The 72089-nt window shown below is 41.7% G+C and overlaps 1 protein-coding gene across 1 annotated transcript; it reads right to left on the reverse strand.

Moving 5' to 3' along the window:
• Positions 1–20732: 20732 nt before the first annotated feature.
• Positions 20733–58996, reverse strand: LRIG3 (leucine rich repeats and immunoglobulin like domains 3). Its single transcript, XM_089674029.1, has 19 exons — positions 58591–58996; positions 40791–40862; positions 40611–40685; positions 38156–38290; positions 36583–36726; positions 36254–36397; positions 35461–35604; positions 35034–35177; positions 31761–31841; positions 31545–31616; positions 30420–30491; positions 28909–29072; positions 27960–28280; positions 27591–27872; positions 25537–25989; positions 23755–23910; positions 22901–23044; positions 22559–22816; positions 20733–21290 (listed from the first exon to the last, which is right to left on the reverse strand). Exons 1-19 carry the CDS (start codon positions 58764–58766, stop codon positions 21058–21060), a joined length of 3270 nt encoding a protein of 1089 aa, XP_089530155.1. The 5' UTR covers positions 58767–58996; the 3' UTR covers positions 20733–21057.
• Positions 58997–72089: the final 13093 nt, after the last annotated feature.

Consider the following 72089-nt stretch of genomic DNA (forward strand, 5'->3'; position numbering starts at 1 on the left):
CACACCTAGGCAGAAAGGTACCAAGAGCAGGGGAAACCATGGCAAGACTGGGAAAGGGTCGGGGAATGTCGGAGGGGGGAGAAGCAGGGGTGGACTAACCATTTGGAAACTTGGGCACTGCTCGAGCGCCCGGGGTCAGAAGGGGGCCCCATGAGATGCCCCTGGTACCTTTTTCATAGGCTTTTTTGAGTTTGGGCAAGGACACAGGGGCTTCATGATCCCCTATTGCCCGGGGGCCCCATGAGTTGTCAGTCCGCCCCTGGGGAGAAGAAAAAAAACAAAAAGAAGAGAAGGGAGGAGAGAAAATAGAGGAACCATGTCTCCTCTTCCACCCTATGCCTAGGGACTCTCCTCCCTACCCCTCTATCCCCATTCTCCAACTTTATCCACCAACCTCCCTCTGCTACACCCTTTCTCCCTACTTCTTCTTCGTAGTTACCCGCTGCCATTTTCATACCCCCTGCCCCCCGCTCACATTAAGTCTCTCTGACCACCCTTCAAGTTTTATTTTTTGTATAAGTCAAGTTTCTCACAGAAGTCACTAAAGTCCTAAGGGAACCTCAATCTTGCTGATTTCCCATCTTTCCAGCCAATCAAGCATGCTGGAAAGCCCCAATTATAACGGTCTTTTTTCTCTCTCATATGTTCCAGTAATGGTTTCAAGGATCTTCTTCTTGCCAGTATCTCTGGAGAGATGTCAACAAAAACATGCAATTTTGTTTCCTCATACTTTATATCAGTAGAGTCGCGCTGACTTTTCCATATTCTTTCCCTATCTGTGAAATGATGGAATCGAACTATCACATCTCTAGGACTGTGTGCTGCTACTCCTGAAGGATGTCTAATCCTGTGTATTCTCTCAATTTGCAATTTTTCTGATGCTGGTTTTCCCAATATTGAGTTACATACTCTCTTTATTTTCTCCTCTAGATCCTATGTCTGATCTTCTTCTAGGAGGCCCCAGATTCTTAAGTTCTTTCTTCTATCATGGTTCTCATGGTCCTCTAACTTATATGATAACTTTCTCTGTTCTCTACGCATCTCCTCCACCTGCGTCTTCAATTTATTAATCAGTATGTACTTCCATTCTCTCTTTTATCTCTTCCATTCACGTTAGTATCCATCCCAGGTCATTGCGTAGTACTCCCATTTCATTTTTCAGACACTTCTCCATTTTTGCAAACATTTCCACCATGTCAATTTTTGTTGGTATTTTTTAACATGACTTACTGTTCTGTGAAGCTCTGTTCCATGATGCTTTCCACGCTTATTGATTTGTTAATCAGGTTCTCTTCCAGGACTAAACTGACAGTCTGGAATGGTCACCATCAAACTTTCTGACTCCTACTTGTTGTTTTTCCTGAATTCCTGATTCTCTGGACATTTCTCCTGCAGGGGCATATAATTTTTAATTGTTGTAGCCTTCACATTCGGTTGGGGGTTTTTAAGCCCCCTCCTTTAGCTTGTTTGCCCTTCATTCCTAGTTCAGCTCACTTATTACTTTTCTTGTTATCTCAGGATACCTGTGACTATCAGCTTGCTAATCTCCTGTTCATCTCCACACTGGTTCTCTGTTATACAAATGTCCCCCCAGGGAAAGTCCTTTAACTGCCCCTTCTATCAATTTTTCAATTAACTTAGCAGCAAGTGCTAAGATCCACCATCGATCTAAGAGAGCCCCCCAAAGTTAGTCCTCTGTCTCCCCCATCAGCTCAGACGCATTTAAATATGATTTATCACAAAAACATAGGCATCAGATATGACAACAGATTAAAAGTCCTGCCATTACCCACGGCGACTCACCATCACCTTCTGTGCCCACCATTCAAGACTCATCAGTCTCTATTCACTCCACATCTGACTTCCGAATACATCTATGGGGGGACTGTGTGCATTACTGGAGATCCAGGGGGTTTCTAGATCACTTATGCTTGGTGTCTCCTCCCAAGGGGGGTATCCTTCCCACACTCAGGCTATTCTCCATCCGTAGAGCCTCCCTGCTTTCCCAGACCCTTCCGACTTCCCTGCAGTATGGGAGGTCCTCTCCTGCCTTGTTGCCAAGCCTCCTTCTCCTCCTCTTGTTCCTCCGGGTTCCCTTACAGCCGCCTCCCACAGGTCCTCCGGCCGCTCAGTGGATCCAACTCCAGGGAGGTCCTCTGCTCCCACCAGCAACCACCAGGACCATCTGACCCACACTGGCCACCTCACATTTCCCAACTGCTAGGGCTCTGCTGGTTGGTACTGGTTATTCCAGGGTACTCAGACTCAGGGTAGTCAGGGACAGGGATGCCTTCAGACACCATTCGAACATGGCGGGCGCCCGGAGCACACACTGCTCACAGCGCCATGCATAGGTCCCTCCCCTGGACAAACCCTTTTTATAGTTATATTTTATTCATGTGTCATTCTCATCTTTACCATACAAAAAATATTGCTGATTCAATCCGTACTAGCTTAGCCACAATTTAAACCTGTTTTACCTCACTTAAATTCAGCCTGAGAAGGTGCACACTAGAAAAATAAGAATTACCAGACAGCAAAGAAATGAGACAGACAGTGGTATGCTGCATCCACAGGCTTTCTGAACTGGGACTTCCTTTAATAGACTTTTATGGAAACTGTCCTTAGTGGCCAAGAAGGTGACAAAACATTAACATTAAAATGTAAAAACGTTACAGTCTATTTAGTATAATCAACTTCCTAAAGTGAACTTGCACTCAAAAGTTAAAATTTGCTATGTTTCAGGAAACACAAAGGTACAGTTAGGTCCACATATACTGTATTTTGTAAATCTTGGAGTATAGTACAAGACACAGTCAACATGTTCATACAACATGGGTTACAGCGTGTACCTTCATGTGAATGGACACTGGCAAGCTTTTGAAAACATGTCCCACTAACCCACTTAGTGAGTCTTCAGTTTTATAGCAAGTAATGCTGAGTAAAGAAAGGGAAGGAAGGGTGGCCTGTGTCCTGTAGTCCAGATATTGCATTTACAGGTAAGTCAAATTCCTTTTATCTCAATTGTACAGTGCAGGATACAGGAACATTCTGTTTCAATATTTTATTGGTTTTGTAAATTGGCATAAGACAACAAAAGCAAGTATCTAAATCGCCCATATAGGGGCTAAACAATGATCAGGTATTACAGAATAATCAGCATGGGTTACATGGTAGCCAACAACAAATATCTCTAAATCATAGGGATGATACCTGTAAGTAGTAAATGCAAAAAAGCCATATCACTAAAGCTTACTCACAGTCACTGCAGAGGTGGCCCTTTTCCTGCAGCCATCCCCATGGGATGGCAACTGTATGAACGAAAATAGAAAGGAACCAGAAAGGAGAGTAGAAGGGAATAAGAAAGGATCATAGTCAAGAGAAGAGAAAAAAAGGGGGGGGGGGGGGTTAGGAGAAAAAGAAGACATCTCAGGCTCGGAGGCTCTGAAGGTAGCAGTCAGATTAGACCTGAGCAGGCCAGTTGGAGTGTGGACAACTCATAGGTGATCCATGGTTCCCAGACCATGAGCAATTTGGAGTGTGAGTCATTTAGAATACTTGACATCTGCTTATGGAGCATCATAGCGGTTATGTGTGTCTTCACCTCTTGGAAGGCAATGTGCAGAGCTTCCATGCCTGGGCTATGGTCTGTTTGGCTGAAATAAAAAGATAAGTAGCCAGCTTCTGCTTGGGTGTGTATAGGCTGGGTATCAGACAATGCAATAGGGCCAACTTTGTGCCTTTATGGACCATCAGATAGAACAATGTTTGGAGCAGGCCAAAAACCCAAGACCAGAACCCCACCATTCTAGGGCAAGACCCCCAGATATGCAGGACCCCCCCCCCCCGTTGTCCATAATTACGAAAGCATCTGTCACTACACCTGGGGTAAGCATGTCCGAAGCAGGCAGGGACCAAGTACTACCTTAAAAGAACCTTATACACAGCCTCAAGTGTATTAGTGTTGAAAGAGCATTTGGCAACTGTTTTCCAAGCCTTACTCCACTCCTCCAGATCTATGGGGGACTGGAGGTGGTCCCACTCCCATTTAGACATATAAGAGAGGGATGCGGATGACGGGTGTGCCGAGGGCCCCGGAGGCATGCTGACACAAATGTTCAAAGAAAGTCATTTGATATGGGATCCAATGCTTTACCTAGAGGAAATGAAAGTATTCCTTTGCCAGAGACAGACATAATATTCATATATCATGGGATGTCTCCAAGCAATGAATTAGAAGGGTGGGCAACAAATAAGGAAATAGAACTGTGCTAACCAGCCTCCAAAACAACAGGATTCAAAAGACTCAAAAGCTGAAGATGGTTGGATGTCCACCTGGTAAAACTTTGAGAAAGTATGAACTTCTGTGGTAGCCTTACACAGTTGGGCTTCCAAGGCCTGGTGCCAAAATGCCCAGAAAACTCCCACTGATCTGGTAAAATGGACATTTAGCGATGCAGGAGAAGGTTTTTGCTTAAAGGCTAAGTTCACTTTTTTTTTCTAAATTCCAGCTCCCCTATTTACCAATATACCATTAATGTACTTCTTTTGCAGAAAAATAAAAGCTAATTATCCTACACAGCCCTTATCTCAATGTCCAGTTTGTTGTATAAAAAAAAAAACTTCTCCATTACTTCCCGGACAGACCTTAGGATGTGAAAACTGTTAAGAAACAGGAAGGAATACGCAAGCTGACCTGATTAGCTTACACCCTTCAGCTGCTTTCCCCTTCCAGGAGGTTACTCCCACACACCTCCTCAGGTGCACAGTTTTCCAATGCAATCAATCAGTGATCACTAAATATACAGCCATTTATTTATTTTTTCATTTTTACTTTCACCTTGTATAGATTGTTCATTTGGAAGAGTGTGCAGGAGATGAGCAATCAGATAATATCCTATGTAGATCAAAGCTGTAGTACTGAAAACAGAAGACGTTTGTCTGGGTTATGTAAATCTCACCATACACTATGCAATCTGACTGACAATCTTCTTTTGATCTACCATCAACTATGTAGTGCAAGGGCCTGGCTGATTGGATAAAGAGTGATTGGATAGATAGGTGTGTCCTATTATATAGTTGTGGTACATCAAAAAGAGTACAATCAGATTGTATTGTGTATGGCCACCTTTATACACCTAAAATGGACTAGTTGCACTTTGATTCCAATAACTGAACGGCACCCCAAAGCAAGACACACATTTTTCTACGTGAAAAATTTGTAACAAACGCATCAAAACACAAAGTAAAAAACGTGCAACATGCCAAAATGTCCCATGAGCTACTTATTGAAATCGATGGGCTATCATATGCGTGTCACAGGACCAGCAAAGGATGTAAAGGTGGCAGTGAGCAGTAGGTAGTGGGGGCAGTGAGCAGTATGCAGTGGGCCAGTATATAGTGGGGCAGTGAGCAGTATGCAGTGGGGTAGTGAACAGTTTGTAGTGGGGTAGTATGTAGTGGGGGAAGTAAGCAGTATATAGTGGGGGCAGTATGCAGTGGGGGCAGGGAGCAGTATGCAGTGGGGACAATGAACAGTATGTAGTAGGGACAGTATGCAGTGGGGACAGTGAGCAGTATGTAGTGGGGCAGTATGAAGTGCTGACAGTGAGTGTTAGGAATGGACTGGCCAGCAATGGTGGGACTCACCTGCCTTTTGATCTGCAGTACCAGGGCTGGCCAGCGGGTGCTCCCAGCAATCAGAGACTCAACCTTTCAGCCAGCTAACACCTGGAACTGATGATACTGGTGTATTTAAGGGATGGCCAGACTTGCAGACTCGGCCTTGGTGTTGTGTTTGTCCTGGGCCCTGTATCTGTCCTGCATCCTGTTTCTGTTCCTTTGCTGACTTCTGCTCTGATCCTGGCTTGTGACCCTGACCATCCCTCTGTCTGACCCTCTGTACTACGCTGCTTGCTACCTGTTCTGATCCCTGGCTTGTGACCCGGACCATCCCTCTGCCTGACCCTCTGTACTATGCTGCTTGCTACCTGCTGAACCTGGCCTGTGACCCCGACCATTCTCCGCTTGCTCCCCCTGTACCTACCTGCCCAATTGATATTGACCCGGCCTGCCTGACGACGCTTGCTTGTATATACTGTTATCTGTGGGTGGTTTGGTTTGGTTTGTTTGCACCGTATTATGTTTTAGTATTGCACTGCGTTTATGTTTGTACTGTTAGTGTTAATAAATTATATTGTTTATAACATATCTGAGGTCTGCGTTTCCCTGCTTCAGTCACACACCTCTGGTCATACCTGGGAGCCCTGACATTACACCAAGGCCAATCCTGACCAGAAGTGGCTGCACAGGGAAGCCATCTTGGCTTGTTGATGGGAAGGATGGATCTTGAGGAGGTTGAGTATTTATATCTGCTAGTGTTTGATGACAGGGAGTATGCTTATCAAACTCTGAAGGAGTATACCCGGGATGAATTGCTAGAATGTATACGGCTCGCTCATGTTCTAGTAGATCAGGGCACAGTGTTCTCTGAGGTGCAGCCATTGATTGAGGTTTGTGCAGAGTTGGTTTCATCTGGTTCCCCCGAATGCAGGGATGAATTTTTGCCACCATTTAGTGCAGACCAGGTAGAGTCCCTGGTGTGGTTATTAGAGGATGATGTGGGTTACTTTCTGGAGCGTTATTCCACATGTTCACCACAGACACTGAGAGATTGTATAAACGCAGTGCAGTCATTGACCAGACAGACTTTGTGTAAGCTCAGCTTTGTTCAACCCCTACTGCAGACATGGACAGATTTGTTGCACCCAGCCTCAGTCAGCTTACAAAGACCCAGTCCTGCTTCTAACTCTACTCCTGTATTCCCACCAGCTCCTCCAGTTACAGCCCAGTATACTTGGCTATCTACCGCATGTCAGTACCCTGTTCCCACTCGCTGCACCTATCCTGCCTTTAACCCTGTAAAAAAGCCCTCTGTAGCAACTGCTCCCTCTCCTGTTCCATCCTCCAGTTCTTCTCTGTCTCCAGCTGCTCCATTCGTTTGCAGACCTGCGTTTACTTGCAGTGCTCCAGTAGTTAAAACCAGAAAAAAGCGAAAATTCTTTCCAACCAATACCATCCTGCCAGTATCCAAACCGGTGAGCCTGCCTTCCGTGGTTCAGACTGATGCCTGTACGCAGCCTGAAGCCTCTACTCGGCCTGAAGCCTGTACTCGGCCTGATGCCTCTACTCGGCCTGAAGCCTCTACTCGGCCTGAAGCCTCTACTCGGCCTGAAGCCTCTACTCGGCCTGAAGCCTCTACTCGGCCTGATGCCTGTACTCGGCCTGATGCCTCTCTTCAGCCTGAAGCCTCTACTCGGCCTGATGCCTCTACTCGGCCTGAAGCCTCTACTCGGCCTAATGCCTCTACCCAGCATGATGAACTGATCCAGCCTGACGATCCTATTAGGCCAGTTGACTCGATGCCCGCCGTTGATCCAGATGATCCGGTACCTGATCCGGTGCCCGCTGTCGTGCCAATTGACTCAGAGCCCGCTGTCGTACCTGGTGACTCGGTGCCCACTGCCTTGCCAGATGACGCGGTGCCCGCTGGCAAGCCAAATGACCTGATGCCTGGTGACCTAGTGTCCGCTGTCATACCTGATGACCCGATGCCCGCTGTCGAGCCAGACAATCCGGTACCTGATGACCCGGTGCCCACTGTCGTGCCTGTTGACTCGGAGACCACTGCCTTGCCAGATGACGCGGTGCCCGCTGTCGAGCCAAATGACCTGATGCCTGGTGACCCAATGCCCGCTGTCCAGTCAGACGATCCAATGTCTGACCCAGTGCCCGCGGTCATACCAGTTGACTCGGAGCCCACTGCCTTGCCAGATGACGCGGTGCCCGCGGTCGAGCCAAATGACCTGATGCCTGGTGACCCGATGCCCGCTGTCCGGTCAGACGATCCAATGTCTGACCCAGTGCCCGCGGTCATACCAGTTGACTCGGAGCCCACTGCCTTGCCAGATGACGCGGTGCCCGCTGTCGAGCCAAATGACCTGATGCCTGGTGACCCGATGCCCGCTGTCCAGCCAGACCATCCAATGTCTGACCCAGTGCCTGCGGTCATACCAGTTGACTCGGAGCCCACTGTCGTGCCTGGTGTCTCAGTGCCCGCCGCTCCGCCTGGGGGCCCGAGACCTGTTGCTCTGCTTGGGGGTCCAGCGCCCGCCGCTCCGCCTGGGGATCCGGCGCCCGCTGCCCCGCCTGGGGGCCTGAGACCTGTCGCTCCACCTGAGGGCCCGAGACCTGTCGCTCCGCCTGGGGGTCCGGCACCTGCCACTCCGCTTGAGGGCCCGAGACCTGCCGCTCCGCCTGGGGGTCCGGCGCCTGCTGCTCCGCCTGAGGGCCCGAGACCTGTCGCTCCACCTGGGGGTCCGGCGCCCGCCGCTCCGCCTGAGGGCCCGAGATCTGTCGCTCCGCCTGGGGGTCCGGCGCCTGCCGCTCCGCCTGAGGGCCCGAGACCTGTCGCTCCGCCTGGGGGTCCGGCGCCTGCCGCTCCGCCTGAGGGCCCGAGACCTGTCGCTCCACCTGGGGGTCCGGCGCCCGCCGCTCCTCCTGAGGGCCCGAGACCTGTCGCTCCTCCTGGGGGTCCGGCGCCCGCCGCTCCGCCTGAGGGCCCGAGACCTGCCGCTCCGCCTGGGGGTCCGGCGCCTGCCGCTCCGCCTGAGGGCCCGAGACCTGTCGCTCCACCTGGGGGTCCGGCGCCCGCCGCTCTGCCTGAGGGCCCGAGACCTGTCGCTCCTCCTGGGGGTCCGGCGCCCGCCGCTCCGCCTGAGGGCCCGAGACCTGTCGCTCCGCCTGGGGGTCCGGCGCCTGCCGCTCCGCCTGAGGGCCCGAGACCTATCGCTCCGCCTGGGGGTCCGGCGCCCGCTGCTCCGCCTGAGGGCCCGAGACCTGTCGCTCCATCTGGAGGTCCGGCGCCCGCCGCTCCGCCTGAGGGCCCGAGACCTGTCGCTCCGCCTGGGGGTCCGGCGCCCGCCGCTCCGCCTGGGGGCACGATGCCCGTCGCCCCGCCTGGGGGCACGATGCCCGTCGCCCCGCCTGGGGGCCCGATGCCCGTCGCCCCGCCTGGGGGCCCGATGCCCGTCGCCCCTCCTGGGGGCCCGGTGCCCGTCGCCCCTCCTGGGGGCCCGGTGCCCGTCGCCCCTCCTGGGGGCCCGGTGCCCGTCGCTCCGCCCGGGGGCCCGGTGCCTGCCGCTCCGCCCGGTGCCTGCCGCTCCGCCCGGGGGCCCGGTGCCTGCCGCTCCGCCCGGGGGCCCGGTGCCTGCCGCTCCGCCCGGGGGCCCGGTGCCTGCCGCTCCGCCCGGGGGCCCGGTGCCTGCCGCTCCGCCCGGGGGCCCGGTGCCTGCCGCTCCGCCCGGGGGCCCGGTGCCTGTCGCCCCGCCCGGGGGCCCGGTGCCTGTCGCCCCGCCCGGGGGCCCGGTGCCTGCTGCTCCGCCCGGGGGCCCGGTGCCTGCTGCTCCGCCCGGGGGCCCGGTGCCTGCTGCTCCGCCCGGGGGCCCGGTGCCTGTAGCCCCGCCCGGGGGCCCGGTGCCTGCTGCTCCGCCTGGTGGCCCGCTGCCTGCTGCTTCGCCTGGTAATCCGATGTGCCTCTGCCCGGAGTCCTGCCCGATGTGCCTCTGCCCGGAGTCCTGCCCGATGTGCCTCTGCCCGGAGTCCTGCCCGATGTGCCTCTGCCCGATGTGCCTCTGCCCGATGTGCCTCTGCCCAGAGTCCTGCCCGATGTGCCTCTGCCCGGCGTGCCTCTGCTCGATGTGCCTCTGCCCGGAGTCCAGCCCGGTGTGCCGCTGCCCGGAGTTCTGCCCGGTGTGCCAGTCTTTGATATCCCGCCAGTTGCCAGACCCGGGCGGTGGAACATTTTGCCCAGCTAGGACTGTTTGGAGCGTCCTGAGGCCGCTCCTTGAGGGGGGGGTACTGTTAGGAATGGACTGGCCAGCAATGGTGGGACTCACCTGCCTTTTGATCTGCAGTACCAGGGCTGGCCAGCGGGTGCTCCCAGCAATCAGAGACTCAACCTTTCAGCCAGCTAACACCTGGAACTGATGATACTGGGGTATTTAAGGGATGGCCAGACTTGCAGACTCGGCCTTGGTGTTGTGTTTGTCCTGGGCCCTGTATCTGTCCTGCATCCTGTTTCTGTTCCTTTGCTGACTTCTCCTGCTCTGATCCTGGCTTGTGACCCTGACCATCCCTCTGTCTGACCCTCTGTACTACGCTGCTTGCTACCTGTTCTGATCCCTGGCTTGTGACCCGGACCATCCCTCTGCCTGACCCTCTGTACTATGCTGCTTGCTACCTGCTGAACCTGGCCTGTGACCCCGACCATTCTCCGCTTGCTCCCCCTGTACCTACCTGCCCAATTGATATTGACCCGGCCTGCCTGACGACGCTTGCTTGTATATACTGTTATCTGTGGGTGGTTTGGTTTGTTTGCACCGTATTATGTTTTAGTATTGCACTGCGTTTATGTTTGTACTGTTAGTGTTAATAAATTATATTGTTTATAACATATCTGAGGTCTGCGTTTCCCTGCTTCAGTCACACACCTCTGGTCATACCTGGGAGCCCTGACAGTGAGCAATATGTAGTGGGGGCAGTATGCAATGTGTTCAGTGGGCAGTATGTAGTGGGACATTGTGTAGTGGGGCAGTATGTAGTGGGGCTGTATGCATTGGGGGCAGTATTTTGAAAAGGGTGGCAATATGCTGTTGGCATACAATAAGCAGTATGTAGTGGGTCAGTATGCAGTGGGGGCAGTGAGCAGTATGCAGTGGGAACAGTGAGCAGTATGTCAGGATGCAGTGGGGGTAATATGCATTGGTGGCAGTGAGAAGTATGTAGTGGGGGCAGCATGCAGTGGGTTCAGTGAACAGTATGCAGTGGGTCCAGCATGGGGCAGCATGGAGTAGGGGTAGGAGCAGCATGGAGTGGGTATATAGGTTGTTTGGGAGCGCTAAAACATCTACCCAGTTATGGATATGGAGTGGACCGTGATCGAACTGCAGCATGGAATGGGGGGAGCAGCATGGAGTGGATGCAGCATTTGTTCAGGAAAAAAAACCTCCTTCTCATTCACTCACATGACTGCAGGCTCCCGGACTGCCATTTTTGCTTGTCCTCCATCTCCCATTTTCAGTAGAGCTGTCACCTGTGTATGTAGGGGAAGTTGGCCACACCTCGTTCCTGCCCACCATCTTCATCATCCAATAGAGAAGCTGTAGACAGAGAGAGAGTCTCTTTGGGGGTGCTATATCACCCTATCACTCTGTTATCCCACTTTCTCTATGAGAAACAAGGGGGGTTTTTACAAGGGGGTGTGAAGCCAGAGACCTTAGAAAAAGGATGAATAAAGCCGATATTTGTCCTTTAAGTGTTCTTACAGCCAAGGTCTGGTCAAGACCTGTTTGCAGGAAGGCCAGAATGTAATCTCTGCAACTAGATTGACTGCCTTCACACCAGGTAAAATAAGATTTCCAGGTATGGTAAATATTCCTGGAAGTGATTTTTCTTGCTTTGAGCAGGGTAGGAATCACAGACTCAGAAAATCCCTGGGTTTAAACAGCCATGACATTAAAGCCAAAAAGTGAGAAGTAGGATGGAATAGAGGATATTGAGATAGCAGGTGAACAAAAGCAGAGCAGGGCGCATTCTCTTCGTGCATTACCGCAGTGAAACATTTATTTAAAGCATAAAAATACATACTCACAAACCAAAGGGAGATAAAAACAGAGATACAGAGTCCTTGGTGACAGTCAAAGTGACGGTGGACTCTTAGTGAGGTAGGCTAACGTGTTTTGGGAGACATACTCCCTTCTTCAGAGCTAAAATGTAGGCCAACTATTCCTGCATTTATAAGCACAAAATGGTTTAGGAGGACTGGAACACACCCCCCACACCTGATGACCTAGTCAAGGCTGAGCCAATCACAGTCCAACTCCAATTGAAGTGTCACAGCGAAAAAAGCAATGATGCGCATGTGAGCAAGGCTAGACTGCTAGAACGCTTCGAGACTGAAGAACATGACAAAAAAAAAACACATATGAAAATAAATGTATGTATATATAGTATATATGTCTCTAGGACGTGATGATAAGCTCATGATGCAAGAAACATTTTAGCTCTCAAGAAGGGAGTACGTCTCCCGAAACACGTTAGCCTACCACAATAAGGTTCCACCGTCACTTTGGAACATCACCATGGATTCTGTATTTCTGTTTTTATCTCCCTTTGGTTTGTGAGTATGCATTTTCATGCTTTTAAATAAACTTGTGTTTCACCACGGTAATGCACGAAGGGAGCGCGCCCTGTTCTGCTTCTGTTCACCAGTATCAAGATTGCCCAATCTTCTAAGGGCTGCACCTCAATGAATGACAGCTACAGTACTCCCAGTCAGCATGAAGATTTGAGCGCTGGTTTTGTTTGTTCATATTGAGATAGCAGATCTGGCCTGTTGGGAAGGAATTGTTTGCTAGACCTCTGAGTATGCTTCTGAGCCAATTTGGTGCAATTAGAATTAGCTCTTTACTCTCTTCCTCTATTTTGTGAAGCAGGTGAAGCAGAATTCACACATTAGAGAGAAGGCCTAAATTAGCCTGAACTGAGACCAGGGGATTATTAGCACATCTGAGGCAAGGGCTAGCAACAAACAAGAGGTAGCTTGTTGTTAAATCTGGAAGCTAAAATGTTCACATCCAGAATCAGACCCAAGTATTCCAGATAAAGAGATGGTTGGAGAGCAGATTTTTTTAAAGTTGATCACCTCAGCCGAAAACCTGGAGCAGTCAAATTGTCCTGGACATGAAAATTTTATAGAAAGTGACTGGGAGAAGGTTGTCTCGTGGTAATCCAATGGTATGAAGTATACAGTATGACTATAGATGAATGCCACCATGTACTGCTTCCAAAGTAAAAACCAGAGGGGGAGAAGGAACTCTTATAGTGTAGTAACTTATTTATTCAGAATAAGGGATAAATTTGCACTTACATAAAATAAGAAATATATCTCCTTTGTAAAAAGAAATCCTGTTTTTTACTATTGAAAGTGGTACTGGCATTCATCTATAGTCATACACTTCATACCATTGGATCTCCATGAGAATTTGGAAGAAATTTGGAGTCCAGGAAGGAGAACCTCTCACCAAAAAAAGCAAATCAGACACTTATACTTAATAGCAGGGGGTCCATCTTTTCTGGTGAGTGCGGAGAAAGATGGGTTACTATTCACCAACCACATTGTGGTTTTCAGTACTAAAGCACTTTATGATTGATAAAAGCACGGATCACTTTATACAGGAAGATTCACCATAGAAGTGGAAATATTGAACTGTGATAACACTACTGGGACACTGAAGGACACTTTATATATTGATATTGTTTATACTGTTGTGCGCTGTGTTATATGTACTTGGTTTAGAGTGGTTAACATTTGAGCAGCAGCACCAGTTGTTATTCACATACTGTATATCACAATTGTTTACTCCTAGCGCAGGTTTTTTAGGGTATAGTCTGAAGGTATGTGCCTATGAAACCCATGATGTATGAATATGTCTCCTGTGTCCTGTACTGTTCAATTTACATATGTAATTGAGCCTAAGCAGTACCATGAATAATGTATCTATTGCACTTCAAGGTATGACTGGTGAGTGTGCCTAGGCAATTATGTATATCCACATTGTAAGGCACTGCTGTTTATTAACTTAGTCTCACAAAATTTGACTCGTATCGCTACTGTACTGCACCCATCTACCTGCTTCTTGCATGTCTTCTGCTGAACAAGGCATGGTAAGACAGTAATAATGAAAAGATCAACTGAAAGGCAGTACTGTTAACTAGTCCTTTTCCTTCTGGTTTGCCTTTATTGGGCTCAGCCTCCAGAGTTCAGGTCCAATTCAAGAGTAACCACAAATGTGAAAATGAAACACAATCAGAAACCACAGACTACCTTCTCAGGCTTTAGTTTTTCATCCAGGCATTGCTGTGGTGCATCAGTGCACTTCATTTCCGTTTGTCAGTAATCTGAGAACTCCCTTTGTTAAAATGTTTATAATGCAGAATCTGTGATCCCAAACTGATTTAAGCCTTCCTTGAAGAATGAGGTAATACAGAAAGCTTAGAGAAAGGAAGTTTAACATCATACTGTATACTTTGAAGGCAAACTTTTTTTACAGAACATGCTTGAAGCATATCCTCTGGTAAAATTCCAACTGCAGTGCATTAGAAAACACTCAGTTTCAAGACTTTAGCACCCTTGCAATGCTTGTTTATGGACTTCAGTTCCTTCCTTTAAGGGCATGTATCCTACATTTGCATTTTTAGACCAGGTGCAGCCAGTTCAAATGCATTTTTTAAGCATTTCATATTAAATTATGCAAAGTGTTTAAAATTAGCAAACACAATTGGGCTTCCAGCAGACTAAATCTTTCATACTGGATTTATCAAATGTATCCCATGTGCCTACACATCCTGGTCAGGTTTTGATTGTGATTCCGTAGTTTTGTTAACCTCCCTAGTGGTATGATTATTTCATATTTTTGGTGCTGAAAGCGGTACCATTATTTTGCATGGAAATATGTAGTTTTTTTATTGTAGGCTGTAATTTTTAGGAATAACTCACTGAAATCTGTCTGAACAAGAGTCTAAATCATACATTTAATTCAATAATATAATCAAACCAAAAACACTGAAATTTGAAATATAGCGCCAAGTTCGCACATCGCTGAGCAAAGTCGCAAAATCGTTTTCAGTGTGTGATGACGAATTTCTCCACGAATCATTATCACTCAATTCTGCAAGTGGTTCTGATTTACTATCGCTGTTCTCTAGCTGATCTAAACCCGCTTTTGACCTAAAGGGACGCTTTTTGGATGCCATGGACTTTTCTAAGTTTCCAGGCAGAAAGAACAATCAAAATGCAGACAGGGGACAGGACAAAGCACTAGGGACAAAATGTATGTGAAATGGGTTGAAACAGCAATGTTTTACTATGTAAAATCGTTTTGAAAAAAATGACATTTTTTTTAAATTTTCAAATTTCCCGCTGCCGGCGGCGCCCGTACGTCCCGACGTCACAGGGACCGGAACACAGGAGGCGGATGCCAACATCGGCCGGAGGAGATGGCCGGGGATGCTGCAGGGGACACATCGTGGAAGCGAAGGACAAGGTAAGTGCTGCAGGGACTCCCTATGCAGCGCCGCATGGTAAGCCCGAGTGTAGCTCGGGGTTACCGCTTTTGGTACTGACATTTTACCCTGAGCTACACTCGGGAATACCGTTAGGGAGGTTAAAGGATAAGTTCACCTTTGGGAACATGTTAAATGTTCCACCTGTTTTTAGGTGCCCACACGGCTTCGTCATTCATTCACGGACCTCAGTGAACAAATGAACTGCAAATCCCAACAGCCTTAGCGGATGTGGGCTTGTATTTTTCAGTGAACTACCACGGTGCTGTGGAGTGCCATGGTAGTTCATTGAAGCTTGCCACCAGAATATCTGCTTGCCTGTACATCCCTGTGTGGCAAGCAGACATTCTGACAGATCTGCAGGATACCTGCATGGCATCAGCAATCTATTGATCACTGTGCAATGATTTCCAGGCTCCTTTGGACAAAAATAATAAATGCACATTTTTTTACCTGCAAAATAAATGTGCATTTATTATTTTTGTCCAAAAGGTGAACTTATCCTTTAAATGGGATTCTATTGTACAAAGTAGGTCCAGACAATAAAGCCTGACAATGGACTCAGGATTAAGAAGTCACCCTTCTCAACAATGCATCATTTGCAAGAAAAAAACAAACAAAAACAAAAACCGCTGTATACATACCTTTTTCACTTGTCCTCATCTTGGAGACCTCATAATTCCTTTTTGCCCCTTTTCTCCTGTGGTGCATGGATCCCAAATACTGCAAAAATTAGCAATGTAAACTGACACGGCATAGCTTGTTTCTGCAAGACCAACGTGGGATGACAGAGCCTTGATGCCCTGGGATCACAGGAATTAAGTTGAATGATGATAGGAATGAGGAGTGCTGCATTATTACTGGATTGGTGAGTCTGCTGAGGACAGCACTGGAACCTTTTCAATTTTATTTCATGCCATTGGAATTCATTACAGTGCTGTGAAAAACTATTTGCCCCTTCCTGATATTTATTTAATATATATTTTACACATTTAATTAAAATCAAACAAATTTTAATATTACACAAATATAACCTGAGTAAATACAAAATGCTGGTTGTGCCACCCTTGGCAGCAACAACTGCAATCAAGCATTTGCAATTTCTGTGGAAAAAGTTTGGCCCACTCTTCTTTGCAGAATTGTTTTAATTCAGTCACATTGGAGGGTTTTTGAGCATGAATGACCGGTTTAAGGTCATGCCACAGCATCTCAATCAAATTTAAGTCCAGACTTTGACTAGGCCATTCCAAAACTTTAATTTAATTTTTTTTTTTTTTAGACATTCAGAGGTGGACTTGCTGGTGTGTTTCAGATCATTGTCTACTGCATAAACCAAGTGAAGTCATGAACTGATAGACATTCTCGTTCCGGATTTTCTGGTAAAGAGCAGAATTCACGGTTCCATCAATTATGGCAAGTTGTCCTGGTCCTGAAGCTGCAAAGCAGCCCCAGACCATCACAATACCACCACGTTTGACTGTTGGTATGTTCTTTTTATGAAATGCTGTTAGTTTTACACCAGATTTAACAGGACGCACACCTTCCAAAACTAAAACTTTTGTCTCATCAGTTCAGAGAATGTTTGCCCAAAAGTCTTGGGGGTAATCAAGAAGTTTTTTGGCAAATGTGAGACAAGCCTTTTTCTGTTCTGTTTGGTCAGCAGTGGCTTTTGCCTTGGAACTCTCCAATGGATGCAGTTTTTGCGCAGTCTCTGTCTTATTGTTGAATCATGAACACTGACCCTGAGTAAAGCCTGCAGTTCTTTAGATGTTGTTCTGGGTTCTTTTATGACCTCCACGAGGAGTCATTGTTGTGCTCTTGGAGTAATTTTGGTAGGCCGGTCATTCCTGGAAAGGTTCACCACTGTTTCACGTTTTCTCAATTTGTGGATAATGGCTCTTGCTGTGGTTCATGGAGTCCTAAAGAGCCTTAGAAATGGCTTTGTAACCCTTTCCAGACTGATATATTGCTTTGTTCCTCATGTTCTTGAATTTCTTTAGATGGCAGCATGATGTGTTGCTTTTTGAGATTTTTTATCATGCTTCACTTTGTCAGCTTCTATTTAAGTGATTTCTTGATTCAACAGGCCTAGCAGTAATCAGGCCTGCATGTGACAAGTAAAATTTAACTTGGCTTTCCCAAAAAAAAAAAAAAAAAAAAAAAAATGTGGTTAATCAGAGTTACTAACTTTTTTACATTGGACCAGGCAGGTTTGGCCAGCTTTTTTCCCCCTTAATAAATTAAATCATTTCAAAATATGTATTTTTTATTTACTCAGGTTATCTTTGTGTAATATTAAATGTGTTTGATTATCTGAATCAAGTGTGACAAATATGCAAAACAAAAATCTAAAAGGGGCAAATACTTTCACTTTTGTGTATATTTTCACCTGGGCTTTAAAAAAAAAAATGTAGAAAACAATAAGCTAAAATACGTTGGATTTTGCGTGAAAGAATCAGTGAAAAACTATTGAAAATTAAACCAATAAAAAAATCGTATTAATTAGACCAATTTTCACCAGCTGTTATCCTTAGCATGAATCAGTATATCGCTAAAATGAGATTTCATGATATATAAAATTTTTCTTTATGGGGCAGGAAATGTCGGCTTATGTCTCCATATTCAATTACATTGAAATGTGCCTTGGAAAGGCTAAAGAATGACAATGAAAACACTTTTAAGTATTAGTTATTTATAGTAGCTGTAAATGAAAGTTATGGCTTATTTTGATAAAATCCAATGACTCTAGGTTTATTGGGTCTGTAAACTGGAGAAGTGACCAAGGTTGAAAAATAGATACTTGTCTGCTCATGCTCAAGCGTCCTTTCAAAGAAAGTGCATTTACTGCTGTAGGTAGCCATACATATAAAATAAGTAGTCTGCATAGGTCAAGATCATCAACGACCCATCTCTGATGCCTCAGAATAGTTACACCACCAGCATGGTCATCCCCAGTATTCAAGACTACCGAGTAGTTTCTTAGGATAAAAGAGAATTCTTAGTCTGAGACCGCCACTTATAACTACTCTTACCTACCCACCAATTCTGCAAAGGCACTTCTACGCCTCAACTTTAAGCATTTTGAACCTTTATGCATATTTTGAAATGTTGAAATATTGTAAGTTGAATTCAACTTTGTTGAAAGGAGTTTAAAGGGAATATTAGCGAGCACCTTCTGCCACCATCATACACACAAAAAATATTCTTAAACTGTCATAACTAACTTTGCTGAGTTAGCAATCAAAAGACTGAGTTTTATAGCCCCTTTGCACTTAACCATTAGCTGCCCGGCCTGTAGCCGTTTGGTGGCCGCAAAAATGCATTAGCTTTCCAGGGTGTACACCAATTGGCGTCCTCCCGCACATGCGCAGTTCACGCGGTTGCAGAGCCGCGATCTATCACCGGCCGTGTACCTCGGACAGGGCCGATGACAGATCTGAGTACCGGTATACAATGGATGGCTTCATTCATGCCATCCATTGTATACTAGTGTCTAGCTGTGAATGGTCACAGTAGGTCACATGCACGTCATGTGATTAGCTGTGGCCAAATCATAGCTAAGCACAAAAAAAACAAAACAAAAAACCCTTTATGAATCGATGTCATTCAGGTAAATGCTTGCTTATAGCAAAGTAATTCTTTGCTATAAGCAAATTGTGTAAAAAAAAAAAAAAAAAAAATACTGATCACTTCCCCAAAAGTAGTACAATGTTACTATGACAACATTGTACTACTTTGGTCAAAGTAAAATATGAAAAAAAAAACTTAAAAAAAAAGAAAAAATGTAATACAAAATAAAAAAAAAAAATATATATATATATATATATATATATATATTTTTTTTTTTTTTTTTTCTTTTTCCCATACTGTCACCAGTCAGTGTCCCTGTTCACCGCCATGCCAGTTATATGATGACACTGTACTGCACTGGTGACAGTATGTAAAAAAAAAAAAAAATAGTGAAAATAATTTAAATTTTTTTCATTTTCCAAAAAATTATGACAAAAAAAATACAACTTAAAAAAACTCGCCATGCCTCTTATGAAGTACGTAGGACTGTCTACTTTACAAAAAGGGGTCATTTGGGGGATATCTGTACTGTTCTGACATTCTTGGACCTCAAGAAATTAGATTGGCTGTCAGTACTTCAGGATTGATCAATTTTCAGATCTATACCTTAGTTTGTGAACTCTATAACTTTCCTACAAACTAAATAATACATCCTAATTTGGGTTATTTTCAACAAAGACATGTAGCAGAATACATCCTGGCCTAAATTTATGAAGAACAATTATTTATTTGTAAACTTTTATAACAGAAAACGAAGAAAAACATGGTTTTTTTTTTCAAAATTTTTGGTCTTTTTTTAATTTAGCAAAAAATAAAAACCCCGGCGGTGATTAAATACCACCAAAAGAAAGCTCTAGTTGTGTGAAGAAAATGATAAAATTTTAGTTTGGGTACAATGTTGTATGACCGCGCAATTGTCATTCAAAGTGTGAGAGCGCTGAAACCTGAAAAATGGTCTGGGCAGGAAGGTGTAAAATTGCCCGGTATTGAATTGGTTAAAACACATTATTGGGTGTTTTTTGCAAAGTCAATTAGTGTCATAAGGCCAAAAAAAAAAATGTACCTGCCTCAATTTTAAGTAGACACCATGAGTGTTCAATACATGCATTATGGTACACTGGCAGGTGCACTTGTTCTGACAGTGTATGCATGTTAGGTGCCATTGAAAATAAATGGCAATGCACTGCAGCACACAAATATGCTGCTGTTCTGAGTGTTAACACGTATTATAATGTTTATTAACACAGGGCACAACTAGCACACAATAGATTTAGATTGGCCATACATTAGGGAATTTTCTTTCCTTCAAACACGGATTGAAGGTAAGAAAATTGCTTGATTCCCCCATCAACATTCGGCATTAATGGGGAATCTCTCCCACTCTGCTATTTTATTCTGATAGCAGGCGGTTTCACCACCATCAGAATACAATGATCAGTGCCGCCGGCTATAGTCAAGGGCAGTAATCGTACTAAAATAATCTGACAAGCTGGTTGTACTGAAGTCGATAGATCAACCAGCCTGCATACAGATGGATCGAAAATTGTCTGGGTCCTGGTTAACCGGCTGAATTTCAACCCATCTATGGTCAGTTTAAGTGGTGCTTAGAGTAGAGATTTCAAGAGTTCATTTATAAACATGAAAAAAATAGGGAGGTGGAGTTCAAAAGGGATAAAACAAACTAGCAAAAATTATTTTCATATAGTAGCTGTAAATGAAAATCATGGCTTATTTTGGCCAAAACCGGTGACCCTATGCATTAATCACAGTAATACATTTAGACCTTCACTTGTACTTTAAATAGCTGAAACCACAGTTATGATTGTGCAATGGGTACTGCTCACTATTGATTTGAACTGGATTATTGATTTATACAACTCCACAATCTCCGGGGTCACTATAAGCAAATGGGTCTCCTTAGTTGCTTATCTTGTATTTAGTAGAATAGGACCACTTATTACTAATTTAATTACTTAAAATACCTGTTGCCATATTTTATTCAACATATTGTGCAATTGTACAATACATGTTATAATTCATTAGCAATAGTTTATCCATTGTAAAAATCTCAATATAAAAATACAAAAAATATTTATATCAATATTTACACTTTTTAAATTACGCTTTCCATTTTTATAAAAAATGCATATTTAGGCAAATATGTTTTTCAGATATCTTCTGAAATTTCATTCTAGAGCTTTGGCATTCAAGCATGTTATGAGTGTCCTTTTTCTCCTTTGGATAAAGTAGCTGAGGTAGCATGTTAATGTCTTTGGCTTAAAGAACGCAAGTACTGCAAATCTGCTATGTGTCCATGTCATAGCTGTAAAATATAGAAGTCCTGTGATCTTCCAGTAGGTTTGGTTTATGTAAAATATTTCCTGATTCATCACATAAAATTGTCTTTGTTGACTCTTCTTGATCACACTCTAATGCTATATCCAATGAAGAGTGAGAAATACTGAGGGAAGGGACATAATCCACTGTGTGTAGAAAGGAGTCTTGGGGAGGCTTCCATATAGACTTTCCAAATGTGCCTGTAAATAAAGAAAAGCAATTACTGTTAAATCACAGATCTCTAGGAAAGTGTAACATATTAGCTAAAATTACATTACACTTTTCATTTAAAGGTTTAATTTTCCATTAATTTCACTGCCATAACTAAGGCCACTGAAGACTAGGCGTGATAAGCAGAAGCTGTCCACATCAGTTTCTAGACTGACAGCTGTACATGTCCAGCATACATACAGTTGTAAAATATTTTGCAGATATATATATATATATATATATATATATATATATATATATATATATATATATATATATATATATATATGTCAATTCAACCTGCAATGATAAGTTAGAATTTTAAGATACTGGCTCAGAATATTGACTCCACTAATGTGTCAGAATTGGGACCTATTTCATAACTCCAGGGCTCACTTGCACCAAGTAAAGTAAATATGTGACATAAACAAGACACTGTCAATTTTTGACATAGTGATAACAATCCTAGGAATTTTTGGTTTTTGAAATAAAATTTTTTGTAAAAACAGCTAAAATCAGCCCAGTAGGACCAAGTACAATTTCTTACACAAAAAAATAAAAAAAATTGTATGACAGACATTATATATATATATATATATATATATATATATATATATTTACTACACATACACACACGGAAAATTGGTCCTGACTACAAAGTGTTAGACCAATTTTGAAAAAGGAAATATGAGAACACAGGATGTAGAAGTCAAACACAGATTGAAGCCACATGCAAGCAGAATTCTGAAAAAAAAAAAAAATTTCCATGTGCTGTTGCCATTTTCAGTAACTGGGAAAGTGGTATGCCAACAAAGCTAATTATCTATAAAACACACCCAAATGGTATGCACACAACTGTTGCTTTAAAGACCTAAAAACAGATATCATATTTTATACAGAACTAGAAAAAGCAATTATGTATAAAAAAAATTGAGATCAAAAATGTTAAATAACAGTATAATATTTGTCAGTGACCAACAGATGCATACTTTGCATATATAAAATGTACTGCTATTGTTCACTTATAAAGTGATTATAGGGCCATTATCTCATCATCTAAACATTTTACTCTTTTATAAACATAAAAAAGGAGATATTTTCTTTTAATCATATGCATATTATACATTATTCTTTATGACAGAAAAGTCACTGTAAAAGGTAGTCTATAGGCAAACCAACTGCCATGTGTCCCTAATAAAACTATATTGCATCTAACAAACAAAAAAACATAACTAGCAAATAATAACAGCACACCCACCCATATAGGAATTCTTTTCAGGACTGTTCTTCTGCACATAAAGATCAGTATCAGATTCTATCCTTGCTCTGCTCTCTTCAGACTGGTTGCAGACAGAGCCAGGAAAGGAGTGAACCAGAGAATATGCTCCATGAATATCGGTTCTTCTGATGAAATTATCATCATCAATATCATCCCGCTGTGCATATAACCTGAAGTCCTTTAAGTAATCCTGTTCATATGCATTTAAGTTAGCCAGTTTCTGATCTGGAATGTATCCTTTTAGGAAAAAAAAAAGAAAGCCAATATTAAATTAGGCCCAGCTGTGTGTAAACATACCACTACTTGATGTAGTAAACTAACCTGAGTGATAAGCCTCACATGCCTCCTGGTTGTAGGCATTCCCCTTCAGGTACAATGAACTCTGGGGCCCCATGTAGTGAAACAACAGTGGATCAGCCACAGCCTCTAAATCTGGTTCACTTCCATTATCCAAGTGGCAAACACCTGCAATATAAATGTCAGCAATTCATAGATATGTATATTTCGCGAAAGAATGCAAGGTATGATTAGCAATGAACAATCATGAAAGCCTTTAATAATGGGTTTTAATATAAAAGGGCCGTCTGTGCTGCTTGGCAATTAAATCTGAATGTCTGAAGCTTGATGTCTGCTACAGAGCAATACAGATCCCTCTTATTTCACACACTGATAATCACGGTCCACATCGTTAAGTGACAGAAAGCATGACCAACACAATTAAGATTTTATAACCCTAATGCTACCAGCAGATTTGGCCATGCCAAATGGATGACAGTTTATTAATGACCTGTGCCAGTGGCTAACCTTTGATTCCAACAAATCAGGTGAGAGGTGGTCTAAAAATGACCCGCTCTGCAGAGATTCTGCAAATGCATATGCACTTTTAGTACAGAAGCATAAAGAAAATGGTCTTCCTATTTCAGAAGAATTAGTTAACTTTGTGGTCGTAGGAAACAGACTGTATAAGTGGCCCAATTAAAACCCGGTCAGAATCCCTGCCGGAATATATATTATAGTGCCTAAACATAATATAACGACCATGGAGATTGACAACGCTTTGACAGTCAGAAGCTGTCGACCATCACAGAGTATTCTCAGTGAAAAGCAGCTTTAAATTGTTTAAAATAATTAACAAAATAAAAGAAACAGGATGAAAACTTTGGCATATATCCTACCATTGGCATCCCTTTGCTGCAGGAAATATCCACTCATGGAGGAAGAAATAAAATGATGGCTTCCATTTTCGGAAGGGATGTAACCATCCTGTCTTTCTGCTAGTGTCCCCTGTGAGGACAGGTAGCTGGGTGTGTCTACAGGTAGGTTGGTTTCATCTGTGAAATATAGAATAAAAAATTATGATTGTCATACTAAAACTTGAAATCAAACCACAGCATGTATTAAAACTCAACATAATTAGAAGCTGTCAATCACTGTCAAACCACTAATCAAGGTTACGAAGTACACACACACACAATTCTGAATAGCAGCACACTTCAAAGATTTATAATAAAGCCATTTGCTACCATGATGCAGTTTTGAAATCAGTAGTTGCTGCAGATAGATTCACTTTTTGCATGTGCCTGACAGAGATGTGGAAACAGCTCGTTATCCACACAATAGTTATGCTATTGTGCTTAGATGTAAACTGCTTTGCACAGTTCAACTGATCAAACATATGAAAACAAATCAAACAATATGTACTGAGAAAGGTATGTGGCCAGTCACCTAGTTACCTGGCTGTCAAAACGAATTGATCAAATTCAATACCTAAGTCACTGACCTGTATTCAGATCAAGATGGGCAGACTAATTGTTAAAATGCCTGAAACAGGTTGATGGCTCATGCCAAAATAGTTTAGCATAATAGCCAGGAATCTAGTATTTGTTTTGATCAGTACTGCGTGCCTACATATATGTCTCTCAATGCAGCTTCCAATTAAAATGTATTCATACAAAAGATGTGATTAAATGTTTTACTGACAGCTTTAAATAAGATACACTAAAACTTGAAGCAGATTTAAACCCATCCATTTAACTTTTTACTAGAACAGTTACTTTCAAGGCATGCTGTGAATAATGTCACAGTTGCTAGTGCTCCCAACTTAACTGTCAAGCCATCAAATGGCTGGTGTCAGAAACTGATAACATGTGCAGCACCATGGCAACAGAGGCCAAGATGGCAGCTTCTTTGGCTGTGAGAGATTGGAGGCTTTGGTTCTGCTTTATTCCATAGATACATATGGTTTTCTTTTTTTATTTACTACACTGAAGTTGGAAACATTTTGTCTGTGGTATAGGTTTTTTCATCACACTTTAAATAATGAACTTAAATTAACCCCAAGTTCAATGCAACAGTCTCCAGAAATTTGCAGGAGGTGCCTATACTGCATTATGGGATGTTAAAAAGGGCATGCTAAAAATCAAGGAAAAACTTTTCTTTTTTTTTTATTATATATACAAAAGCATTCAGGCTCCCAAGCAGCATTGGAGCTCCATTTACCTAAAGTAAAAGGCAAGCAAAAAGGTACACACTAGTGTCTGCTGTAACAGTTTAGATTTCCAAAAGGACCGGGTTACTTTAGGAAAGCTATAATCAGCTCCAGATTAAGTGAAAGTGTCATCAGATCTGAAGGCAAGTACAAGGATTTTGTTATTTCTGCTATATAAAACATGACAATGCTTGCTAGTTGGTTTCACTTTAAATTACCTTCTCGTTACTAGAGTTAAAACGGTCTTACGAAATGTGTGCGCTTCTGCATTTGTGCCTTGCGGTCCAAAGTCAAATTGTCAGGAGCATAGACAAGCTCTTCATAAACCATACTGGTGGCTTGCCAGATGAAGCTTACATTGTAACATATGTTTTGCAAATTTGTTTGGCACAGTTACATGCCAATCTGATTAACCAAAATTGAAAAGTAATGGTTTTTCTTTCCTGCCTTGCTCTGCTATTGTACCCACCTGTGTTAGTGACACTGCAATCCTCATTCCTTCTCCTTGTGTGGTATATGATGACCACCCAGACAAGGGAGGTTCCCACCACACAGCAAACCACTGCTATTATCACAACACCAACTGTGGCCCATCCATCATCTTCCAATGACGGGGTGGCATTTGCAGGGGAATCGCATGTTGGGTTGGGAATGACTGAAAGATGAATATTGCCTCTCTCTGTTCCAAGGATATTGGACATCTCACAAGTATACTTCCCAGCATCTGCAAAATCTGTATCCACTAAAATTAGAAGTTGGTTTCCAGCAGCAAAGAAATGTCTCTCTGTTACAACCAATGGGCTATCATCCTTGGTCCAGTTTACTTTTGGAGTAGGATTTCCACCTGCAATGCACTGCAGAACTGTGGTTTCTCCTTTCGATACAGTACGATCCACAAGTGGACGCAGAAATGATGGTGTTTCTGTATTGACAAAAGGATAAATGCATTAAAATACATGACACCTGCATGTGCAGACAAGTTTTAATTGCATTTTTTTATTTTATCATTTAATGCGCTTTTCATGGTTTTATTTGGAGCTATAGCTTTAGAAGAAAAAAAAAAAAAAAAAAAAAAAAAAAGACCTTTATCTTATTTACTACAGGCAATATTAAATTATGGATACATATACAGTGGAACCTCAACCTACGAGCGAACTAACGTGCGAGTTTTCCGAGATACGAGCAGTCGCTCGGACGATTTTTTGCTTCAGCACGCGAGCAGAATTTTAAGATACGAGTTCAAGGCGCACGCAGCTCTAAGTGTATATTTTCGAGGCGCGCGCAGCTCAGAGGGTATGAGTCACAGCATCCCATCTCCGAGCCTTTCTCTCTCTCTCGCTGTCTACACGTGGTAGAGTAAACACTGAGATTCGTTGCACGCACAGTTTTTTTGCATTTGTTTGTGATATTCTGTGAAATTTAAGTTTAGTTACAACGTAGCGTACATTTACGTACGAATGTAGTGATAGCAAAACAGTCATCCGTCCACCTCCGCCTGTCTCCTCTACCCGCCACCTCCGCCGTCTCCGTTAGCTCAAGTCGTCTCATCTCCAAGGTAAGTAAATTGTATACAACCTTATTATATCTTCATATTTTCTTTCTATTTTGTTTTTATATAATATTTGTTATGTAAAAAGCTTTTTTCCTTATGAAATAACAAGAAAAATGAAAAATATGAGGTGCCATTTTGAGGGTTGGAACGGATTACGGCCGTTTCCATTATTTCTTATGGGGAAAATTGATTTAACGAGCGAGCATATTAAGTTACGAGCTCGACCACGGAACGAATTAAACTCGTAAGTTGAGGTTCCACTGTACTGTCCAAGCAGATACTGATCTTAGGAATGTGCTTAAAACACATATCTCAACCCCGGCACTACCTGCCTGGAGTTTGCATGTTCTCCCTGCGCAGGTTTCCTCCCACACTCCAAAGACATGCTGGAAGGTAACTGGCCCCTGTCTAAACTAAAAAAGTCTATACACCTCTGCTAAAATGTCAGGTTTCTATGATGTAAAAAAATGAGACAACGATAAATCATATCAGAACTTTTTCCATCTTTAAATGTGACCTGTAAACTGTACAACTCAATTGAACAACAAACTGAAATCTTTTAAACATGATTTTGAATGTGAAGACCACTACATCCCCAGTAATAAGAGGGTGTGCACACTTATGTAACCACATAATTTTAGTTTTTATATCGTGTGTGTGTGTGTGTGTGTGTATATATATATATATATATATATATATATATATATATATATATATATATATATATATATATATATACACACATATACATATACATACACACACACACACACACACACACACACACACACACGATATAAAAGCTAAAATAATGTGGTTGCATAAGTGTGCACACCCTCTTATAACACACAATATAAAAACTAAAAAAAATATATATTTTTTTTGTGCTGCATAAAAAAAAAAAGAAAAAGTGTCAGCACTATAAAAGTATCTGAAATAAAATAGTAACACCACCACCACATAGCACTTACCTAGAACCGTGAGTGTAGCATTGGCTGAAATGCTCCCCGCACTGTTCTGGGCTGTACAGCTGTACACTCCAGTGTCCCCGACTTTTGCATTCACAATAAAGAATACATCATCTTCTGGCATAACATGCATCCGCCTCTCACGAGCTGCAGGAAAGTCCGTGCCACCGTTTTTCTGCCAAGCAATCTGAGGTGTTGGATGCCCTACTGCGGCACATTCCAGGCGAGCCGTTGATCCAGCTCGAATGGTGAGGTCTATAGGCATCTTCATAAATGAAGGAAGCACTAAAAGGAAAAAAAAAAAAATGAATCAAACATTTCAGCCAACACTGGAACTAGATTTGCCCAACACAACATAAAACAGACACTTACTGTTCACAGTTAGTTTGGCTTTTACAGAGTAAGAGGTTCCAAAGTGATTAGAAATGACACACTGATATTTTCCTTCAATGTCAAACTCCACATCACGTAATCTCAGGATAGACGTGTACTCCATTACTTCCCCACCTTGTACCCGCAGGTGAGCATAATTTTCCATCTCAGCATCATTCAGCAGCTCATTGTCTTTCTTCCATGAGAAAGTCATCGGGGAGTCACTGCTACTGGCTGCCGTACATATAAAACTCACATTGGAGCCTCTTATTGCAGATTGCGTTTCAGGCTGGACAGTGATCTGTGGCTTTGGAAAGTCATCTGCAGGTATGGAAGAGAAAAAAAAATTAAATACAGGAAATATAGTTCAGCAGTACTGCATAATCTCTGGATAAGTGTACACAGTAGTATATTACATTTACGTCTAGCTAGATTTTCATTATGGGGCTCAAGAGGGCTGCTCATACCCTGTAATAGGGTAAGGTTAAAATTACAGTGGACATAATTTATGAAAGTCTGAAAGAAGATATAAAATTATAATATAAGATATATTTTACACACATGTACATGAGAGGTAGAGGATAAAAATGTTATATCTTCATATTTTTATATTCCCCCGCCGCCCCCCCAATGCATTCTCTACCCAGTTCATTCTCTTATACCTCAGGGATATGTGGTTACTGTGGGAAAGACAATTACAAGAAGCAGTCCTACTCTCAAAATAACAAATGAGGCTTATAGATGTTTAAGTTTAGTTTCTGAAATCATGAGCAAAATGCATGCTTTCAACATTATGCATCAAATAATTTTGACCAATGATGTTCTATGCATGTTTACTTTATATTAAAAAGTTCTGAACAGAAATCAAGGAAAAAAAAAAAAAAAAATACAACAACATTATACATAAAAAGGTAAGAAAAATAATTAAACAAAAACGACCCCAACTTACCACACACAAATCCATCAACACTAACAGCAAAGATGCTTTTGCCCTTGAGACTTTGTGGATGTGCACAATTTGCCTTTACAGACTTCTGCAGTTTATTTTCCGTTAACCACTGAGGCAGCCACTTCAACTGACAGTCACATAAAAGACTCGAAGAGTTTAGATGTCTGTATGAAAAAGGAAAAAAAAAATAAAATGACAATTCTTCCTGGGACTATAAATAGTTGGCAATTAAAGTCTTGAAAAGAGATATTTTTATTTAAAAGCAAGTGTGAATGCACACATTAACTGAAACAATACAGACTATATAGTACTGCAGCCTGCATAGTTGGGTTGCTAGGCTGAATTCCTTCAGGGACATGGAGAAAAAAAAGTTAAGATGTGTGGGTTTCCTTCAGGTGCTCTACTTCTTCCTACAACCCACAAACTGCCAAGTTTAAAGTGGAACTTTATCCATAACTTGATAAAATAAAAAAAAGAAATGTTCTTTAGCAAGGAACATACATTCCACATTCATAAATATGCTACCAAAATTAGCGTGTGCTGCAAATTGCCTCCAGCATTGTTCCTGTGTCTTCTTGCTGAAGAAGCTGCCACTTTGATGAAGCCCAGAGCTCCTGAGCAGCAGTAAATCTTTAGGTTGTCAGCAAATACTCTACACTTTAGGCACAGTGCCAAAAAAATAAAAAGAGCAACTGAGCATGTGCAGAGCAGGGTGAGAAAGTGGCTTTTAAACAGTATAGGCACTTATTTTTAATGTTTTACATAACTATACCAGAAAAAGGGGTCAGCCTGAAGTGATCTATGAGGACAAATTTTCTGACTAGTGTGTGGAAACTTTTATGAGAAAACATAGAGGCTGCATTGCTGACCTCTCATTCTAAACAGGGTAATCCAGAGGTATGCAGATAAGGAGTTTTTAACCCAATGTGAAAGAGTGGGTGAAGTATGATCATAAACAATATATGACTGATCGCCTGGGAAAGCTTCCTCCCATTTCACACATACTGCAATAAAAGGATCCTGTCATGGCAAATATGAGAGCAGCCATTGAGGACTTTAGGTTCAGGCTTCAGGGGCTGTCCGCTATCAACTTTCCTTCTCTCTTACCTGGAACAAACATGTATTATCAGGTGATATGCACATGCTTGTTCCAGGACAATGACTCACAAAAGGCAGGTTCTATTATTTTTTGATAGATTTCCCTGAAAAAGAACTGATACATACAAGCTAGCAGAAATACAGGACGGTAATAGCAGAGTTAACCTGTCTTTTTGCTAGTGCAGACTACATAATTAAAGCAGGTGTGTGTTATTCACTTTTGTTATCCTCCAGATTATACACATAAGCACTAATGCTTCGACTCGAGAAACTTTCATTCTGAAAGCATGCTGCACATCAAGTAATCAAAACACTACTATTTATCAAAGATAAAAAAACAAAACAAGAACAAAAAAAAAAAAACAAAACACAAAAATCATGTTTGCATCATAGTGAAAACAAAAATAACTTACAATTGCTGAAGATTTTTCATTTGAGAAAATGCATTACTCTGCATTGACACAATTGCATTATTACTCAGATCCCTATATGAAAATAAAATACAAATTAAAATAATGGAATATAAAATAAATCATGGCAAACTTTAAATTTTTGTTGCTACTATGTGCACTATTCGTATCAGCTACATCAAAATCAAACTTAACAGACGTTGATATTGCTTAAGCCGGCCATAGATGATTCGAACCACCTATGGGCAGGACCAATGTACCCAATTTGATTGTTGTGTGACTTGGGTCCAACCGGCCTGTCGAATTATTAATGCAATTATTGCCAGCGCCCCCAAGTCGGGATAACACAGTAGTTCCTTGGGAAGGATTGCCCCATCAACACTAACTGTGTTGGTGGGGGGAAACTAGTGATTTTCTTTCCTGCAACCTGTGGCTGTAAGAAAGAAAATTTGCAGTGCCCATTACCTGCCATAGCACAAGGCCAACATTATAAAACTTGTGGTAAAATTAAAAGGCACAGTTTTGTGATAACTGCAGGATGCAAGCAGTTACAATCAGGTAACCAGTAATAGTTGTACAAGTAGAGAGCTTTCTGAAAAGTTGAAATAGCATAAATCAATTCCTATTTCACACAGAAAAGGTAACAAACCTTTCACCATGAGTACGTAAACCAAGCCAAAAGAAGAGATGAGTAAACTGCTCTCTCCATCTGTTCCTATAGTTAAATTTGTAGAAGTAGGACCATGCTGGGCAGTGTTCTACACCAGTTTAGTGCCTCTCCATACCAGCTGCGCTTTTAGCTGTGGTCACTGCTCCAAAGCACCAGGACTGCTAGAACACCTATCACCTCCAAAACCACCACCACACATGTAGTCAGACAACCACTTCTTATATACTACAGACATGGGAATGGCAAGGACCTGTTATCTAAAAACTAAGGAAGATGCAGAGAATAATTTCCAGTACGATTCTCTCATATGTAGAAAGTTTATTAAAAACTTACTAATTGAGATAGAATTAATCAAGGAACAATACACTGGAATTTTGCTAAACTTTGGAATGTAGCTTTAAGAATGCCTTTCTCACTGTATAATAAAAGCTACTCATTTATAGAAACCAATTACTTACAGATATTCAAGTGCATCCAACCATGAAAATGCCTTTTTTGTTATTGATCCTATTCGATTACCTTGGAGCATCCTTAAAGTAAGAGGAAAATAAAATGCTTAGGAAATACATTTTGCAACAAATAAGTGATATAAAGAGCAACGTAAATAAAGGCCAAAATTAGAAAAAAAAAAAAAATGTTATAATGCCATCATTAGTGATACATTTTTAACTTACAGCCTTTTCAGTTTTTCTAGTCCAGAAAATGCTCCATTCATATCTTCAATGCTCCAAGAAATTTCATTGTTCTTCAGATCTCTGTAAAAAGACAAGTATTATTACAAGGCAGATGAGCCCATAAAATTTTTTCACACAGAAAGCATACTTTCTAGGGGTTTTCTAAGACTATTAATACTTTCTGCCTGGATAAATTGTTAATGTTTACAAAAGTTGGGATTGCATACCCTACGGCAATGTTAACTATAGAAACCTGCAGAGAGCAGGACTTTTTGCCCTCACCCAGAGGCGGACTGACAACTCATGGGGCCCCCGGGCAATAGGGAATCATGGAGCCCCTGTGTCCTTGCCCAAACTCAAAAAAGCCTATGAAAAAGGTACCAGGGGCATCTCATGGGGCCCCCTACTGACCCCGGGCCCTCAGGCAGTGCCCGAGTTTCCAAATGGTCAGTCCACCCCTGCGGCCTCACCTGACCTGCAATTCATAACCATTAATAGCTATGATGGCTTCCATTCTCCACCCTTTCTCAGCTACTTAGCAAAATATTTTGATTTTGAGTTTTTTGCTTTAGAGAAATGGAAGCACAAAAAGACAAGTGGAAGAATTACTGAACTGGTTTTTACCCTAAGGGTCCATGTATACTAGGCTTAATGCTGCATCTACAGGAGTTGTGTTTTGCCTATAGGCAGCACGGTGGCTAAATGGTTAGCACTTCCACCTGGCAGTTGGTTTGATTTCCTCCGGGTACTCTGGTTTCTTCCCAAACTCCAAAGACATACTGGTAGGTTAATTGGATCCTGTCTAAATTGACCCTAGTATGTGTATGAATGTAAGTTAGGGACTGTAGATTGTACACCCCTTGAGGGTTAGGGACTGATGTGAATGTACTATTTTATTTATTACATGTACTTATATAGCACCACAGCGCTTTACATATATATTATACATTTACATCAATCCCTAACCCTCAAGGGGCGTACAATCTAAGGTTCCTAACTTACATTCATACATACACATATTGGGGCCAATTTAGACAGGATCCAATTAACCTACCAGCATGTCTTTGGAGTGTGGGAGGAAACCCACGCAGGCACAGGGAGAACATGCAAACTCCAGGTAGGTGGTGCCGTGGTTGGGATTTGAACCAACGACCAACGTACTGCCAGGCGGAAGTGCTAACCATTTATCCACTGTAATATATATCGCTGTGTAAATTGATGGTGCTATACAAGTACCTGTAATTAATAAGTAAATAAATAGAAACAGCTCAGTGTTATACTATGTGTCCATGCACATGAGTACATTTAGAGGCATATTTTAAGCTCAGCTTTTAGAGGCAGAAAAAAAAAACACTTCTGGATTGCGTTTGAGAGTTTTCTGGCAGAAAAAAAAAGCTAAGCAGCTGTACAAATAGCTCTATAGGAGCATTATTATTTTTTTTTTCAAGCACAGTGTGCATGGACCCTAAAAGCTTTTAAGAGATACAAGTGCTTAAACAGTGGAACAAAAAAAAAAAAAAGAGTTCATACCATGGCAACACTTCACACATTTTACTTTCATGAGACAAGTGACCTACATGATGTATATTCTGAACAGAAATGATAGAAACAAAACACAAATGTACGTATTGGGGTTGATTTACTAAAACTAGAGTGCAGAATCTGGTGCAGTTGTGTGCAGAAACCAGATCGTTTTCTTTTTTTGTTTTGTTTTTTAACAAGCCGATTGGCTACCATGCACAGCTGCACCAGATTCTGCATTCTCCAGTCTTAGTAAATCAACGCTGTTGTGTGCCAACACATCTCGCATGCCAGGAAATTGATTAAAAAGTAACAGGTTTCCAAGATGTTAAATAAAAACAAAAAAAGGTATCAGAACATATGCAAGAGTCATAAACTATTACCATGGTGGTTTTTAGGTGTAGTCTTATTTAAAGTGTTACTAAACCCCGGACCCTGCATTCACTATATCTGGTCTCCCACAGTACACAGAACATGGAAGTTTAATTTTTTTAGTAAATACAAAACTGCTAAATACCTTTTCTCATCAGCAGTATAAAGCAGTCTTGTGACTTCTATCAGTGTTCAGCATAGCACTGGTTACAGCTTGTAGGAGGAGTTTTCTTTTTGCTCTAGGAGGATGCAAAACCTAACCTCTGTCTGGACAGTGCTGATTGGCCCTGTGCTGATCACATGCACTCTCCCAAGAAAGAAAAAAAAAAACCTCTCTAGCAATACACACTAAACTGAGCATGTGCATAATGGCTACGGTTCAGTCTGTCTTATCAGGAGATAAAACATGGACATTTGAACAAGAGGAGGAGCAGAGAAGTCAGGATCAAACAGCCTTTTTACACAATGTACAGGAGTAACCCCTTAGGTTCCACAGTGATTATAACAAGCATGCTTTACTTCATATACAGAGTGATTTTACCGTTGTGGGTTTAGTAACACTTTAATTCAACAGAATACAAGCATTAAAGAAATTGTCAAATAAATAATCTCTAGCCCTACTTAGCAGGCACAGGCCCACACTTAACCAACACAGTTAATGTAGCTTTCAGATTGTGCACATCACAACACACCAATCAGAGGCCCAAAGAAAATGAACCGATTTCATCTATATTCTCTATTTGCTCTGGGAATTATAGGGTACTCAGCCTTTCTACTACTCATGCTTATGGAGATTCAAATATCCATCATGCACAACAGGGAAGGTTTGATTTGTCATCTTGGCTACTAAGGGAGAAGATAGCCACCGCTGTCCTAAAGCACACTCATTTCTTTACACAAGCATTTAAGATTAAAAAAAATGAATAAGAATTCAAATGTCAATTGGATGAATTTTCAGCCCTACCTCACAGCATCAAATTTCCCAGAGTGGAGAAGTTTAATCATTAAAAACACTGGGGTGCAGGAGAAAAATGTACAAAGGCAAAAACTGACATCATAATTTTGATTAGATTAACTATATAAACATGAACAACAAAGGGCTTAGCTCAGTTTTTATATCAAGAGGTTTTGCTCACTCTTTTCTATACAGCAGTAGATGATTTTTTTTTCTATTCAGAATATTCAAAGCAGGATCACATGCATTAATCCCCAAATCAAATGCCACCCTGAACTACTTAAATAATCATAAGTACAAATCCCCCCCCCCCTCTAGGGCCCAAAGTAATATTACTTATTTAATCCATAGAGACATCTATTCTGCTTTTTAAATAAGCCTCCCTTGCCATGATCACTGCAAAACAAGAGGAAAATGACACTTACAGTGTGTTCAGATTGGATAATCCATGGAATGCACCATCCGCGATATTACTAATTTGGTTGTTTCCTATAAATAGTCTACCAAGCAGGCTTAATCCCATAAAACTTGACTCTTCTAATCTTGTTAGTTCATTGAAGGTTAAATCTCTGTAAAATGCAATAAAAAAAGCAACCTGTTAGTGTAACAAACTCTGTAACTTGCCCTGCTATCACTGTGCCCAGCGCATTGGAGATAAAGGCATATTTTCAGGCTTAATTGAAACAGCATGCAGTAAGTAGAGAGACTGCACAAGTCAGTCAAGAGAAATACAAAAATCGCCTTAGTAATTCTGCTATGGAAAAAAAAAAGGTCTACAAAAAACTGTGGTAAGAAATTCATGTTCTGGCATGAAATATGTACTAAAACTGGAACTAAATAAAAGCAACGTACAGCTCACTGAGTTTTTGGCAAAACTCCCAGGCATCAGGGCTGATCTGGCTGATGGCGTTCTGGCCGAGATGGAGGTGCTGTAACATAAGCAAGCCATACAACCAGCCTCTGCTAATCTCCGTTAGATTATTATGATCCAGAAACCTAAAAAAAAGGGAAAAACGCAGATGTTAGATGAACAGTCTGATGACAGAAATATATGTATAGCAGATGCATCATTTTTATGTTATTTACTACAAATCTATTGTTCTGGCAAATACAGTTTTTGTGGGAATCCTTCTATAAAATGGTGGATAATCACAGCGATCGTCTTGAAAATTTGGATCTAATACACTCCAGTTATATCAGATCATTTAAACCCTTCGAGGCATTCCAGTTACTTTGGAACGTCATGTCACAGAAGAAAGAACCTATACTAAGGCAAGTAGGCTGCTAGTGCCGATGAACTTGCTAGCTGCCTGGCAGCTTTTGGAATCCATGCTTTCAGTTACTGATACGTTTGCAATAGAGTTGGTAGAAGGAAGTTAAATCTCCTGATCTGCACACTTGTCCTAGTTCAGCATTTCACAAAGTACTAAAACAACAGATCAGAATGTTAACCAGGGAAGTTGAATTTTTAGAAAGAAGGGTCAGCAATAGCAGCCTACAGGTTCTTTCAGTTGATTCCCTTTTGTAGGTGTATGTATGTGTATATACTAGAGAATATAAAATGTATATAATTTTTTTGTACTTATTTTGAGAGTGTATAGCTTTCAAAGCTTAACAGCATAAAACAAAAACATCAAAGACTTACAAAAGTTCCATATTACTCAGTCCCCAGAAAGCTCCATCCATAAGTCGTGTGATTCCATTTCTTTGCATGTTTAGAGATTTTAGGACATCCAGACCCTGAAAAGTGAGCCCATCAACATGTCTCATTCGGTTACGCTTCAGCTCTCTGCAAGAAGATAAAGAAAACTATAATGTGGCTCAGTTGTGAGAATACAAATTAAATATGCAATGCCTGAAGGTCAGAAATAAAACAGTGCCCAATAACATTTTTTGCTAAAAGCCTGTTACAATCAAGCTGATCATACAGAATGATATTTGTTTAAAGCAATACACTTTTGGTTTAATACTTACAGGTGTTGTAAGTTAGACAACTTAAACATCTTTGGTGGAATGTAGCCAATTCGGTTCTTGTTGAGCTTCAATACTTGTAAAGTAGCAGACAAGTTGTCAAATGCACCTGGTTCCATAGATGTTATAAGGTTTTTATTGATGTAACTGCAAAAAATAAATAAAATCAATTAAAAATGACAGCTACTCATTTGCAGATAATGAAAAACTATTTTTTTTGTCAGTAACTTACATAAAATGGTTGCTACAGCCAGTCTCCCACATTGAAATGGCTATAAAGATTCTTATTTTTTTCTAAATAAGAAACATATTATACTTACCTGCTCTGTGGAATGGTAGTGCACAATGCAGCCCCAAACCTCATCTTCTGGGTACCCCCCGTTGGAGCTGTCCACTCATCCTTTTCGGAGTCTGCCCTATAGCAAGATGATTGCTATAGGGGCAGATGTGGGCTTGCTCCTGACCCAGGCTGCGTGTGTCCATAGACCCACACAGCACAGCTTGGCCCTGACCCATCCACCTCCCCCCTTTCCCCGCTGCCTTCTAACAGGATTTGAATGACAGCAGCAGAAGTCAATGGCTCCCGCTGCAGCCTGTGTCCTATGAGAAGAGAAAGGGAGGAGAGCGCAGCTAGGTAATTTTTTATCTCAAAGTGGAGTTCCACTCACCCTGTCAAAAAATAAAGTCAGCAGCTACAAAAACTGAAGCTGCTGACTTTTAAAAATAAGCCACTTACCTGTCCCTCGGTGTGTCTCCCGCAGCCTGTTTCACCGGCTGTCCTGTATTCCAGGAGGCTGGCATGTTCAGTGTGGGCACCTGGCTATGATAGCTTGCGGCTTCACAGCTGGGTATCCACTGCACATACGCGAGCAGCGCTGCGCTTCATGAATGGTCCTGCAGTCTTCTGGGACCTGTCACGTGTCCCAAAAGACTATAGGGAGAGAGGGAGAACACTTTCCGCTCACTTAGGCGATCGGACCGGAAGTGGGAGCGGGTACCTGTCAAATTCGGGTACCCGCTCCACCCTGACCCCCAAAAGGTGCCAATCCTTAATGGGGAGCAGTCCTTAAAGTGGAACTTCCCCTTTTTGGTTGGAGCTCCACTTTAATGCAAGGAATTCATTAAAAAAAAGGTAAAAATGTCCTGCCTTCAGTACCCCTTTAATTACTGACCTAGAGAATTGTTATCTGAACACTCGACTAAAAGTAAGTGGGACAGCAGTTATGTCACTCAATAAGATTTAAGCCATTTTCAGATTTGGCCTAGAAAAACCAAAAAGGGCAAAAAAAAAAAAAAAAAAAAAAGAGCCAAAAACACACACACCAAACAAAAACAGCCTTTTTTTTTTTTAAATAGGCACAACGAAACCTACTTGTCAAGTTGCAACAGCTAAACACTCATGAGGCTTGAAAGACAAAAATCTGAACTTTATAGACAGTCCCTGCTTCATGCGGTATAAAATGAAGTGCCTCTGAACAATAAAACATTTTAAAAAAATGTATATTACACTATAAGCATAAAGGTTTACATATAAAATTGCTATATTACAAAACAGACAGTAAAACAAGCCACTTACAGGTATTTAAGTCTCAGCACAGGAAACGACGGTGCTTTAAGTTCAGTAATAAGATTATTACTCAAATCTAAGGTTTCCAGCGACTGGTAAGGTTCCAGATGCTCTGGTAAAATTACATGAATCTTATTGTTTGTTCTGGGACAGGGAGGAAAAAAACAACAAAGCACTGTAATCACACCAGTTGTATACCAAGCAAAGCAGAACTCTACCAATACACAAGTTTCAAAACAGAAAAGAATTATTAAAATAAACAAAGTTATAAAACTGGCTGAAAGAAAAAATATTTGATGGTTTGCTCCAAAACATTACACATACAGAACCACACACAAAAAAAAAAAAAACTTTAATGATACAGATGTAGCTTCTCGAAAAATAATGTGGAAAAGCAGCAAAGCAGAATGCTGGTTTATTAACAAGGTAATTACAGACAAGGTGTTAAAGCCATAAATTACTGCAGTGATAAACTTTCCCTTGCAGCATTGCTTGTTACAGCAGGGGCCAGCAATTTCCTGAACTGCACACCCTCTCAATTGCAGCCTGAAAGTGTTCGCTTATAATCCAGCCTGCTGCACAGTGATGCCTTTGTACACTAGATTTTTTTTTTTTTTTTAACACAACACAGATATTTCTTATAGCTGTAGGCATAATGGATTCTGTATCACAAAACATCAGAATGATTTAACATGCCCCAATGTTATCATAATTCTAGTTTTAACCAGAAAATAGCATTCTCTTTAGCATGTTTTTTTTATATTCACATTATGATGCTAGAGGCAGATTTATATATATTTATGCTGTAAAAATTGAAAACAGAAAGGCCAATCATTCAAAAGACATTGATTTAAACCAAATAACTTTGTATATAGGAGTATAAAAAACAAAAAACAGATGATTTTTATCCTAATGAACTATTGTGCACCTCCCACTTCTGCCCAACAATTCGTCCTCCGTGCCACAGAAATCACTAGTGATGTAAATTAAATGAGTAGTTGCCACTTTAATAATTATTAGCAAAAACACCACTGTGTTTATTTTTTGATAGACTAAAAAAAAAAAAAAAAAAAAAGTTTTAGTTTTGGTTATAAAATTTTGTAAATAAGCAATTTTTCTCCTTCACTGATGTGCACTAATGAGGCTGCAGTGATAGGCACGGATAGGCTGCACTAATAAGCATTGACAGGCATCACTGATGGGCACTGATATGTGGCATTGATGTGCACTGGTAGGTACTGATGTGGCATTTATGTGCACTGATATGTGGCATTGATGGGCACTGACAGGTGGCATTGATGGGCACTGATGGGCACTGGTATGTGGCATTGATGGGCACTGATGGGCACTAGTATGTGGCATTGATGGGCACTGACAGGTGGCATTGATGGGTCTACACTGATCATCAGTGCCCTGATGATCAGTGTAGATGTCCCCTCTGAGGAATGCTGCTAATCGGCTCTCCTCTCCTCAAGCGCTGTCAGCGTGAGGAGAGGACTGCCAATAATCGGCATTTTCTTGTTTACATACAATCAGCTGTGATTGGACACAGCTGATCACATGACAGAGCGGACATGATCAGCTCTTTACTCTGATCGGTTATCCGCTGTGTCCCAGGGACACAGCACACCACCAACCATTGCACCGCATACCCCCGGGGGCATGCATGTGCAGTTAGAATAGGAGGATGTTATATGATGTCCTCCCAGAATGACAGAATCCCCCCCCCCCCCTACCATTTGTGAAACATAGAATATTACTGGATCAATAGACCAGGGTTGTAGTACTAGATTCCGGTTTGTCCTGAGACAAAACAATTTAGTTTTTTATTTTTAATGGCTCTATGTCTCCCACAGGCCTTCACATCCTAGGGCCTACAGCACTAAAGTAAAATTGTAGCAATAAAAGTCCTGTGACTAAAAAAAATAAAAATCAGTAACAAATATTTTTTTCATCAGTTCAGTCACATTTTTTTCACCCCCCCCCCCCCCCCCCCCCAAGAAAAAAAAACAGATCAGTTCACATCCACTTTTCGTTAGTTCACAGCCATTTTTTTACATCCTTTACCAATGCAAAAACGGACAAAAAAAAACAAAAAACAACACAAAAAAAAACAGATGTCAAGAGATGCAAACAGGTGATCATCCCTTTACATCCACTAGTCCATAGAAATACATGGGTGTCCGTTTTTCATCTGTAAGTGGACAGATGAAAAACAGACATACGGAACACCCATGTGAAAGAGCCCTGAGTGTGTGAAAAGCAATGTCCAAATCTGAAGTGAACACACAATCCCCAAATGAAGGTCTACAGAGTAATTTAGCTGCACTATCAGACATAGTAAATTAGTACTTCTAAACCAACAGTTTTTATACCTGTTGCCAAGGCCAACTTTCATTTTTTGTCTCCCTTAAGTTTGGTAGCCTTTAGCATATCTAAAGTTTATTAAAATAATTGCACTTACAAAGACAGAAGTGTTATATTTGCAGATAATGGTCCTAAATTGGGTATAGTCTTCAGGTCATTTCTATTCAGTCTCCTGTTAAGACAGGTAATACAGAAAAGAAAAAAAAATCAAGAAAAATTACATTTTTCAAGCCTACACATAATCAACAACTTAAGAACTCAAATAGAATGAACTTACAATTCACGAAGGTTATAAAGATGAATCATTGAAGAAACTTTGATTGAGGAAAGTTTATTGTGGCTTAAATCACTGTAAAAAAAGAAATAGAAAAATACATTAGTATAAAAAAAAAGACAAATTTGCTTTAGTACTACCATTGCAACTCTGAAGTGGAAATGGAAGCACCTACAGTACATTTAAACCACGTGTAAGACAGTGTTCCTGTACAGAATGGTCTCTGAAGCCCAAGTCACATGAAGCTGAAATAACTACTTGTTTGAAGTTGTTGTAAAATACATCATGCAACACATGATAACTTGCTTAGTCATCTTAAAAAAAGTAGCTCTTGCCATACAAAAGTACATGTCTTCAGTACCTAAGCAATGGCCACAAAAAATATTAGTGGAAACTGGGTGAGATTCTGCATTATGGCAAATTCTAAAGGATACTGCCAATTTCTGAACACAAAAAGAAGAATGTGCGCCAAAACTCCATGTTGATCTAGCTAAAAGTACCACACAACCACACACAAAGCAAAGCAATACGAATTATCCAACAACATTGTGGGTGGCCAATTTATGATTACGCAAGGATACCATTGTTGGTTTCTTATTAGCAAACACACACACATAACACACACCTAAAGCTTTATTGTTCAAGAAGAGAGACATTATACCTTTAAGTAATGTTCAAACTGTGCCTTACAGTCAAACCATTAGATGAGAACCAACTATATTTAAAGTTCCATAATATTTAAAAAAGATGGACTATTAGTAAACCATGTGGCTACTGAAAATTTTCATTTACCCCAAAACAGAATAGACAGTCTTTTGGCTGAAAAGTTAGTCACATCATCACTAATTATATTTGGTGCCGATGCCAACCGGTTGAATGAAATAATGAATTAATAATGACCCGACTTCCTCCTCCACACACTCAATGTGGATATCCTTCCCAGAGTCATTGAATTCTGACAGCGGGGAGCCTTCCTCACAGTCAGAATACACTGATCAGTTCTGTCAGCTGTTACCCGGTGGTGCTGATTGATCTGGAAAAGGCGGACATGCTGTTTGTACAGAAATTGATCAGCAGATCAACTTCTGTACAACATAGCCTGCCCATACATGAATCGAAATCCATCCGGAAAAATTTTTGTGATACCCAAACTTCTCTTTTAAAGAGGACGTTATATTCTCATTACTCATTAGAAGTTTCCCTTTGGCCCAGGCCCAAAACTGTTCACATAAGGCCATTTATCTTGACGGAGAAGTACACAATATTTTACTTCAAGAGTAAATCATGTTACTCTTTAAAAATACTTTCATAGTCTTATTTAGCCATTTGGGAGTCCCAAATTACAGAATATCAAAGTTTTTCCATGGATCCCCAATAATCGGTGGGTCATGATCAATAATATGGAGATATTGTTCATACAGCCCCGAATTACAAATGCAACGCATATATTTAACATAATAAAATACTTTCAATTAAGCAGCAATAATGTATTTTTTTTATTTTGTTTTACTTTATAGAAATCTGGGAAACCTATGACTACCTTTTTGCTCCTTGCTCAAACTAGCATGTCATGTTCGGACAGCAAACAGTTAAAGTTGAAATCTGCAGAGGCAAATTAAAAAGGAAGGTTTTGCTCCGATCACATTACATCACAGTATGGATGTTTAAAAGCAACTGGAATTTCTTAGTCTTACTCGCCTTGCTTCTTCCACTGTATATAGCACTACATGCCGGCAATTAATGAAAACCAGATGAAGCTGGAGACAGTCGGGACCATGATTTGGAATTTATTAACATCTGACCCACGTATAGGCGGAAAGCTGCTGACTTCACGTTTTCTAATGAATAAACATGCAAATCAGAGGAGTAGCACACAACTCCTTTCTCTATACCTGAGGCTTTCCACCTACATGGCTGCATACGGTTCATGGAAATTACAAAAATTCTTTTATTATGCATCACAAGTAGAAACTTGTACAAAAGACTCACTTTAGGAACCTCACACCACCTGAAAACTAAAAATGGAGCAGGGTAAGCGAGTGAGTGTACTGAATAAATACACTGGAGAGCAGAAAATCTTTTCTGAATGCTGAACATTTAAAAAAAAAAAAACTTTTTTTTTTTTTAACTTAAAGTCTTGCTTATGTTTGCCAAATCTCCTCCTGTCCCAGCCCATAAAGAAGTGAGAAAATCTGGTCTGGGGGAATTAAGGCACGCTCACAAAAGTGCGGGACTTTGAAACTATTAAAATACTGCATGATCAACCACAGTGGAGCCAGACACTTTCACTCAAAGCTCAAGCACCTATCCATCTGGATTCCATCACTGCAGCCACAAGCGTAACAACTTCCATTATGCATCAAACAGACTCTGGTATTTTAACACTGAAAATATGTACTGCTTTACAATTTCACATTAATCAGGCATACACAAAAGAGATCACTAGAAAGGGTTTACAGCCCTGCCTAATTGGCGAGCTAAAATAAACGTTTGCCATTGACACCAAGAAAGAAAAAAAAAACCTCTAAACCTCTATGCACCAAAAATCTTTAATTAAGCATAGGAGGAAAAAAGAAAACATATATGCTGTTCACAATGCACCTGGATCTGTAAAAGTCATTATTTAAAGTGAGACGCCTACACCGGTGGTCTAGCTAGCACACATGTTTTTGTAACTTTAACTTTTACGCCATATATCTCCAAATAAACCTGCAGCTGTAACCACAATCTGACAACTATAAATGCAATTGGAATGGCTAGGCAAAAGGAAAAATATTTTGCAGAAAAAAGGAGCTGAAAAAAAAGAAAAGAAAAAGTGCTTTAAACAGATTGGATTTTCAGATTTTTTCACCGCTGTGTTACTATTAAAGTTTAGCTATATTTGCCATGTATAGATTAAAATTGCACCACTTAGAAAACATTTAAAAATATCCATATATAACAATCTTGAGAAATACTAAATTGAAGCATTTGAACTGTATAACCGGCCAAAGAACCTGCAATTCTGTTTAGCTGGCGTAGTGATCCAGGGCACCCCTGCCAGACACCACATCAAGGACCTGGACCTCCCAATGAGACTACAGTCTAGCAAAAAACCTGGTATTAGGCCAGCTGTGACTTAGAACAAGAATATCATCCCTGGGCTTTCCCTTCATGAAGGCTTGTGTATAGGTTGCACCATGCAAAACTCTGAAAGAGCCCTGGTTAGCATAGAGCACTGCCCATCGTGTGCTCAGTCTCACCATAGGGTCACACCTAAGCATTTTTGCTTAAACACATGCTTAAAAACAGTACATTTAACATGATTTCCTATGGGACAGGTTCACATCTCTGCGTTTTCACCTGGTGCGTTTTTTGGAAAGGGTCAGGGACTTTTTGGTTCTATAGACTTCAATGGGAATGCTGTAGAAAAGCATGTATTGCGTATTTGATGCATTTTAAATCTGCCTAGCAACAAGAAAACATTTTAAAAAATGAACACCCCAACGGCAAAACGCATCAAAACCGTGGCAAAAACGCAAGTGTAAACGCAATGCAGAAACACATCAAGCAAAACCTGCATAGGTGAGAACCTAGGGTTAGTGTCAGAAGGACAAGATCAAGATATAGTCAGATACTCATGCTTTTTCTTTAGGAGGTGGTTAAATGTACTACATATAGCAGCAGTATAGCTAGACTAGATTATCTCCACAAATTTAAACTCCCATTTGTACGTTGAGGCCACACACGTTTTCACAATGCATGTCAACACACCTGCTTTATGTGAATAGCATCCCAATGCAGTCTTTGCAGACAGTCTGCGTTTGGGGACTCGTCTCTGCCACGCATGCGCCACCTTACGCAAGTGGTTGCATATACTTGCATACAGCCGCCTACAACCAAAGTTCATGGACCTCCTGGCCACCAAAATATGCCAGTTTGTTTACGCTGTAAGGAGTAATGCGCCTATGTGCATGACACCTAACAAAACGCTATAATGTGTGTTAATGCACTTTAATGGACTCCTTTAGTGTAAACAGGCACAAATGTTCTATAATTCAGTAAGGACCCTAAAATTTATCAAAATGAAACCTGTTTTGAAGATGTACAGGCTGCAATTTCTGACCTCCTAGCCAAAACTTCTGTTGCCCATCACACGGATTTATTGGCTTCAGCAATTTCTGAGTCACTGAATTGAACAAGTAGCAGCCAACAAAGTCACAGCTGGTTCATGCATGTTCCAGGGAAGTACTGAAGATAGAGGATTAATATGGCACACATAGAATTAATTTTCAGGAGAAGATTAGCAATGGTGGCCTAGATATTTCTCCAAAGCTCCAGGGAAAGAGGGAACCTGAAGGACAAGTGTACTTCAATACACCATGTATAAGGGTAGCCTTAGCCACTTTAAAAGGCATGCAAAAGTACTGCCCAGGGGCGGACTGACAACTCATGGGGGCCCCCGGGCAATAGGGGATCATGGGGCCCCTGTGTCCTTGCCCAAACTCAAAAAAGCCTATGAAAAAAAGGTACCAGGGGCATCTCATGGGGCCCCTACTGACCCCGGGCCCTCGGGCAGTGCCCGAGTTTCCAAATGGTCAATCCGCCCCTGGTACTGCCCTTCATCAATGTTCTGGAAGATATTTCAGCACTGCCACCTAGAAAGTCAATTCATTCTAAAATATAAATGTAAACTTATCACAAACCTTGGCCATTAAAACTGAACATTTTATATACAATGAAAAGAGGAATTAAATGTATGAGTATTTTATACATAGTTACATTGGTCCAGCTAGGACCAATATAACTATGTATATGACTTACCTGGTCAATGCCCCAGGAAACTGGAAATCACAGAAGTAGAAACCGCTACTCCAGTCATCCCCACTTGCTTTCGGGTCCTGTGATGAGCGGCCGGCCTGATGAATTCTGAACACAGGAGGTCGACTGATCGTCACGGACACCATTCAAAGAAGGCTTTGCATATTCTGAATGAAGGCAAAGCATTCTCTGATTGAACAAGGTGAATAGGCATAGGCAGGGAGGTGGCATCGGCCAGATATACATAGCTACATGGGTCCAAGATAAACCAATGTAACCATGTATAAAATATCCATACCTGGGATTCCTATTTAGGCCTCACGCACACTGGACATACTTCTATCTCTCCTAGATGTTTTTCCTCCTCACAGAGGCATTTTGACAGGAAAAAAAAAAAAAAAGCATACAACACATTTAGCTGCATCAAGCTTTTGGGTGTTAATTTCAATGTCCAGAATAAATTATTAATCTGGCCAATGAAATTAATTAACACTCAAGCACTAACGCACATTTACAGTTGTCAAGTGTTTTTTCTGCTACAACACAGCTGCTCCTGGATGTGCTGACATTGGGAGTTTTCTGCCTTTAAACTCCTTTAAAAGCCTATGTGTGCATGGGCACATAGGGGTTGATTTACTAAAACTGGAGAGTGCAAAAGCTTGTGCACAGAAGCCAATCAGCTTCCAGGTTTTATGTCAAAGCTTAATTGAACAAGCTGAAGTTAGAAGCTGCTCGGCTATAATGCAGAGCTGCACCAGATTTTGCACTCTCCAGTTTTAGTAATTCAACCCCATAGGCTAACATGCAGGGGCATTTAGATGCAGGAAAAAAAAAAAGCAACAAAAACACACAAACAAAAAACACACCAACTCCACTCAGCACTCTGCAGGTATGAAAGATGGTCACCTAGATTTGCCTTCTTATACCTGTAGCAGCTTCCCAAACCCTCCGGTAATTGCCAATCTGGCAAACAAAGCTTTGACAATTCTTGATTTAGCCAAAAGCATGCCCTACACAGTCCCATTGGCCAGGGAGACCGCCAAACATAGGGGTAGGCCAATAGGAATGCGGGACAGACAGGGCTTTGTGGTATAGTTCCGACACATTTGCGTAGCATTATCCAGTCTTATCTATTTGGGATTCAACCATAACAGGAGGGTATGCGGTCTGCAGCAGGTTTTTTTTTTTGTGTGTCAAAGACAGGGACGGTTAAAGTGGTTGTAAACCTCAGACATGAAAGATGAGCAAAACATATCCCTCTATAGTGTGTACTTGTCTCAATTAAGAGCATTAAGTGTAATTTTTGTCTGCTAGTTTATTCCTTTGCTATCATCAGTCAGAGTCACTTCTGACAAGATTTCCTGACACCAAGAGAAACATGGTGACAAGGGAGGGACCTCCAGTAGAATGACAGTCTCAGCTCTGTTCTTGTGAGCTGTGTGAAGGGAGGAGTGTGTTCCTTCCCTCCAATCAGCTCTCAGAACTCTCCTCACTGAGCTCTGCAGAGTGTAACTTCAGCTCCCTGTTCCCTTTAATCTAAATTCTCAGACAAGCTTATTTGCATTTTGAACATCTGTAGAGATGAGAAGGCTGCAGATAAACAGGTACAAGGTATGTAGGAAGATTTTTCAGCTCTGTGTATTACCTGGGGCCAGTCACGTCACTGAGTATAAGTGTAAGGGTTTACAACCACTTTAAGCTCAGGGATAGTTTGAGTGTAAACTGCATTTTAAAACATGTCCAGAGCTATAGGCCACAGAAATTATATTCAAATATTGTTTTTGTGAGCTTGGCCATTTGCCTCTTCTGCCTCCCTATGCTTCCTTTAATAAGTTGGTCATCCTCACTAACAGGGAGGTTTTGGAGTGCTGAGTGGAGTTGGCACGCTTGACTTGCAGGAAAAATCAACACTTGCTAAAAGCAACCTCTGCATATAAAAAAAAAAGAAGAGATAAAAATAAAAAAAAAAAAGTTATTTCGATAGTATATTTTTATAATAACCTTGACTACTTTCCATATACATACTTTATCCACTTTTCATTTACAACATTCTATTCGCACTTTTTTGTGTGCCTGAGCTCTGTTTGTACAACAGCCTGACCACATGTGTCCCTCACACCCACAGAGATGTAGTCCTGTGACTCCAGGGCCAAATGTCACAGCTGTTAATTGAGTAAACACAGTGGGGTTTCTGTCTTCAACTCACAGCTTATTTACACAGATGCAATGCTCTTGAATGAATTTGAGGAATGTTAGCTTGAAAAGAACAACAGAACTGAATCTGCCTTGCAAGATGTGTGTTTATTTGACACATATGCAAGTTTGCAGCTATGTAAACAGCAAATGTACTGGCATAGCACAGCTCTACAGAAGAAAAAAAAAATAATGTGCCATTTATGCTAAAAACCTAAAGAAAAGTTAGGAGATATATATTATATTATATATGTCAAGGGTGTGGAAATTTTTTTAAAAACTACTTGTCCAAGGACTAAACCAGGGTTCCAATCTACTTGTCCCTTATGACAATCTGCTTGTCCTGATGATAAAAAAAAAAAAAAAAGAAGAATGGATGGAAAATACAAAAGGGTTGATTTTTTTTATTAGGCAAAAGGTGTTTTTAAGAATGTTTAGGGCTTTTAAAAACAAAAGAGGTTTTATGGCGACTTAAAACTGCTATAATATTTCTTAGAGCCCCAAACATTATATATATTTTAGTGTTTTTTTTTATAAAGCAGAGGCCTTAGAGAATAAACTGGTGGGTTTTGCTTTTTTTATGTAACATGGTATGTGTGCAGCAGTTTTTCAAACCCAATCTTTTTGGGGAAAAAATACACTTTTTTTAATTTTAATGCAAAAAAAAAAAAAAATACTAAACCCAATTTTTTGGTAAAATATAAAGGAGGTGATGTTACTCTGAGTAAATAGATACCAAACATGTCACGCTTTAAAATTGTGCATGGGCATGCAGGGGCAACAAACAACGTAAATTTTACTATCAATAGACGATGCTTTGAAAGCCTTTACAGGTTACCACCTTAGATTTACAGAAGAGGTCTGGTGCTAGAATTACTGCCCATGAACCGATATTCTCTGTGATACATCACATGTGGACCAACACATGCATTCGCCTTTGGACGGGGGTGCTTTAAATTTTTTTTTATATATTTGAACCCTGACGCTTTATTTTTTTTTTTATTTTTTTGATCACTTTTATTGCTGTCATAAGAAATTTAAAAATCCCTTGTAACAGCAATATGCAGAGAGACCACAGATCCCTCCTCTGCCCTTAAAAGCATTTGATCACACAAGATCCGTGAGATCAAATGCTTTCCAATTATGGTGCCATTTACATCAGGGGGAAACTGGAAGTGATGTATGCTCATTGCTTTCTATTTTCTATATCATAGAGCAGAAACACCAGATGGTCAACTGGGTGTCCAAGTGCAACAGAACAGCTCGCAGAAGGGGGGGGATGTCCCCTCCCACTGCTTGTAAAAGCAATCCAGTGGCTAGTTAGCCGTTTGGATACCTTTTATAAGACAGTCGACCGTTGGCTCCAATTCCTGCTGTTTGGCCACAGCAGGGCTAAATATAAGGAAAAACCTCTTGCCCGGCGCTCAGAACTACATGTCCCAGGCATCGGGCTATAGGAATTGCACATCCCTGTATATATATTCTCAAACAAACTCCTACACTACCCTAATGTTGAACGGGTAGATAAAAAAAACTGTTCTTATACCCACCGAGCTTACCCTCTAAATTCAGTCCCACTGTAGGTCTCAGGTCTAGAGGCAACTGGGTGGGAAAGTGCTGCCTCACACCAGAACGTCTATACATCCAAAGCAACCAATAGACTAATTAAGAAAAGCCAACCGATTGGGGAAAGCCAGCCAAGCAGTAGCTCCCAAACCAAGAACTGAAGTCTAACTAAGCCTACATAGCAGGGGTAGGCAAACCTCAACTACAAGTTTCATCATGCCTCTGCCTTTGGGAGGCATATTTGTGGCTGTCAGTCTTGCAGTTACGCAACAGCAGGAGGGTTGAATTTTGCCTACCCTTGCTGTATATATTAGGATAGGATTACAATACTCCACACCCATTCTTGAGAGGGTGCCAGGTCAGTATTAGAACCCCTTCAATTTCAGACAAATGTAAATCTGGTGCCTGAACCTTAGGTCTTTTAAGACAGATAAATATTTCAAGAAAAGCTTTAAAAGTGGAGTCAAAAGGGGGCAAGCCGTTGCAGGTCCGATCATAAGGATTGCCTTCCTCCAATGCTCTCCTTCTCTTCAGTGTCCACCACCATCTTCTCCATTATTTCTTATGGCTTGATGTCTTCTCTCATTGGTCACTAGATGACCACTAATGGTGTAATTCCTGTTTGCATGTGCAGAAGTTACATCAGCCTGCCATCTTAAAGATGATGATGGAGCAAGTCAGGAGTGTACAATGCACTGCATATATGGCACAGGCAGTGCACACAAGCAGTTTTTGGCTAAAGAGACATACAAAGCACTTTAGCATAAAGTGCAAGATTTTTTTTTTTTTTTTTTGCAGAGTGGGGTGCTTCCAATTCACTTGCTCTACAGGTTTTTCAAGCCTAGAATTAACTGAGAAAACAGGTAATTGGCCTCCTCTAGGTCAAAATCTTTTTTCAGCACTGTCCGCACCTGCAAAACGACCCCTTAAAGACTTATAGGGTTCTCTCTGACCAGAGAAACTTGGTGTATGGCTCCATTAAAGTCTATTGAGGCTCAAGTATGGCTCCATTTTTGGGGACTTACAATCAGGTGCCTCCAATACTGAAGTACTGATTTTGACTCAAAAAGAAACAGCAGAGGAGGCTGCTGCTGTCCTGGTGATATATACAACTAGATAAGGTGTTCTAGGTTAGTCCATGTTAGGAGGATGGACTAGTGAATTTTGTTCACTAAAAGTACGCTTGTTCTTTAATCACTTGCCCACTGCCCTATATACTACTGCTACAGGACTGCACAAAATCATGTATATATACACACATGATTTGCATTCCTGGGTAGGGGGCGCACACTCCGTCCTAGGTCTCTCTCCTGCCAGCATGGACATGCTGCTGGGTATTTCTCGGCACAGCAGAGAAATACACAGCAGCAAGTCTCCCTAGTAAAAATACACAGCACATTATGTAAAAAAGTACACATCACACAGTTAACCCTTTGATCACCCCAGATGTTAGCCCTGTCCTGCCCAGTGTCATTAGTACAGTGTCAGTGCTAATAAGTGTTATTGGGATGTCAGTGGCAGTTAGTTCCCCCCCAGTGTCAGAATGTCTGCTGCAGTCCCACTATAAGTCGCTGATCGCCGCCATTATAGTATAAAAAAAAATTAAAATTCCAGTGTATATATACACTGCCATTTGTAGACGCCATAACTTTCACGTAAACCAATGAATTTACATGTATTGGGATTTTTGTTTTGTAGCAAAGACATGTAGCAGAATACATTTTGGCCTAAATTTATGAATAAATTAGATTTTTTACTGAATATGTTTTATAGAAAAAAGTCAAAAATATTGTTTTTTGTTTCCAAAAATTGTTGGAAACCACACAGGTGATCAAATACCACCAAAAGAAAGCTCTATTTGTGGGAAAAAAATGACAAATTTAATTTATGTACAGCGTTGCATGACCCCACAATTGTCAGTTAAAGTAACGCAGCGCTGTATCACAAAAAATTGCCTGGTCGGGCAGGGGGGTAAATCCTCTGGAGGGCAAGTGGTTAAAGGAATGATTTCTTTGTTACTTACTTGAAGGGTAAATCGATAACAGCCCTGTAACATGCATCTTCAAAAGCAACTGCCATATATTCTTGCTACAGGCTTGTTCTAGCTGGCACTCTTCCCACCAGTCTTCATGGGCCTACTGAGTAGGTACTTCACTGGAGCCTACATTGCTCAACACCAACTTTGTTCCATATATATTATTTTAGCTAGGGTAGCAGTTAATTTCTCCCATCGGGTTTCTGTCATCCATTTCCATGTTTTTAATCACCGTCATTAATCACTGTCATTTTTTTTTCTTATTATAGTTGTCAACAAGGTATAATCAGGAGACACTTGTTCTATTGACAACTGTCAAAACTGGTGTTTTTCCTCACTTTTCTGAGATTTTATAATACTTCCTGTTTTATCTCCACAGCAGGAAGTAATAAGAAATTTTAAAGTAAGGACACAGAAAAATATATTAACCCAAGAATGGTTCTAACCTTCCCTGCTCTATCCAAAAAATGGTTTTAGCTAAAATTCCACTTTGGTTTAAACAGGTTTAAAAACAGAAATTGTAACATCCCTCCACCCACCTGAAGGTACATACTTGCCTCCTCCCACACCGTCTATGACCCATCTGGCAGAAATCTACTGCGAGATTTCCACCACTGCAAACTGACATCACACAGACTTGAATGGGTCATTGTATCTGCTTTGAAAACAAGTCCCTTTCAGTAGGTTGTCTACATAAAAACCAAGCTAAACATGGAGACTAGATTCTCCCTTCAAGTCCTGTTGCACAGCCAAAACAGGAAGGGAGAGGAAATTCATCTAATGTTAGGGAACCCCTAACCCTTGTCACCAGAACAAAGGATCTCATTGGAAGATTTCCCCCTCTATTGTGGTTTAGGCGACAACCCAAAATTTGGAACTTTCACTTTTATTGCCAGTGATAATAATAAACAGGACAAATAGAGAGGGTGAATCTCCCTAACGGGGGATGGGGGGCACAGACAGCAATACAAATCTGACAGGAATTCTAATCCTTCTTCGCTCTATCAAACAAATAATAGTTTTGATGTAGGGACAAAGCCCTTTTGGCCCTACTTCTCCTGTGGGTCGCAGGAGTGCACTTTGTTCTGCACTCATGTGACCTATTTAGGTCACTCAGCTGGTCCAGATTCTGGAAAGCCTCAACTTTAACCCCTTCGTGCCAGAGCCTCCCGGCCTTTTAAGGGTTTCAAAAGCCATGGGCGGGGTTTAGGGTCATGTGACCACCGTGACATGATCGGGAAAGGTCCCGATCGAAAGAGGAGATCAGGACCTTTCCGTGAGTACCGGACATGCGCGCACTCAGCACATATGTTATTTTTTAATAGAAAGCAAATGTGCGGCCGCTCAGTGTCTAGGCCCAGACGCCGGGAGGCCGCACATTTGTGTTCGGCCGGCGTGAAGAGGTTAATGTTGGGATCCACCCAGATCCCTAACCATCAGCTGGCTCAGCCTCTCAGTGATCCGCTGAGAGCCTGAACCAGCCGCTCCCCTCTACAGCTCAAAGCTCCAGTAAGCACTGACAATCACCACTCTCTGAAGACAGAACTGAGCAATCAGGGGTCTTTGATCGCTCAGCTCTGTCTTAGAGGTGATGGGAAACTTATGCCTGCATCCACATAGGCGAGTGTGTGTATCTATCTATACACACACAGTTGTTAAATTCCTATCGCCCGATGCCCGGGATATGTAGTTCTGGGTGTTGCAGGTAGTTTTTTTTTTTACCTTCAGCTCTGCTGCGGGCAAGCAGCTGGCTCACCTGTCAGGTGGAAGCATTTCATTGCCAGCCTCTCCACTCCCCCCCCCCCCCCGTGTGAAGCTCCCCCTGCCCACTGTCTCTCAGGCTCCGTTTGCCCATCTGCAGGCCTGGGATCGGCTCACCGCTGGTGGCTAGAGGGGAAAAAAAAAGCTCAGACCATGTCATTCAGTTCCAGTGATTTGAAGGAATGCAATGGCCAGCACCCTGATCATGCCTGTAAAGGCAGACATCCTTAGCACTCTGAAGATCCCTCACAATAAAGCTGGTTATTCACTAATAGATGTTTAGAATGAATGTCATTTACCGAGCGAAAACCTCATATTAGAAATGTTTGCGTGAGAAAAATTTTTCATCGTGCTCCTTAGAATATTCTCATCACCATGGTCAAAAATGAATGTCAATTTGACCTCAGTTAAAAAGGATAAGTTTCCCTTTTGAAGAAAAACAAAAATGTGCATTTATTTTTTTTCTAAGGAGCAGATTGCCTGTGCAATGTCAGGGTCCTGCTGACCCTCAGGATAGGATCTACCTCGTACACGCTGTAAATTACTTGAGAGCAGGAAGATCAATGAACTACGAGATCACTCCCCAGTGCCCTCCGTCAGCCGCAGTAGCTGATGGTACTTGCAAGATATTCATTCACAGAACTCTGTGAATGAAAAACGCAGCCATGTGACCGAAGCCCCACACCGTTTTCAAAATGTGACAGCGAGTGCGAGGAGGTACCCTGCCCACTTTCATAAAGGGAGGGGGGATGGATCAAGGTAAGGGTGCAGATGCTAGAACCTGTTCCAAGGGTTAACCTATCCTTTAAAGATTAGAAAATTGAATGAGCATTCTTAAGGAATATGTAAACCCAACATTTCATATTTCTGATATGTGCCTGCTGTACCAGGTACCTGTATGAAAAAAATATCTGGTTCTCTTTGTATTGGTTCCTTTGTGTGAAACCCCTGGTGTTCCTGCCAGTCCCTCTGCATTTCTATTAAAAACTGAGCACACTAGGCATGAGAGCATAGCACGGTCAGTTCTGTGGCTATGGCAAGAACTCAGCCCACTCTCCTCCAATGATCAGACTTCTGCCCACCCCCATCCCCAGCCTTTGCTGGGAAGATCATTGTGATGCTGTTTCTCCTTCCCCAGCTCTTATGCGGCTGAGAACAGAGGCTAGTTTTAAAAAAAAACTAGTGTGCATGGAGCCTAAAAGATGTTTTAAACAAATGTCTACTGGTGTATGGCCAGCTTTATACACCCACACACACACCAACAATGGAAAAGCAAGAAGTCACTTAGAAAGAAACCCTTGCATTCTCCAAGAAAGAAAAAAAAAAAAAAAAAAAAACACATTACAATGCACATGTGGGAAACACATTAAATGAGGGGATTGTGGCGTGAACTAGATAGACCTCAAAGTGATACCTGCTCTAGAAAGGAGGTTTAAATCATGATAAAAAGTAGAGAACATATAAAAACTAAAACTAGAACTTTCTGCCCTTATACCTCAGTATGTAAAAGTTTGCACAGCTGTAACATGTATCACTCCTAATAGAACTGAAAGTACTGTAGTGTGACTATGCCTCTTTACAATTGAATTCTCCCTAGGGGTTATGCCTCCTCCTCCTTCCTGGACACTTCTGTAAAGTCACTTGTGTGGCACACAGCAGGGGTGAATGTGTGTAAATTGCATTCCCTACATTCAAAATTAACATATCACACATGAATGCCATCAGCTAAATGCATCATTACAGTATGCAACAAGTAACAAAACCTCCAGACTACAATGTATTATGTCCTTTACATCCAATCAACATAACATAAGCCACACCAAGGAGGTATACCAGTGTAACATTTTTAACATAATGTATCAAAATTACACTTTTCATCAAGGCAGTGAAAAGATCAAATCAAACTGTTGCCAGCTCTGCACCATCTACATAGAGTTTGTATATAGAAAATCCAAAATACTTCCTCCATAAATCCAAAACCACAACAATTGTGTATTTTACTCCACAAAAGTGGCCTCCTGTAATTAAAAAGGATGGAAACACCAAAAAAGTCAAAAGACCTCCTCCTTGTGAACTTTTTTGTTTGTTTCGGCAACAATAAAATGTCTAATAAAAACAAAGTAAAACTTTTTGTTTGTATTAGTAAAGAAACAAACAATGTATACTTTGACTTCTTAGAAATTAAGAAAATAAATAAATAAATAAAATGTTCAGGCACAAACATTGCTTGCACTGGGGATACAAAAAAACAAAAAAGTACAAAAACAGCAAAGGTTACAAATTAGAAAATGGAAACCCGAAGCTTAGGGTAATGTAATTTTGTGACAGGAGACTAATTACACAGCTGTAGATCTGTGCAGCACAGAACAAAATGCTCTCCAGCTGAAGGTTTTGGGTTACACTACCAAGGTGTGGTAAGAATTTGGTTGACAAATTGCTATATTGCTGGGTTGAGTCTGTGCACATTTTTTTTTCCCCCTTTTAGCTGCTCGAAAAACTGCGTTAAGACTTACAAGCTCTCAGCGAGGAGCTGTGATACAATTAAAAAAAACACCAAAAAAGTCAAAAGACTGTCAGGGGGTACCAGAGTTTTTGAAGGAGCTAATGAAAAATAAATCCACTCAAACATTAACACATACACACACAGACTGGATAATATCAGCTTATGGAAAGTCTTACTTCTTTCGTATGGACTAAACCAGCATTAAACCACATATCTAGCTTTTTCATGGGCTCTTTGTGATTAAATCAAACTCTTGGATTACCACCAGTATGTGATAAAAAGAGCAGATAGATCCTGAGTGGAACAAACACATAATAAACACACGATAATACAGTTATGGGTCACCTAAAACTCTTGAATGCCACCAGTATGTGATAAAAAGTGCAGATAGGTCCAAAAGTGACAAAATCAATAGTAAAACACTAAAAAAACCCACACAACAGTAGTTATGGATCTTCTAAAACACATACTGGTGGCATTCAAGAGTTTAGGTGACCTACAACTGTAATGTCTTGTGTTTATTATGTGGCTTTCAGCCCTGTGCTTCCCTTTACTTCTTAGTACATTCAAGAGCGTTGTTTTAGATCAGGGGTCTCCAAACTATGGCCCTCCAGGTGTTGAGGAACTGTAAGCCCCATGAGTCCAAACAAGACTCTGACAGCAACAGGTAAGACTCCCAAAGGCATGATGGGACTTGTAGTACTGTAACAGCTGGAGGGCCATAGTATGGAGACCCCTGATCTAAAACAAAACTCTTGAATGCCACCAGTATGTACTAAGAAGTATAGAGAGGCACAGGGTTGAAAGACACATAATAAAGACAGTACAGTTATGGGTCACTTAAACTGTTAAATGCCACCAGTATGTAATAAAATGAGCAGATTGGTCTTGAGTGAGAAAGGCCATAAAATAAACATTACAAGCTAGTACAATTATGACATACAAAAATATCAATCTACTTTCTCAAAAGACAACTTGCTTTATTTTACAACCACTAAACAATAGGGAGAAAAAAATCTAAAGGAACCTTGCACTCTTAAAAAAAAAAGACCCTGTATTTATTGGAATTAGGTAAGAAAGCACAATATGCAATACAGAATAAAGCACTCTTCAGTGATTCTTAGTGGGTGGGAACTTCCATTTGATTGAGGTGCATGGGGCTCTGCACATGACTGCCCTTCACACAATACAGGTTTGTTATACACAGAGCTTTGATGGTAATTGCACATTTGAAATCAGCCATTGTTACACAGTATGGCCAGGTATTTAATGACTACAAAATGTACACAATGGCCATAGGAAGAGGGCCTGAAGCTATTTGGAAACTCCATTAGACCTGCAACTAAGAAAATAAAGGGAAGACAAATCAGAACAACATCAGGGTCACTAATGCTAGAAAGCTACAGTCTTTTACTTCTAGGTCATTATCCAATGATACTTCATACACTTTACAATGCCCAAGAATGACAAGGGAAATAGTTATACTACCAAAAATGTATACTCAGAAACAGCAATATGTACATTTCCAAGCCTGACAATGGAAATGGTTATACTCTCCACATGTATACCTTCAGTAGACATCTCTATGTGTATTTCCAAGACTAAAAAAGGGAAATGGTTATACCACCAACAGTTGTGCCTTCATTAGACATCTATATGTAGATTTTGAACACCAACCATGGAAAATGGTTATACTATCCACATCTGTATCTTAGACTTCTGTATACATATTTCCAAGTCTATACTATTATTATTATTATTATTATAATACAGGATTTATATAGCGCCAACAGTTTGCTCAGCGCTTTACAATATAACGGGAGACAATACAGCAACAATACAAGTGGGTTAGGAGGGCCACCAACATACATACCAATATTAGACAGGCCTGACACTGGAATATGGCTAAGATACTAAAATACGTATTTTCATTAGACATTTATGTGCATATTTCCAAGACTTGAGTATGGCTATACTACCAAACATATGTACCTTCGTTAGACATTTATTTTTGTATTTCCCAGATGGACCATGGGAAAAGGACTAACCAAAATTTTTACCTTCACTAGACATCAATATACATATATCCAAGATTGATAATGGGAAATGGTTATACTACCAAACACTTGTACCTTCAAACATTTATAGGTATATTTCCAAGACCAACTGTGAGAAATGGTTATACTGCCAACATCTGTAACTTCATTAGACATCTGCATACATATTTCCAAGCCTATACTACCAACATACATACCAATATTAGACAGGCCTGACACTGGAATATGGCTAAGTTACTAACTTTCATAACCTTCATTAGACATCTATGTGCATATTTCCAAGACATGAGTATGGCTATACTACCAAACATCTACCATCAATATGCATATATCCAAGACTGACAATGGGAATGGCTATACTACCAACATTTGTACCGTCAAACATTTATAGGTATATTTCCAAGACCAACTGTGAGAAATGGTTATACTACCAACATCTGTACCTTTACATGTATTTTTCCATGGCTGGCAATGGGAATGGCTATACTTCTAACATACATACAATTAATAGACAATATTGACACTGAAATATGGCCAAGTTACCAGCATATGTACCTTCATTAGACATCAATATAGGTATTTCCAAGACCAACAAGTGAAAATTGCAGATCAACCAACATTTGTACCTTCACTAGACATCTATGTGTGCATAGGGAAGACTGAGCACATCTGTCCCTCTATCATCTCCCATTGGGCTCCCCATGTGTACATAGGATCTTGGGATCAGAGATGTATACACATGGGTCACCTCCACAGACAGTGTCCGATCTTCCATGAACGATCCTCTAATGGAAGTGATGGGTACACTGTCATGGAGTAGACCTGTGCCCCCCCTTTATACTACAACCCCCCGTAGATGTCCTCCATGAAGATCGCAGGCAGACTTACAGTTGCACAGCCCATCCAGGCAGCCGATCGGGTACCATGTGTAGATCTCCACGACTACAATCCAGCAGATCTCCCAGACACCGACATGGGGGCGGACAGGACCCCCGATCAGCAATCAGGCCGAGCGCACAGCCCTGGGAGCCCAATATAACCGCGACTGCTATTAGCAGCGCCATCCTCGGCTTCCGGAGTCCCGGCACAGAGAAATCCAGTTCTAGCAGGCAATCGTTCCCTCGGGCCAGGATCCAAGCATACCTCGGACACTCAACTCCCCAGATCCGAGCACACGAAACTCCAACTCCGCTCTGAAAACTTTCCCCCTCCTGTCCCCCTGGCTCGGCAGGGAAGGGTGCTGGGCTCTGCTCCGATTGGTCAGAGGAGCCCCCCTCACGTGATGAAAACAAGTCAGTGCTGTGGGGGGATGGGGAGAGGGAAGAGATTACAGCCCTCCACCTCACACCTCTCCATCATAAGAGGACTCAGATCGCCCATGATAAGCCGTGAGTGGTGTGAAGTGGCCTCTCCTCCCTGACTACAGCAACCCTGGAGGAGGAGGAAAAGAAGAGCACTGGACTACAAGCACCATCCATGTGGGAGCAGAGCACTGCACTACAAGCACCATCCATGGAGGAGGACTGGACTGCAAGCACCATCCATGGAGGAGGAGGACTGGACTGCAAGCACCATCCATGTGGGAGGAGGATTGGACTGCAAGCACCATCCATGTGGGAAGAGGACTGGACTTCAAGCACCATCCATGGAGGAGGAGGACTGGACTGCAAGCACCATCCATGGAGGAGGAGGACTGGACTGCAAGCACCATCCATGGAGGAGGAGGACTGGACTGCAAGCACCATCCATGGAGGAGGAGGACTGGACTGCAAGCACCATCCATGGAGGAGGAGGACTGGACTGCAAGCACCATCCAGGGAGGAGGACTGGACTGCAAGCACCATCCATGGAGGAGGACTGGACTGCAAGCACCATCCATGTGGGAGGAGGAGAGCACTGGACTGCAAGCACCATCCATGGAGATGGAGGAGGAGGAGGACTGGACTACAAGCACCATCCATGGAGATGGAGGAGGACTGGACTACAAGAACCATCCATGGAGATGGAGGAGTACTGGACTACAAGCACCATCCATGGAGATGGAGGAGGAGGAGGACTGGACTACAAGCAGCATCCATGGAGATGGAGGAGGACTGGACTACAAGCACCATCCATGGAGATGGAGGAGGAGGACTGGACTACAAGCACCATCCATGGAGATGGAGGAGGACTGGTCTACAAGCACCATCCATAGAGATGGAGGAGGAGGAGGACTGGACTACAAGCACCATCCATGTGGGAGGAGGAGAGTTATACTACATAAAATACTGCTCTTTTGTTTATATTATGATTTATTCTGGAAACAAAACTTCTTTATAAATCCAGTCACTACAATCCCATATATGTAATGGCTGGTTCACACTACATGCATCCCAGTGCGGTATTTTTTCTGTATCCAAAATGCACAGAAAGTAGGCTAACACCCCAGTTGCACACGGATCCCTCCTTTGAAATCGTGCAACTTGCAGTGAAGTTGCATGATTTCAAAGTCGGTTGAGATGCCGATTTGAGGTGCGATTTTTCAAGCCATCTGACACAGATGTCTATGTAAATCGCACCAAAAAACCCATTAGGGTTGCCACCTCATCCCTTTAAACCTGAACACATATTAATTACACAGGTTCTGGGGCTAATTTAATGCAGATAGGGCACCAAGTGAGTTTTATGACCACCTTACCCTAAGTTCACACCTAAGCGGATTCCACAGCATTTTGTAGAAACGCATTTTAATCCATTTAACATGAATTCCTATGGGACATGTTCATATCTCCGCGTTTTCACCCAATGCATTTTTTTGGAAAGGGTCAGGGACTTTTTTAAACACAAAAAGTTGCATTTTTGGTTCTATAGTGTTCAATGGAAATGCTGCAGAAAAGCATGTAGTGCGTTTTTGCAGCGTTTTTGATGTGTTTTAAATCTGCCTAGCAACAAGAAAACAAACGCATGTGCAAAAATACAAAACGCACTGCAGAAACAGATCAAAGGCAAACTAGCCTTGGGTTTAAATGATGAGGTGGCAATCCCACTTGCCATGTGATTTGCAAGTTGTATAGCTTGCAAATCATATGCCAAGTCGCACCCAGTGTGACCAGGGATAAAGTGCCCAGTCATACTGGTATGATTCCAGGTGCATTTTACGAATTGAAATCACACCTGAAATTGCATCTAATGAATGTGAATGTCAGTGTCTTAAGTAGCAATAAAGTCTTCAGAAATTGTACCTGAAATCGCACTAAAATTGCACGCAAATAGCTTGATTTTAAATCGCAGCAGTGTAACTGGTGGCTAAGTGCCCCGTCATACTGGTGCGATTTGTGAATTGAAATTGCACCTGAAATCACATATAATGAATGTGAGTGTCAGTGTCTTAACGTGCGAATTGCTGCAGCTCATTTCTAAAGTAGTTCTTGCATTACATTTTCTTGCAGTTGTGTTGCGATTTCACTTACATAGAAAATAATAGAAATCACTCTGAAAATTGCAATAAATCAATGAAAATCTTCACAAGTAGAAATAGTCTTCTGAAATTGCACACAAATCACGCATTTTTAAATCACAGCAGTGCATTCAGTGATTAAGTCCCCGGTCATACCGATGCGATTTGCAAATTGAAATTGCACCTGAAATTGCATCTAGTGAATGTCAGTGTCTTAACATATGCAAATATACATAGAATATAATGGAAATCTCACTACAAATTGCAATCAGAAATCGCTCCTGAAATCGTGATGAAATTGCACATAAATTGCGCGATTTTAAATCGCAGCAGTGTGACCAGTGACTAAATGGCATGGTTCACACCAGTGCTTGCAGTTTGGTTCCAAAAAAAAAGAACTTGCTGCATTTTTCCTGCACAGAACTGTACTGAAACATGGTAAAATTAACAATGCACCAGAACACATCAAAAACGCACTCAACCCCACAGTTCCCCAAAAAAAGGAAGGGGGAAAAAAAGCATTTGGAACACATAAAAAATGCACCGGAATGCAGCAAAAACACATAAAAACGCACACATCGAAATGCATCCAGATTGCATTTCTATGGTGTGAACCAGCCCTTATGTGAAGTCATTTTCAATATTTTGGGCTTGTTCACACCAGATGCAGTTAAATGCATCTTTTAACCAGTTTAGGACCGCCCACAGTAGATTTACTGCTGCAGGGCAGCCCCTGTGCACAGGATCACATATATATACGTGATTCTGCATTTCCAGGTAGGGGGCGCGAGCAAGGCGCGTGACCGCCCTATCCTCACCGACAAGGAAGAAGGGCTGCATTGTTTACTAACAGCCTTCCTCCCTGTTAGTTTGGGCACACTGCTCTGGATGGCTGAGCACAGCCATCCAGAGCAGTGTGCATACATTCACACACCCCACTCCCCAGTAAAACACTCCCATCACACAGTTAACCCTTTGATCGGCCCTCATTGTTAACCCCTTCCTCCCCAGTGCCATTAGTATAGTGTCAGTGCTTTTTTTTTTAGCACTGATCACTGTATTGGTGTCACTAGGGATGTCAGTGACACCACGTCAGTTCTCCCCAGTGTCAGAATGCCCGCCATAAGTCACTGATTGCCGCCATAAGTCGCTGATTGCCATTATTAGTATAAAAAACAAATTCCAGTATCTATACTGCCATTTGTAAACGCTATAACTTTCACGTAAACCAATTAATTTACACGTATTGGGATTGTTTTTAGCAAAGACACGTCGCAGAAAACATTTTGGCCTAAATTTATGAAAAAATTTGATTTTTTAATTTTTTTACTGGACATGTTAAGTAGCAAAAAGTCCAAAATATAGTCTTTTTCTCAAAATTGTCAGTCTTTTTTTTTTATAGCGCAAAAAATAAAAAAAGGCACAGGAAATCAAATACCACCAAAAGAAAGCTCAATTTATGGGAAAAAAGGATGTAAATTTAATTTGGGTGCAGCGTTGCATGACCATGCAATTGTCAGTTAAAGTAACGCAGTGCTCTAACGCAAACTGCTTCTTTAACTACTTCCTGACTGTCCTATAGCAGAAATACTGCTACAGGGTGGCACGGGTGCGCAAAATCACGTACAGTGAGGAACAGAAGTATTTGAACACCCTACGATTTTGCAAGTTCTCCCACTTAGAAATCATGGAGGGGTCTGAAATTCACATTGTAGGTGCATTCCCACTCTGAGAGACAGAATTTTAAAAACAAAATTCAGGAAATCACATTGTATGATTTTTAAAGAATTTATTTGTCTTGCACTGCTGAACATAAGTATTTGAACACCTAAGAAACAGCAAGAATTCTGGCTCTCAAAGACCTGTTACTGTGCCTTTAAAAAGTCCACCTCTACTCCACTCATTAATCTAACTTCGTAGCACCTGTCTGAGCTCTTCAAAGACACCTGTCCACCCCACAGTCAGTCAGACGCCAACTACTACCATGGGCAAGACCAAAGAGCTGTCAAAAGACACCATAGACAAAATTGTGGACCTCCACAAGGCTGGAAAGGTCTACGGGGCAATTGCCAAGCAGCTTGGTGAAAATAGATCAACTGTTGGAGCAATTGTTAGAAAATGGAAGAGGCTAAAGATGACTGTCAGTCTCCCTTGGACTGGGGCTCCATGCAAGATCTCACCTCGTGGGGTATCACTGATGATAAGAAAGGTGAGGAATCAGCCCAGAACTACAAGGGAGGAGCTGGTCAATGACTTGAAGAGAGCTGGGACCACAGTTTCAAAGGTCACTGTCGGTAGAACACTACGCCGCCATGGTTTCAAATCATGCATTGCACGGAAGGTTCCTCTGCTCAAGTCATCACAGGTCCAGGCCCATCTGAAGTTTGCCAATGACCATCTGGATGATCCAGAGGAAGCATGGGAGAAAGTCATGTGGTCAGATGAGACCAAAGTAGAACTTTTTGGTCTAAACTTCACTCGTCGTGTTTGGAGGAAAAAGAAGGATGAGTTGCATCCCAAGAACAGCATCCTTACTGTGAAGCATGGGGGTGGTAACATCATGCTTTGGGGGTGCTTTTCTGCGAAGGGGACAGGACGACTGCACTGTAGTAAGGAGAGGATGAATGGGGCCATTTATTGTGAGATTTTGAGCAACAACCTCCTTCCCTCAGTCAGAGCATTGAAGATGGGTTGTGGCTGGGTCTTCCAACATGACAACGACCCGAAGCACACAGCCAGGATAACCAAGGAGTGGCTCCATAAGAAGCATATCAAAGTTCTGGAGTGGCCTAGCCAGTCCCCAGTCCTAACTCCAGTAGAACATCTTTGGAGGGAACTGAAACTCCGTGTTGCTCTGTGACAGCCCCGAAACCTGACAGATCTAGAGGAGATCTGTGTGGAGGAGTGGGCCAAAATCCTTGTTGCAGTGTGTGCAAACCTGGTCAAGAACTACAGGAAACGTTTGACATCTGTAATTGCAAACAAAGGCTTCTGTACCAAATATTAACACTGATTTTCTCAGGTGTTCAAATACTTATGTTCAGCAGTGCAAGCAAATAAATTCTTTAAAAATCATACAATGTGATTTCCTGAATTTTTTTTAAAATTCTGTCTCTCAGAGTGGGAAAGCACCTACAATGTGAATTTCAGACCCCTCCATGATTTCTAAGTGGGAGAACTTGCAAAATCACTGGGTATTCAAATACTTTTGTTCCTCACTGTATATATATGTGATTCGCGCTCCCGTGGTTTTCACGCCTCTCCCAGATAGCATCAGATTGCCTGTCAGTACACCAGTAATCACATTTAACCCCTTGATTACCAGGAACACGCTTATACACAATAAACCTCCGTTGCTAGTATAGTGCCTGAACGGATCAATATCTTTGATCAGATTAGCACTATACCAGCGTTCACATTAGTACAGTGTCCCCAAAAATGCGGTGTTAGCGAGATCAGCCCCGACACCTGCCAGCACCTGCGTTTAGCCCCTACGCTTACCCCCCTCCCCTTCTCCCACTTCAAGTGCAGTGTCAGTAGGTCACCCACATTGTACACAAAACAGTGTTCGCAGAATCAGGCCTGATCTCTGTTAGCACTTGCCACGAAAGTTTGATGACTCTCATATGCAGCAGAGTGCCAGTACTAGTGCCACGCTACCTTTTGGTGAACTGGCGAGAACCAGTGGCCTAGTACATCCTGGTCTTTCACATACCAGCACTGTAGCATCACTTGGTGACATGGCGAGTGCCATAAGTGCACAAGCTGGTGCGGTGGTGAGCAAAAGTATTGTCCCGCAACCACCAGGAATTCGTACACAGGCCTGTAGAGCCTCTAGTATCCTTCCAGATGTGCTTGCAAATCCCGATTAGCAGCCCACAAATTCTGCAGCACCCGTACTTCCCCCATTCACTGCCCAACCCAAAATTCAGGTAGAAACAGCAAATTAAACTACACCTGATTTTTTTGAGCTGTTTTTCACAGAAGATCTGTATGCATTGATTGTGGATCAAAGCAATCTATATGCACAACAATTTATCGCCACCAACCCAAATTCAAACCATGCCAGACCATTCGCATGGAAACCCATTACGGTTTCCGAATTTACATTTTTTGGGGGCCTAACCCTCAACAAGAGCATTACTAAAAAAATGAATTCATCAGACCCGATTCATCATATGCTCTTGTTTTCTGCTGCCATGGCCAGGCATAGATATAAGAGTATAATGTGTTTTATGCATTTCAATGACAATACACTCTGTTGTCCTCTGGGTGACCCTGAATTTGACCGGCTCCACAAAATTCAGCCTCTCGTAAATCACCTTAACCAAAAATTTGCGGATGTCTATACTCCCCAGCAAAAAAATTGCGGATTTACGAGGGAACAGATAATCACGTGGAGCACCCCGAATGCCCAGACTACAGGGGGAGCAGTGGCAAGATAGTTTGGGACTTGGTGTCATCCTTTTTCCATATGCAGTACCACTTATACGTGGACAATTTTTATTCAAGCGTGCCACTATTTAGACATTTGTTCAATCTTGGAATTGGCGCATGTGGCATTGTGCGACCTAATGTGTGCCCACCATTAAAAGTGGGTGGATGCAGAGCGGTATATTCTAATGGTGGGCATACCACATACTTTTTCTGGCAGAGATTTCTTTTCTTTTTTTTCATTCAGCCCACAGGCTGCATACAAAAAAAAAGACCATAGCATATATACCTTGGCGCTATATAAGTACCTGAAATAAATATTATTATTATTATACAGTATTTATATAGCGCCAATAGTTCGCTCAGTGCTGTACATTACAATGGGAGACAATACATGATCAGTACAATAACAATACAATGCAATACACGAGGGGTTTGAGGGCCCTGCTCCTTGGAGCTTACAATCTAGGAGGGAGAGGATAGTGGTACGGGAGGAAAAGCTGTGAGGGATGGAGTGGTAGGAAGAGTGGAGTGCTTGTCAATAGACTTAAAGCACAGTCCCCTTCTACATTGCCAGACCATCTTGTCCAGCCGAATGGGAGCCCTACTTACGATCCTCGTGTGATGGTCTCCCTTTTTGGTTCATATTATAAGTCCCTTTACAACTGTTTGACCTCAGACACCCTGCTCTTACAGAAACTTCTCTTGATAGGTTTTTCAATCCCTTACTAATACCAAAGCTATCGTCTTCTGACATTGCGGCTCTTAACGCTGACATTACACCTGAAGAACTATTTGATACAGTCAAACATCTCCCCTCATGCAAAGCCCTGGGACCAGACGGACTTCCCTACTCCTATTACAAGACCTTCATTGGTATCATAGCTCCCCATCTTCTTTCTCTTTATCACGATTTTTTTAGAGGTATTGTTCCCCAAGCCGATTTTTCCCGAGCATATATCTCTGTGATTCCCAAACCTGGCAAGGACCATTCCATCTTAGATAACTACCGTCCTATTGCTCTATTGAACTCTGATTACAAGATTTTTACTAAGATCCTCGCCAATCGGTTATCTAGGCTCATCTCCAAGCTCATACACAGAGACCAGGTTGGCTTTGTTCCTGCCAGACATGGAGCGGATAATACCAGAAGATCTATTGATCTGGTTGACTTGGTTAAGCGGTCCTCCATCCCAACTATTTTATTGAGCTTAGATGCCCAAAAATCTTTTGACTGCCTTAGCTGGCCTTATATGTTTATGGTCTTGGAGAAGTTTGGCTTCCGTGGCCCTTTCGTGGCAGCTTTAATAGCTCTCTACTCTCACCCTTCCTCACAGGTCAGACTAGCCTCCTTTCTTTCACCTCCTTTCCAGATGTCGAATGGTACGTGGCAGGGATGCCCACTCTCTCCCCTATTATTTATCCTCTGGAACCATTGGCTGTTGCAATCCGGGCCCATCCTGATATAAAAGGGGTATCGTCTCATGGCCATGAATACAAACTATTCCTATTTGCGGATGGTATTCTCCTCACTCTCTTGAACCCCCAAATCTCCCTCCCAGCATTACATAAACTTTTACGACAATTCGGGACTCTTTCGGGTGACAAGGTTAACACATCCAAGACTGAAGCGTTCCCACTCCACATTCCACCGGTTGTCCTCTCATCCCTCCAAGACTCTTTTTCATATCGATGGTGCACCCATTCTTTAAAATATTTGGATATTAATCTTACCTCTTCCTACAGTTCTATTTATGATGCCAATTTCCCCCCACTATTCATAGCTATTTCCCGTTCCCTAAAGTTTTGGGATACTCATTCTTGGGACGTATCAACGTCATAAAGATGACTGTACTACCCAAGCTTATATATTTATATGCTACTCTATCTGTTACTGTTCCCATGTCCAAACTACATTCCCTCCAGAAATACCTTCTACACTTTATCTGGCATAATAAGCGGCATAGAATTGCTCGCAGTGTGCTACGCTCTAAAAGAGGCCTAGGGGCACCGGATATCGTGACCTATTATTATGCTACTCACCTCCGTTTTATTCCGTCTTGGTCCACCCAGTTTCCTCCCAACTTGTGGACTGAGATCAAGTCCTTACAATTGACTCCTACTCACCCTTGCTCTCTTCTCTGGTCATTCTTGGTGGTGGACCCTGCCCCCTTTCGTCGTCTTTTCCTTGGCCCCGTGCAATTTTCCATGAGTATTTGGCGGAAATGTAAGTCCAGGTTTGCACTGACCTCAGACTGCTCTCAACTGACTAATATTCTCTTTAATCCCAATCTTCCAGATAGTTTAGTCGTGTCCCGGTTGCTCCCTTGAGTCAAGGCCAGGTTTTTCCAATTGCGCCATCTAGTACTCCCTATTACTCAGAAGTTGCAACCATTCTCATACCTCCAGAAAAAGGATCTGCCCTCCCAACATTTTTATATATATCTTCAGCTACGCCATTTTTTCTTCACCATATCCCCCACTTTGACTCTTGGGAAACCTTTGCCCTTTGAGCGTCTATGTATACAGGGCCCAAATCAAAGGGGTATAATTTCCAAAACATACAAACTCTTAATGGACGCTACCCCCCTCTCTAACGACACTCACAATTACATGCGCAAGTGGTCCCAGTTTCTACGACATCGATCTACCACAGTGGAAGAAAATTTGGGAAAACGCATTTAAATCCTCTGTCTGTGTGGTTTATAAAGAGAATACATACAAAATTTTGATGTGGTACAAAACCCCTGAGGTTATTCATGCTTTTAACCCGAGTGCTTCTTCTGCCTGCTGGCGTTATGGGAAAGACTTTGGCTCCCTCTTCCACATTTTTTGGACTTGTAGATCCATTGTCCCTTTTTGGGAAGAGGTTTTGTCTTTTTTACAATTGGTATTGCATACCTCTCTCCCTTTTGAGCCTCTATACTTTTTATTGGGCTTGCCGTACCCAGGTCTTCCCAAGGTGTCCAGGAAACTTTCCACACATATTTTGACTGCGGCCAGAAGAAGCGTTCCTATGTGTTGGTTATCCGCTATACCGCCCTCGTTGTCCACTTTGTTTAAAATTATTGCTGATGTACGACAGATGGAATACCTGACTGCTTTACATTCCGGCTCGACAGCTGTGTTCGAGGCAGTGTGGCACCCATGGGATAATTTCTTCCCTTCCAACCTTTCTCCAACTGTGCTGTTCTGAGAGCCTCCCCACTGTAGCTGTGACGTTATTATGTTTGTTACCATGCAGATTTTACCATCGATGTGCTCCTTTTTTTATTTTGTTCTCTTTCAACGTGTTCTTTGTATATGTATATATGTGAAAATCAATAAAAATTGTTAATACAAAAAAAAATAAAGAATTAGCTATTGAAAGCAAGAGTGCTGCTCTGACAGGTTTGTGTGAGATGAGAGAGGATTATGAATGTTGTACTTGGATATATAATACCACAATGACTGTTCCAGATTATTATGAAATAATAAAGGAACACAGGGAACAGGTAGATGGATTAATGGGCGAAGCTAGAGCTATAGGAAAAGATGGATGGACTCCTTTTGATTGGCTAGGATCAGGATTTGGTTCCGTCTTTTCATGGATGAAAGGTATCGCTGTAAGCATAGTCATGATATTGTTTTTTGTTTTATTTTTATATCTATGTTTTAAATGCTTATTATACTGCATTGCTAGAGTTACCAAGCCGCAAAATACAAATGAAGGTTATCTGGCTATGTACAAAAAGACGAATGAGGTAAAGAATTGAGATCATGTTCATGATCTAAGAGGGGATTGAAAGGATCTAGATAACCTCCATTTTGTTGATGTATGCCATTTTAAGTATTAAGTTAGGTTTTTGCAGATATATTAGACGTTTAATGAAACTGTTTTAGTTGCTCAAGGATGTATAAACAAAAGATAACATGACCCTGACATTTCCTTTGCCTAGCTAATTCTCTGAAAGCTAGCAAAAACAGTTTATACCAAGAAATGTATATGCCATATTTCATGTAGTTAGCTCATGATGGAAACTTACAAGTTACAGTTTTGAAACTCACTCCCCCCTCCCTTATTTTTCTGTATCCTATATAATCTTAGTAATGTCTAATAAACTTTGAACATCTCTGAACATAAGCTGCCATTATTTCCGTGTTCAAGGGGTGTTCCCAGAATTCTGCTGATAAACCAGGAATCTCTCCACAGACTGGGGGTCTCTGAGGGGATAAAGAGAATCAATCCTTTCAGCAGTGAGCTTGTTGCACACCGATTGGGCGTTCAGGTACTAGGTTGAGGGGGTTGCGGCAGGATGTGGAAGTGGGAGGGTGCCTTGTGGGTGAGCGAGGTGGTGGAGGGCCAGGGTTCGGGGAGATGTCCCCCGCGGTTAGGAGGAGAAGAAGGGTGAGAAAGGTGGCATGGGAGCGGGATGTGCAGGAACGTGTAAGTCTACCAGTGGAGGTGTTCAGGTCAGTGTGAGAGTGGAGTATTAGGAGGAGGTGCTGGGTGCCGTAGAGGGGCAAAGGAAGCAGTGAGGGCACAATGTATAGTTGTTTGGGAGGAGCAGAGGGATATAGAGAAGAGATTTTGGGAACAGAGGAGAGGAATATGAGGAGGAGGAGTGGAGGAGGCATTTTAGGGAGGTACACGGAGTGGTGGACAGGTGTGGGAGGCTTGGTTGCATCCCTGTCAATATAAATAAAACCCAACAAGGATCAGCAACGTACCGGTACATCAGTGGACTTAGAATGGTTATACCAGGATGATGCCTACAGCTGCAGGCATCATCCTGGTATCGTTTTTTTCAGCTGGTGATGGTCTTTCATGTAAAAGCAATCTAGTGGATAATTAGCTGCAGGATTGCTTTTACAAGCAGCGGGAGAAGATACCCCCTCTCCCTCGCTGCCTTCCACGGCCTTCTCGGGCAGTCCGATGCCATCGAGGAACCTGAGAATGCAGCCGGTGTTTCTGCCAGCTGACCATAGAGCTGATTGGAGACCGTTATGGTGCCAATCATCTCTATAGTCTAAGAGACTGGAAGCTACAAGCATTTCACCACTTCAGTTTTGCAGGATATTAACAGCGCCATTTGTAAATTGGGAAAGCATCTGATCACACCAAATTTGGTGAGATTAGATAATGTAAGGGCAGAGGAGATATCTAGAGGAGTCTGATAGACCTCATATTTCTCAAAAAAGAATATATGGCACTAGCCATTGAAGTTATTGGGGGATATTTGCATTCCCTGTAGTAGCATTAGAAGTGATAAAAAAAAGAAAGACAGTGTAAAAATATTAAAAAAACATCAAAATAATTTAAAAAAAAAGAGCACCCTCGCCCCCCCCCCCCCCCCACGTGCGTGAGCGTTGACCCTGTTCCCTGTTCCAGTATGTAAACAGCGGTTGCACCATGTAGATCAAGGGTAGTAATTCTAGCACTAGACGTCCTCTCTACATCTAAAATGGTAGCTTGTAAAAGCTTTTAAAGCATTACCTATGGATATGAAAAATGTATGCAGTTTGTCGCCATTGCACGGGGCATGCGCAGTTTTAAAGCATGTCATGTTTGGTATCTATTTACTCAGCATACCATCATCTTTTATATTTTACCAAATAATTGACCAGTATATTGTGTTTTTATGCATTAAAAGTAAAAAAAGTGTATTTTTTTCAAAAAATTGTGTTTGAAAAATCGCTGCACGAGCACTATGTAACATAAAATATTGCAGCACCCACAATTTTATTCACTATGGTGTTTGCTTTAAAATATATATAATGTTTAGGGGTTCAAAGTAATTTCCTAGCAAAAAATACTGATTTTTTTCATGTGAACAAAAAGTGTCAGAAAAGGCTTGGTCTTCAGGTGGTTAGAAGAGTGAATGATGTGTGGCATAAAAACTTCTAATGCTGGGCATAAAATGCCCCCACCCCCCAAAACAACCCTTTTTTGGAAAGTAGACACCCTATACTATTTGCTGAGAGGCATGTTGAGTCAATAGAAGAATTTATTTTTTTACCACAAGTTTTTTAAAAATGATGAAAAAAAAAAAATTTTACACAAATTTGTCACTTAAATGATTTATTGCTCAGACATACCATGGGTATATGTGGAATTACTCCCCAAAATGCATTCTGCTACTTCTGAGTATGAGGATACCACATGTGAGAGACGTTTTGGCAGTCTAGCCAAGGTCAGGACCCCAAAATCCAATAAGCACCTTCAGGCTTTTAAAGAGCTTTATTTCCTCATTACACTTCCTGACTACCTATCACAGTTTCGAAGGTCCTGAAATGCCAAGATAGCATCAACCCCCTCCAAATTACCCCTTTTTGGAAAGTAGTAGACACCCCAAGGAATTTGATAAGAAGCATGGTGAGTATTTTGTATGCATTTTACCGTGCTTTTCAGAGGGCAGTAGGTACTGTCACCTATGTGAAAATCCCTGACAGTTCCTCCATCCATGCTAAACAGTGCAGATGGACAGATCCCCCCTGAGCCTGTGAGAATACTGCAGCAATGTCTTCAACTGATGCA

The sequence above is a fragment of the Staurois parvus genome, unplaced genomic scaffold, assembly GCF_062004578.1.
Source record: "Staurois parvus isolate SC_StPar_1 unplaced genomic scaffold, SC_StPar_1.0 ptg000147l, whole genome shotgun sequence".
In the NCBI taxonomy this organism is placed as follows: domain Eukaryota; kingdom Metazoa; phylum Chordata; class Amphibia; order Anura; family Ranidae; genus Staurois; species Staurois parvus.

Bases quoted from the DNA above. Each gene is read 5' to 3' on its own strand.
- LRIG3 (XM_089674029.1), bottom strand. From the start codon at position 58,766: ATGGCGCTGCTAATAGCAGTCGCGGTTATATTGGGCTCCCAGGGCTGT. The intron at 30,492-31,544 runs GTAAGTAATTGG...ATTTTCATATAG, and splicing joins TTGGATGCACTTGAATATCT to GGATCTGAGTAATAATGCAA. The intron at 28,281-28,908 runs GTAAGTTGGGGT...CCATACCTGCAG, and splicing joins TGTTGATGGATTTGTGTGTG to ATGACTTTCCAAAGCCACAG.